This window comes from Lygodium microphyllum, chromosome 6, assembly GCF_053477565.2.
Source record: "Lygodium microphyllum isolate KBCC chromosome 6, Lygodium_microphyllum_v1.1.10, whole genome shotgun sequence".
Classification (NCBI taxonomy): domain Eukaryota; kingdom Viridiplantae; phylum Streptophyta; class Polypodiopsida; order Schizaeales; family Lygodiaceae; genus Lygodium; species Lygodium microphyllum.
Genome location: NC_141140.1, coordinates 40,412,943 through 40,485,031, shown reverse-complemented (window position 1 = coordinate 40,485,031; position 72,089 = coordinate 40,412,943). Strand labels below are relative to the sequence as shown.

At 40.2% G+C, this 72,089-nt stretch overlaps 1 protein-coding gene across 1 annotated transcript; it reads right to left on the bottom strand.

Annotated features, from left to right (window-relative positions):
• Nucleotides 1–26,486: 26,486 nt before the first annotated feature.
• On the bottom strand, nucleotides 26,487–58,244 carry LOC148034492 (uncharacterized). The gene is made up of 4 exons (XM_087679436.1): nucleotides 57,381–58,244; nucleotides 56,884–57,117; nucleotides 55,371–56,804; nucleotides 26,487–27,301 (listed from the first exon to the last, which is right to left on the bottom strand). The coding sequence occupies exons 1-4, from the start codon at nucleotides 57,797–57,799 to the stop codon at nucleotides 26,662–26,664; spliced, it is 2,727 nt and encodes a 908-aa protein (XP_087535562.1). The 5' UTR covers nucleotides 57,800–58,244; the 3' UTR covers nucleotides 26,487–26,661.
• Between the last annotated feature and the right edge of the window lie 13,845 nt (nucleotides 58,245–72,089).

Below are 72,089 nucleotides of genomic sequence, written 5' to 3'. Positions count from 1 at the left end.
TTGTGATAATGGTAGAGAACAATGAAAACCCCATTATTGAGAAGCTAGACAAGAATAACTATCCATCATGGATATACTGTGATTTTGATTGTGTCAACCAAAAGAGGATACACAGGTTATAGATTTCAAATTTATAATTTATGAGGTATTTTTCAAGAAGCAAGCACAAGTTTCATTTGTTAATAAGTTACATATTAGATGTAATGTTGAGCAATCAATAAAAAAGGCTACTTGGTATATTACTATACACCTGTTGTGAAAGGTTGCAAAATCTTCCAAGATAGAGGAAAGAGTGAGTTCAAAGGGGACTAGGTGCTCCATATCTAGATTCTCCTGACACTTTGCACTGGTGTTCTCCTAGTGCTTCACATCGAGGTTTGAAATAATGTTTCATGTCACAAGAGGATTCATGGGAGGTTTATATAAGAAACATAATCGAAAATTAGAAAGCTTAGAGTAATACAATATTGAATGCACGAAAATGCAATATATGGGGATGTGGCACTCATTGATATATACAGAGTGAAAGATCAACATTAATAGGATCGAGCCTAGACTATATCTCCAAAGAATCTAGACTATATCAACATTGATATATACTGAGTGAAAGATCAACATTAATGGGATCGAGCCTAGACTATATACAGAGTAAAAGATCAACATTAATAGGATCAAGCCTAGACTATATCTCCAAAGAATCTTCATGACTAGTTCTCAAAGTTTCTCAAAGACAAACACATTTATAGTGATTTCTATTCACATTGAGTCTATCATAGCATGCATATTCTGCTCACACACTAAATCTACAACATCACATATATTTGACAACCCATAAACTATATCAAGAATTTCTCCTCCTCCTCCTCCTCCTCCTCCTCCTCCTCCTCCTCCTCCTCCTCCTCCTCCTCCTCCTCCTCCTCCTCCTCCTCCTCTCTCTCTCTCTCTCTCTCTCTCTCTCTCTCTCTCTCTCTCTCTCTCTCTCTCTCTCTCTCTCTCTCTCTCTCTCTCTCTCTCTCTCTCTCTCTCTCTCTCTCTCTCTCTCTCTCTCTCTCATCATTAATAATTAATCACATATATGTATAATACATTAATTGAAATACAATTATACATCTTTTATTAATAATTAATATCCAATCAATTATAATAAAGTTACTAATTATATATATTAATTATTAGTAAAATAAATAATACATTAGGGATATTTTTATATAATAATTATTGATTAAAATAATAATATGTTAATTAGTATTATAAATTATAGTTATATATTAACTTATACACATAATACATAACATGTATATACATTATTTCACTTTTTCATTATTTTATACATATATATTATATATATTTGTTAACAACTAATTAACATATTCATACTCCATGATTAATATATTAACATCTATAATCAATTATGTTATGTATTAATATCTATAATTAATATATGTATTATTGAATTAACACATAATTATATCGTATGTATTATTTTATTTTTCATTATTATTTATATTAAATATAATTATATATTACTATTATTATTATTATTATTATTATGTATCTAAATATATATAATAATGTGTATATATTATTTTATACATATTAATAGTCCTAATATAATATTACAATTATTATTAATTTATATAATAAACTACTGATACTTATACATAATAATTAAGTATTAGTATGTAATATAAATATTAACTCTACATATACATATTGATTATAGCTTTAGCATAATTTTATTAATAACATTTAATAGTTAATTGTTAATACATAATCGATGCATATAGACACACACATTTTTTCATTTTTTCTTCTTTTTATTCCTATGTTTTATGTGTGCATACATTTGTGTGTGTGTGTGTGTGTGTGTGTGTGTGTGTGTGTGTGATCTCATAAAAGTGTATTCTCTTTCTCTCTCATCATTTTTATTTTATTTCATTTATTTTTCTTCCTCCTATCTCTCACCTTTCTTGACCTCATGTGTGTATGTGTGCCCCTCTACATATGTGTGTGCATGGCATGTGTATATATATATATGTAAAATTAAATAAATTTAAAAAAATTTCACAATGAAGCAATATTGCGTCATATTAATAATTGTAAAAAATATTATAGTAGTAATGTATAAGCAGCAGGGAAGAATAAGGATTTAAGGTATAAATAATAGAGATGCCATGTCACACTGACATAGATATAAAAGGAGGGGATATTTAATTTTTCTTATCTTTTGATACATTAATACATTATTGTCCTTCTTCTCATTACCTTGCTCTTAGCTTCAATGGCTTCTTTCTCTTTCATGTATTTCTCTCTCCTATTCCAGTCTTACTCTCTCCTTGTCACTCTCTTTCTTTCACTTCTATAGTTCTTCTTCTCTCTCTTCTGCAGTCTTCTTTCTCTCTCTCTAGATCACTTCTTGACAAGTGGTATCAGAGCATTGCTCTTTGATCTTGTTTTTCTATATCACTTTAATTTTTCTCCATAAAAACCAAATCTAGAAAAGTACTACAGATACTTGACATAGATAGTGCATATCATCTACAATTAGAAGGAGACTATGTCTTGAGATCTTCTAGAACAATTATGGCGATGGAAGGCTAAAATAGCAAGTTGTCACTAAATTTTCATGCAATTTGGAGGTAACTAGGTCAAATGGGAGTTGACCAAGCTTAGTTATTGGGAAACAATTTGTAGTTACTTTGTAAAAAGAGGGTTCTCTTTCCCCTTTCTTGGAGCTTCCTATAGGTTTCATGGAGTCTAGCATCAAGATCTCTTCCTGACTCTCAAATCCTTGCTCCTCTTGAGAGCAAGCAACACCTGCTCTGACTTCCTTGCTTCAAGATCTTCATGATGACAACCCATTTGCCATAGGAGAGCTCAACCATGAAACAAGAAACAACCCCGAAAAATGTGACACATTTTTTAGGCTAATTTCGGCCTACTTCCTATTGCTCATGTTGATTCTTCAAACTCTTGCACTTCTTTAGACCATCACAAGTGAAATCCTTCAGCAAACTTCAAAGATTGCACTTCATTCTTCAATCTTCAGCCTTTCTGTAAACCCTAACTATGCAGTCCATGGACATAAAAGCTTTAGCTCAAGCTTTCAATTCTCATCAATTTCTTGAAGATTCTTCCTTATTTCAACCCATGGCATCATTCCAATAAGGATTCTTGAAGAAATTGCAAGGATTGAGTACAAATGGTCAAAGATTGAAGCTTGAGAGCTTCCAGGAGCCAAAATTTGGGGGAAACGGGTTTAATGCTTCAATCTTAAGCATCTAAAGCTTCAAGATTGCTCCCAAGCATTAAATACACAAGTGTTGAATATTATTTCAGCAACGTTGGACCACTGAAGACTTCATCAAGCATTTGGGGATTAATCAAGTCATCATCAACCATGTCAAAGGTACTCTTATTCAATTCTTAATCTCTCTCATTCATCCATTTGCTTAGCTTTATCCACTTGATTGAGAGATTAAAGAATTGAATAATTTCCATTAAATCTCATCCAACCATTGCTTGAATTAATCCATTCATGTAATGCAATGTTTGCTTGATACATATTGGTTCTAATCAATAAATTAGAGGCTTCAAATTGAAATTTTCAACATTGCATTTACTCTAATTGATCAACCATACTGATTGATAAGATTGCTTACTCTAATCCATAGATTGGTTGATTTTTTTACGCAAGATTGACATATTGTAAAGGGTCAGTACTGGCAATCAGTGAGTCATTGAATTGCATTGATAAGACCCTCTTACCATCCAATTTTTCAAAATTTCCATCCTATTACATTTCATGAAAAGGGGTTGAATGGATATTTCAGTCATGCATCTCATGCTGATTGATTAGAGAAGTATGCTACTGCCATGTTGATATTCTCACCGAGGAAAAAGGTGGATGCGAAGTAGTGAGACAAAAGAGAGGTGACCCTCCCTCACTATTCAAGATCCTAAAGGGGTGCAACCAACCGGCCTAGGAGAAACTTTGCTCACCTTCCAGTTATTCGGAGCCTGTGTAGGGAACCTGTCCTACCATTTTATCCCTCACACAAGTACACTGAGTGGAGAATTGAATATTGGAGTACATTCAAAGACTCAAGTACCTTCAAGAGTAAAACATAGTAAAGCATGGACTTTATAAGACACTACAAGGTATTTACAGGTCTTTATAGGTACCAACTTCATTACTACTGAAGTACAGGTGCAAGTACTATAGGGTGCCCACATGTCCTTTTTATCCTCCTACAGGGTCTGATAGCCATTTGGAATGAGCTAAGTGGGAGCTTGAGAGTGTCGACTTATCCACCATTCAATACTTCAAGACCTCAAAGAAATTTCACGACAGCAAACCATCCTAGAGCTTATATCAAATAAGGGGACAGCAAGCCTAAATCTATTTTAGCCAATATGAATCCCAAGTCTAATCCTATGGACTTCTACAAAGAAATAAAGGAAAAAATCTTATGCTTCAAATGTAGGGAAAATTATACACATAATCATGCCACAAAGTGTGTATACAAAAATGCAAAAGCCAAGGTTCATAGTATGTTGGCCTTTGAGGATTCTGAAGATGGCATTGATGATGCTAATGCAAATGTATCTACTGTTGAAAATGATGATCTTAAGGAAGAAGTTGAGCAAGAGTACTTTTATGATCCAGTCGATGCTTTTCCTTTTGATCCAAGTGGGAGTGTTCCTTTCGACCATGCGGGACTTATGATGAGCCACTTGCTACCACTAGTTGTTCCATTTCCATGGATGCTTGGACGAGTTCTAAGATCCCTAATACACTTTGTATGAAGGGTAACATTCATGGGAAGGCCATGTTCATTTTGATAGATAGTGACAATACACAGTTTTGTGAATAAGTCCATTATGGACAAGTTGAATTGTCTTCCCACTGACTTACAATAACCCATAAGAGATTTCTTTATAGCTAGCTAAAAATTATGAAGCAAAAGTAAACTTGATAACTTTGGAAATGGGGCCCATAGATATTGTACTCAATTGTTGTGATTGGTTGATGACATTAGGAAAAATCACTATGGATTTCTCACAACTGTATATGGAGTTCATCCTTGATGGTGGATAGCTCATCTATTTACTTGGAATTCTTAGTAGATCAGATTTTCAGCTTATCACCATTCAACAACTCAAAAAAGAGTACAAGAGGCGCTCACATATATTTTTTTTACACTTGAATAAAGAGATTGAAGAGCAGTCCAGAAATTCAACAAGTCACCCAGCCTTAAAAGCTCTTCTTGAGGAGTACAGGGATTTGTTTGAGGTGCCTACTTCATTGCCTCCAAGAGAGCAATAGATCACCCCATTGATTTGGAGCCCAACTCAAAGCCAATCAATAAGCCACCCTATAGATTGTCCAAGGGTGAGCGAGAAGGAGTAGCCAAGCAAATCAAGGAGCTTCTTGAAATGTGATTCATTGAACCTAGTTCTTCACCCTATGCATCTCTGGTCTTGTTAGTTAAAAAGAAAGATGGATCTTTCAGAATGTATATTGATTACAGAGATCTTAACAAGATCACAGTGAAGAATAGGTACCCAATACCCAAGATTGATGATTTTCTTAATGAGCTCAAGTGGGCTAGATTCTTTACGAAGATTGATTTGAGGCCAGGATATCATCAAATCCATATGCGAGAGGGTGATGAAATCAAGACCCCTTTTAGGATTGATCGAGAGCTCTATCATTTCCTAGTGGTGCCATTTGGGCTTAAAAATACTCACACTTGGCTAAGTTTGCCTATATTAACTCCACTCATGCTAGCATTGGAGTTTCGCCCTTTGAGGCTATGTATGGCTATAAGGTGCCCTTACCCATAGTTATCTTTGATGAAAGAATCAATCCTCATGGGAAAGAAGAATTAGAAAGAATGTAGACCCTTCTTCAACAATGTAAGATTAATTTTAGGAAAGCTCAAGACTAAATAAAGATGTAGGCAGATGAGAAGAAGCAACCTTCAAAGTTGCAACAAGGAGTGTTGAAGGTGCCCAAGTCTCGATACTCTACTTTAAAATATGGATCCAGTAACAAGCTTGCTCACAGATTTTATGGCCCCTACTGGATCCTAAAGCACATTGGAGACTTGTTGGCATATAGATTGGAGCTACCCTCTTCCACTGAGATTCATAATGTATTCCATGTTAATCGGCTCAAGCCTTTCTATGGTGATCATGTTGACACAGTTGATGAGCTGCCACCTATTGATTAAGAATGTCTTATTCAGTACATCCCCAAAGGCTGTCATAGGTTAGCATGAGAAGAAGGTTTGATCACGTTCTATCATTGAATATTTGATCAAATGAAGAGGTTTACCACTTCTACTGACGTTTCTTGGAGGCCTGATTCCATATTAGATGAGTTTCCTATAGTCGGGAACACATTGGTGGCGAAAGCTTACTAACTATGGAGCTAGTTATGGTGCAGACAGGGAACTAATAGTAGATTGTTTTAGAACAGTTTTTATTCTGCCTAATTTTTAGAATTGTGCCACTACATAGGGTCAAATTACTCTTCAAGAGCTACATTTTCACATGTGCCATACCTCATTTGGACACTTCTACCAAAATTTATAGTAGATTTGGCTCAATAGGATCTATTTATACAACAAGTTGTCTACTTCATTTTAACCTTATCAATCAAAGACTTTAAGGCTCTAAGTACTTTTGAAGTATTCTTGATCATGTATAAAGTTGAGGTCTACTTCCATTCCTTCATTTCAGTCCATATGTCTTTTATCTTTTATTCATTTTTCCATTTGTAAAGATGAAAACAGAGTAGTCCTATGTTCTATCCATCCTTTTTCAATCTTTGTAAGTTTGTTTTTTAGGGCAACAACCCTTGGGATAGTATGGATTGTAAGCTAGGAAAAATAAGGATTTATGGTTTAAATAATAGAGATGCCATGTCACACTAACATAGGTATAAAAGTAGGGGACATAAAATTTTTCTCACACAGTTAAATTTTACTCCTAAGCAGCATAGCTGAGTAGCTACACTACAAAATTATGCTTTTGACATCACTCATACGAGAGGCAAAGACAATGTAGTAGATCATTCTCTTTCTCGTATGAGGGCTTGTAAAGTTTCAGCAATGGACTAAGCTACATAATGACTGGATTGAAGAACTACAGGAGACTTATTTTTTGAATGAAGAGCTTTGCCATATTTTTCAAAAATTATAGAAAGGTCTCATAGAAGATAACTCAAATTATCAGCTTCAAAATGGCCTCATCTAGTTAAATGGCAAGATTGACATTCCCTCTACTTCTTCTTTTACACGATAATTTATGGAGGAGTTGCATTATTCGCCCTTAGTTGGACACCTTGGAGTTTTCAAAATCTATGATAGAATCAGAAAAAGCTTCTATTGGAAAGGGCTGTGGAAAAATATCAAAAACTTTATCATGAAGTGTATGCCTTGTCAGTAGAATAAGAACAACACCCATAAGCTAGGCGGTTTGTTGCAGCCATTACCTATTCCTACATGCAAATAGATGCACATTACCATGGACTTCATTATTAGCTTGCCTACAACCAAAAAGGGATGGAGTAGTATATATGTGGCGGTGGATAGAGTCTCCAAGGTATGCCATTTCACTCCAACTAAGACCTAGTTCACTGCTTCTAAAGTGGCCAATCAGTTCTTCATGGAGCAAATTTTTATATTACATGGATTACCGCACAGGTGATTGTTCGTGACAAAGATTCAAGGTTCATGAGTACCTTTTCACATCCATGGGTACTAAATTGGCTTCCTCTACAACCTATCATCCCCCACAGAATGATGGAAAAACAGAAAGGGTAAATAAGTGGTTGGAGACTTATCTTCGCCATTTCTCTTATGATGTCTAGAATTCATGGGATTCTTGGTTACACTTGGCTAAGTTTGCCTATATTAACTCCACTCATGCTAGCATTAGAGTTTCGCCCTTTGAGGCTATGTATGGCTGTAACGTGCCCTTACAATAGTTATCTTTGATGAAAGAATCATTCCTCATGGGAAAGAAGAATCAGAAAGAATGCAGACCCTTCTTCAACAATGTAAGATGAATTTTAGGGAAGCTCAAGACCAAATAAAGATGTATGCAGATGAGAAGAGGCAAACTTTAGAGTTCCAACAAGGAGAATTGGTTTTGTTGAGGGTGCCCAAGTCTCAGTACTCTACTTTAAAATATGGATCCAGTAACAAGCTTGCTCACATATTCTATGGCCCCTATTGGATCCTAAAGCGCATTGGACACTTGTTGGCATATAGATCGGAGCTACCCTCTTCCACTGAGATTCATAATGTATTCCATGTTAGTCAGCTCAAGCCTTTCTATGATGATCATGTTGACACAATTGATGAGCTGCCACCTACTTATTAAGAATGTCTTATTCAGTACATCTCAGAGGCTATCATAGGTCAACGTGAGAAGAAGCTTTGATCACGTTCTATCATTGAATATTTGATCAAATGAAGAGGTTTACCACCTCTACTGAAGCTTCTTGGAGGCCTGATTCCATATTTAGATGTGTTTCCTTTCCTCATGAACACATTGGTGGCTAAAGCTTACTCACTATGGAGCCAGTTATGCTGCAGACAGGGAACTAACAGTAGAATGTTTTAGAACAGTGTTTACTATGCCTAATTTTTAGAATTGTCCCGCTACATAGGGTCAAATTACTCTTCAAGAGCTACGTTTTGACATGTGGCACACCTCATTTGGACTCTTCTACTCAATAGGATGATCTGTTTATACAACAAGTTGTCTACTTCATTTTAAGCTCATCAAACAAAGACTTTAATTAAGGCTCCAAGTACTTTTGAAGTATTCTTGATCATGTATAAAGCTGAGGTCTACTTCCATTCCTTCATTTCATTCCATATGTCTCTTATCTTTTATTCATTTTTCCATTTGTAAAGATGAAAACAGAGTAGTACTCTGTTCTATCCATCCTTTTCCAATCTTTGTAAATTTGTTTTTTAGGGCAAAAACCCTTGGGATGGGATGGATTGTAAGCTGCGAAGAATAAGGATTTATGGTGTAAATAATAAAGATGCCATGTCACACTGACATAGGTATAAAAGAAGGGGACATATAATTTTTCTCACACACTCAAATCTTACTCCTAATAAGCAACGTAGCTGAGTAGCTACACTACAAAATTATGATTTTGACATCACTCATACGAGAGGCAAAGACAATGTAGTGGATCATTCTCTTTCTCGTATGAGGGCTTGTAAAGTTTCAGCAATGGATTGAGCTACATAATGACTGGACTGAAGAACTATAGGAGACTTATTTTTTAGATGAAGAGCTTAGCCATATTTTTCAGAAATTACCGCAAGGTCTCATGGAAGATAACTCAAATTATCAACTTCAAAATGGCCTCATCTGGTTAAATGGCAAGATTGTCATTCCCTCTACTTCTTCTTTTACACAAAAATTTATGGAGGAGTTGCATTATTCGCCCTTAGTTGGACACCTTGGACTTTCAAAACCTATGATAGGATCAGAAAAAGCTTCTATTGGAAAGGGCTGTGGAAATATGTCAAAAAATTTGTCATGAAGTGTATGCCTTGTCAATAGAATAAGAACAACACCCATAAGCTAGGCGGTTTGTTGCAGCCATTACATATTCCTACATGCAGATGGATGCACATTACCATGGACTTCATTACTAGCTTGCCTACTACCAAAAAGGAATGGAGTAGTATGTATGTGGCAGTAAATAGACTCACCAAGGAATCCCATTACACTCCAACTAAGACCCAGTTTACTACTTCTAAAGTGGCCAGTCAGTTCATGGAGAAAATTTTTATATTACATGGATTACCGCACAGGTGATTGTTCATGACAAAGATTCAAAGTTTATGGGTAACTTTTGATAGGCGGTATTCACATCCATAGGTACTACATTGGCTTCCTCTACAGCCTATCATCCCCCATAGACTAATGGACAAATAGAAAGGGTAAATAAGTGGTTGGAGACTTATCTTTGCCATTTCTGTTATGATGTCTAGAATTCATGGGATTCTTAGTTACACTTGGCTAAGTTTGCCTATATTAACTCCACTCATACTAGCATTAGAGTTTCGCCCTTTGAGGCTATGTATGGCTATAACGTGCCCTTACCCATAGTTATCTTTGATGAAAGAATCAATCCTCATGGGAAAGAAGAATTAGAAAGAATGCAGACCCTTCTTCAACAATGTAAGATTAATTTTAGGAAAGCTCAAGACTAAATAAAGATGTAGGCAGATGAGAAGAGGCAACCTTCAAAGTTGCAACAAGGAGAATTGGTTTTGTTGAAGGTGCCCAAGTCTCCATACTCTACTTTAAAATATGGATCCAGTAACAAGCTTGCTCACAGATTTTATGGCCCCTATTGGATACTAAAGCACATTGGAGACTTGTTGGCATATAGATTGGAGCTACCCTCTTCCACTGAGATTCATAATGTATTCCATGTTAGTCGGCTCAAGCCTTTCTATGGTGATCATGTTGACACAGTTGATGAGCTGCCACCTATCGATTAAGAATGTCTTATTCAGTACATCCCCAGAGGCTGTCATAGGTCAGCGTGAGAAGAAGGTTTGATCACATTCTATCATTGAATATTTGATCAAATGAAGAGGTTTACCACTTCTACTGAAGTTTCTTGGAGGCGTGATTCCATATTAAATGAGTTTCCTATACTTGGGAACATATTGGTGGCTAAAGCTTACTAAGTATGGAGCTAGTTATGGTGTAGACAGGGAACTGATAGTAGATTGTTTTAGAACAGTTTTTATTCTGCCTAATTTTTAGAATTGTGCCACTACATAGGATCAAATTACTTTTCAAGAGCTACATTTTCACATGTGCCACACCTCATTTGAACACTTCTACCAAAATTTTTGGTAGATTTGGCTCAATAGGATCTATTTATACAACAAGTTGTCTACTTCATTTTAACCTTATCAATCAAAGACTTTAAGGCTCCAAGTACTTTTGAAGTATTCTTGATCATGTATAATGTTGAGGTCTACTTCCATTCCTTCATTTCAGTCCATATGTATTTTATCTTTTATTCATTTTTCCATTTGTAAAGATGAAAACAAAGTAGTCCTCTGTTCTATCCATCCTTTTCCAATCTTTGTAAGTTTGTTTTTTAGGGCAACAATCCTTGGGATAGTATGGATTGTAAGCTAGGAAAAATAAGGATTATGGTGTAAATAATAGAGATGCCATGTCACACTAACATAGGTATAAAAGTAGGGGACATAAAAATTTTCTCACGCAGTTAAATTTTACTCCTAAGCAGCATAACTGAGTAGCTACACTACAAAATTATGATTTTGACATCACTCATACGAGAGGCAAAGACAATGTAGTAGATCATTCTCTTTCTCGTATGAGGGCTTGCAAACTTTCAGCAATGGACTGAGCTACATAATGACTAGATTGAAGAACTACATGAGACTTTATTTTTTGGATGAAGAGCTTAGCCATATTTTTCAGAAATTACCGCAAGGTCTCGTGGAAGATAACTCCAATTATCAGCTTCAAAATGGCCTCATCTAGTTAAATGGCAAGATTGACATTCCCTCTACTTCTTCTTTTACACTATAATTTATGGAGGAGTTGCATTATTCGCCCTTAGTTGGACACCTTGGAGTTTTCAAAATCTATGATAGAATCAGAAAAAGCTTCTATTCGAAAGGGCTATGGAAATATATCAAAAACTTTATCATGAAGTGTATGCCTTGTCAATAGAATAAGAACAACACCCATAAGCTAGGCAGTTTGTTGCAGCCATTACCTATTCCTACATGCAAATAGATGCACATTACCATGGACTTCATTATTAACTTGCCTACAACCAAAAAGGGATGGAGTAGTATATATGTGGCGGTGGATAGAGTCTCCAAGGTATGCCATTTCACTCCAACTAAGACCTAGTTCACTGCTTCTAAAGTGGCCAATCAGTTCTTCATGGAGCAAATTTTTATATTACATGGATTACCGCACAGGTGATTGTTCGTGACAAAGATTCAAGGTTCATGAGTAACTTTTGATAGGTGGTATTCACATCCATGGGTACTAAATTGGCTTCCTCTACAACCTATCATCCCCCACAGAATGATGGAAAAACAGAAAGGGTAAATAAGTGGTTGGAGACTTATCTTCGCCATTTCTCTTATGATGTCTAGAATTCATGGGATTCTTGGTTACACTTGGCTAAGTTTGCCTATATTAACTCCACTCATGCTAGCATTAGAGTTTCGCCCTTTGAGGCTATGTATGCCTATAACGTGCCCTTACAATAGTTATCTTTGATGAAAGAATCATTCCTCATGGGAAAGAAGAATCAGAAAGAATGCAGACCCTTCTTCAACAATGTAAGATGAATTTTAGGGAAGCTCAAGACCAAATAAAGATGTATGCAGATGAGAAGAGGCAAACTTTAGAGTTCCAACAAGGAGAATTGGTTTTGTTGAGGGTGCCCAAGTCTCGGTACTCTACTTTAAAATATGGATCCAGTAACAAGCTTGCTCACAGATTTTATGGTCCCTATTGGATCCTAAAGCGCATTGGACACTTGTTGGCATATAGATCGGAGCTACCATCTTCCATTGAGATTCATAATGTATTCCATGTTAGTCAGCTCATGCCTTTCTATGATGATCATGTTGACACAATTGATGAGCTGCCATGTATTCATTAAGAATGTCTTATTCAGTACATCCGAGAGGCTATCATAGGTCAACATGAGAAGAAGCTTCGATCACATTCTATCATTGAATATTTGATCAAATGAAGAGGTTTACCACCTCTACTGAAGCTTCTTGGAGGCCTGATTCCATATTAGATGAGTTTCCTTTCCTCGTGAACACATTGGTGGCTAAAGCTTACTCACTATGGAGCCAGTTATGGTGCAGACAGGGAACTAACAGTAGAATGTTTTAGAACAGTGTTTACTATGCCTAATTTTTAGAATTGTCCCGCTACATAGGGTCAAATTACTCTTCAAGAGCTACGTTTTGACATGTGGCACACCTCATTTGGACACTTCTACTCAATAGGATGATCTGTTTATACAACAAGTTGTCTACTTCATTTTAAGCTCATCAAACAAAGACTTTAAGGATCCAAGTACTTTTGAAGTATTCTTGATCATGTATAAAGCTGAGGCCTACTTCCATTCCTTCATTTCAGTCCATATGTCTCTTATCTTTTATTCATTTTTCCATTTGTAAAGATGAAAACAGAGTAGTACTCTGTTCTATCGATCCTTTTCCAAGATTTGTAAGTTTGTTTTTTAGGGAAAAAACCCTTGGGATGGGATGGATTATAAGCTGCGAAGAATAAGGATTTATGGTGTAAATAATAAAGATGCCATGTCACACTGACATAGATATAAAAGGAGGGGACATATAATTTTTCTCACACACTCAAATCTTACTCCTAATAAGCAGCGTAGCTATGTAGCTACACTGCAAAATTATGATTTTGACATCACTCATACGAGAGGCAAAGACAATGTAGTGGATCATTCTCTTTCTCGTATGTGGACTTGCAAAGTTTCAGCAATGGACTAAGCTACATAATGACTGGATTGAAAAACTACAGGAGACTTATTTTTTGGATGAAGAGCTTAGCCATATTTTTCAAAAATTACAGCAAGGTCTCATGGAAGATAACTCGAATTATCAGCTTCAAAATGGCCTCATCTAGTTAAATGGCAAGATTGTCATTCCCTCTACTTCTTCTACACGAAAAATTATGGAGGAGTTACATTATTCACCCTTAGTTGGACACCTTGGACTTTTCAAAACCTATGATAGAATTAGAAAAAGCTTGTATTGGATAGGGCTGTGGAAATATGTCAAAAACTTTGTCATGAAGTGTATGCCTTGTTAGTAGAATAAGAACAACGCCCATAAGCTAGGTGGTTTGTTGCATCCATTACCTATTCCTACATGCAAATGGATGCACATTACCATGGACTTCATTACTAGCTTGCCTACTACCAAAAAGGGATGGAGTAGTATGTATGTGGTGGTGGATAGACTCACCAAGGCATCCCATTTCACTCCAACTAAGACCCAATTTATTGCTTCTAAAGTGGCCAGTCAGTTCATGGAGCAAATTTTTAGATTACATGGATTACCGCACATGTGATTGTTCATGACAAAGATTCAAAGTTCATGAGTAACTTTTAATAGGCAGTATTCACATCCATGTGTACTAAATTGGCTTCCTCTACAGCCTATCATCCCCCACAGACTATTGGACAAATAGAAAGGATAAATAAGTGGTTGGAGACTTATTTTCGCCATTTTTGTTATGATGTCTAAAATTCATGGGATTCTTGGTTACACTTGGCTGAGTTTGCGTATATTAACTCCACTCATGCTAGCATTGGAGTTTCACCCTTTGAGGCTATGTATGGCGATAAGGTGCCCTTACCCATAGTTATCTTTGATGAAAGAATAGGTCCTCATGGAAAAGAAGAATTAGAAAGAATGCAGACCCTTCTTCAACAATGTAAGCTGAATTTTAGGGAAGCTCAAGACCAAATAAAGATGTATGCTGATGAGAAGAGGCAACCTTTAGAGTTGCAACAAGGAGAATTGGTTTTGTTGAAGGTGCCCAAGTCTCGTCCTCTACTTTAAAATATAGATCCAGTAACAAGCTTGCTCACAAATTTTATGGCCCCTACTGGATCCTAAAGCGCATTGGAGGCTTGGTTGCATATAGATTGGAGCTACCCTCTTCCACTGAGATTCATAATGTATTCCATGTTAGTGAACTCAAGCCTTTCTATGGTGATCATGTTGACACAGTTGATGAGCTGCCACCTATTGATTAAGAATGTCTTATTCAGTACATCCCAGAGGCCATCATAGGTTAGCGTGAGAAGAAGCTTCGATCACGTTCTATCATTGAATATTTGATCAAATGAAGAGGTTTACCACCTCTACTGAAGCTTCTTGGAGGCCTGATTCCATATTAGATGTGTTTCCTTTCCTCGTGAACACATTGGTGGCTAAAGCTTACTCACTATGGAGCCAGTTATGCTGCAGACAGGGAACTAACAGTAGAATGTTTTAGAACAGTGTTTACTATGCCTAATTTTTAGAATTGTCCCACTACATAGGGTCAAATTACTCTTCAAGAGCTACGTTTTTTCATGTGGCACACCTCATTTGGACACTTCTACTCAATAGGATGATCTGTTTATACAACAAGTTGTCTACTTCATTTTAAGCTCATCAAACAAAGACTTTAAGGCTCCAAGTACTTTTGAAGTATTCTTGATCATGTATAAAGCTGAGGTCTACTTCCATTCCTTCATTTCATTCCATATGTCTCTTATCTTTTATTCATTTATCCATTTGTAAAGATGAAAACAGAGTAGTACTCTGTTCTATCCATCCTTTTCCAATCTTTGTAAGTTTGTTTTTTAGGGCAAAAACCCTTGGGATGGGATGGATTGTAAGCTGCGAAGAATAAGGATTTATGGTGTAAGTAATAAAGATGCCATGTCACACTGACATAGGTATAAAAGGAGGGGACATATAATTTTTCTCACACACTCAAATCTTACTCCTAATAAGCAACGTAGCTGAGTAGCTACACTACAAAATTATGATTTTGACATCACTCATACGAGAGGCAAAGACAATGTAGTGGATCATTCTCTTTCTCATATGAGGGCTTACAAAGTTTCAGCAATTGATTGAGCTACATAATGACTGGATTGAAGAACTACAGGAGACTTATTTTTTGGATGAAGAGCTTAGCCATATTTTTCAGAAATTACTGCAAGGTCTCGTGGAAGATAACTCAAATTATCAGCTTCAAAATGGCCTCATCTGGTTAAATGGCAAGATTGTCATTCCCTCTACTTCTTCTTTTACACAAAAATTTATGGAGGAGTTGCATTATTCGCCCTTAGTTGGACACCTTGGAGTTTTCAAAACCTATGATAGGATCAGAAAAGTGTTGGGGTAAAAGGCCCTTGGGCCTGCCCGTGTACAGTGACCGCCCATATTCTTTATTCATATATATATATATATATATATATATATATATATGGAAGTGCAATAAGGTTGTCATAACATTGTTGATAGCACCTACATTGTGTGTGCTCTTCTCTTCCGCGTCTCCTACATCCCTTTCAACTAGTATTAGAGCCACTCCTTCGCGGGCTCTTCCTAGCATCTACACGAGGTATGAGATCTTGTTCTCTCTCATTCTTCAGTCCACATAGGTACAGCACGGATTACAGGTTGGGGCAGCCATTGATGAGCTTCCCCCTTGAAGCTTGAAGCTTCCCACCTTGCTTGGCTTGTTGAGGCTTTGTTTGGGCCTTCATTGGCACCTATTGAGCCCCCTTGTGGCTCCCTTGAGCCCCCCCTTCATAAAAAACGTGATCAGCCCCCTTAAGGACAGTTTGAACCATTTTTTTGGCATTCCTTGGATAGCACGTGATCATTCTCGAGCTCCCCCACCCACTTGGCTACTCATTGGCACTTGATCTTGGTCCATTGGACCCTCCGGCACTTGGCATTTGACCCCGGCACTTGGCATTTGACATGGCATTGATTTGTGGGTTGATTTCCTTCAGTCCAAGATTGTTCGCAAATAGTTTACAGTAGTGCTACATTAGCATTTTATGTTTGGGCCACATTGGCATTGACATTGGTCACCTGATTGATCCCGAATGCTCCCCAAATGATGTGGGAATGTATGCCTATCATGTGAGATGGTTTTGGAGCTGATCTTGTTCAGCCATTGACTATTTTACATAGTCCACAGGCAGCCCCCTATCATTAAATTTTATACTCGTGCTACATGGTCATTTGATGCCCAATTATGCCCGGTTGGTGCCTACATATCGGGGAATGTATGCCTATGAGTTATCATTTGATTTGAGCTTGGTTTGAGCATTATTATTCTCAGTTTTGGACTGTTATTTACTGCTGGAAACTTCAGGGCTGAAGCTATTTATGCTACAATTGGGTTACACCTATTGGTCACGAGGTGCTCCCGGCTACTCGGTATGATGTCACGATGTATTTAGACTATGCCACATGTCTTGTTTATGCTCCGGAATGCTTTTGAGCTGAGATTAGAGCTCGATTTGGGTTTGACTGTCACTTCTTTGCAGTTGGAATTTCATCTATGACATGGTTTATGCCTAGGCTACCCAGTACGGGTTATGATGTCTTGGTGAATGCTTTATGCTTTAATTATGGATGGCAGTTGTATGAGCTCGTCTCGGCATTCATTTGAGTATTCCCTTGAGCAATTGGACATTGACTTGGCTTTTTCCATTACGACTTGACTTTTTCCGTTACGACCTTGGATGCTATACGGGATTTGATGCTCTAATTATGGATCTTGGCTATTACTTGGATGCACTTACAGGTATTGAGCAGTGAACTACTCCCTTGTTTTGGTAGTTGCCTATTGACCTGTGATTGCTCGTTTGCATTTGCTATGCAGGATACTTACTGATCAGTGGACTTGGATAGTGCTTGGGATTTACAGTTATGGTCGTCTTGCTTCTCTATTGTATGGCATCTATGCTATTTGGGCTGCTATTGCTCGTGTATGTCAAGGAGCAGTTGATCTTTATGGCCACCCGTGTATGCACATGGTCTGCTACTATGTATTTATGTGATATGGGCTTATTGCTTGCTCTTCCCCATGCTACTTGCCCCCATTGTACTCATGGTCCGTGCAGATCCTCTTTGGCTTATGGCGATCGTGTGAGGCATGCTCCTCTAGATCTAGTCCATGTTGCAATATATGGACCTATGCCTTCCCAGTCACTTGGTGGAGCATCGTATTTTGTGACCTTCATGGATCATGCTACCCACCGTGTTTGGTCTTACCCTTTGGTACGGATTGAGGATGTTGTTACTATGCTTGATAGGTTTATGGATTCTGTTGGTAGCAGAGGCCTAGATGCTTGCAGATTGATTATGAGAGTCGTGCTATCTCTCCTAGCTTACGAATCTCCTGTCAGCAATATGGCATTGATTTCTTATCCCCACGGTATTATGGGATTGCTCATGGCATGTGCCTGACTTTACAGGCAAAGGTTGCTTCTATGCTTACCATAGCTAGGTTGCCTTATGGATTTTGGGGTAAGGCCCTTATGACGGAAATCTACTTGGTTAATCGGAGGTCGTGTTTCTCTTTGGATGTTATTACTCCGCATGAGGCATGGAGTGGCCTAAGACCCTCCTATGATCACTTGAGGATGTTTGGCTGCCATGCATCTGTCAGTATGCCACATGAGCCTATGTCACGTAGATGCATACTCCTTGGTTATGGAGATGGTGACTTTACGGCTTACAGGTTTTGGGATTTAGATGCCTAGTAGGTTCTACACAGCCGTCATGCTATCTTTTATGAGACGCAAACACCTCTCAGGCCTCTTGATGCGTGTTCAGTGCGCTTTATGGCTGATTCTACAGCCATATGTCAATCTTCTGCTTTGTTGAGGCTGCATACTGTCTTGAGACCCCGTTTGACTTGTGTCCGGGATGCTGGCCCTCTTTTGATGATTGACCTTGGAGAGTTTGTATGCTCTCCGTTGTCTTTTATGTGCTACGCTGATGCTATGGGCCACTCTTATGCTTTACAATCGTGCACTTATGAGTTGTGTTGCTTGCTTCATGGGAAGCAGTCATGGATTGCTCTATTGTCTAGAGCTATCTAGAGCTATGAGATCACTTATCTCCTGGATGTCATGGACTTATGGATACTTGACTCTTCTTGTGAGGATGTTCCTGCCACTTATTGCACAGTTCGATTTCCGATTCAGCGTTGGGTGAGATGTCATGATTCCTCACCCTCTCTTTTCTTTTTTTTTGTTTTTTCACTCTCTTGCCCATTGGCCTTTTAGTGGGAGGTTTTTGGGGTAAAAGGCCCTTGGACCTTCCTGTGTACAGTGACCCTCCATACTCTTTATTCATATATATATGAAAGTGCAATAAGGCTATCATAGCATTGTTGACAACACCTACATTGTGTGTGCTCTTCTCTCCCGTGTCTCCTACATCCCTTTCAAAAAACTTTCTATTGGAAAGGGCTATGGAAATATGTCAAAAAATCTGTCATGAAGTGTATGCCTTGCTAGTAGAATAAGAACAACACCCATAAGCTAGGCATTCTGTTGCAACCATTACCTATTCCTACATGCAAATGGATGCACATTACCATGGACTTCATCACTAGCTTGCCTACAACTAAAAAGGGATGGAGTAGTATATATGTGGCGGTGGATAGACTCACAGCATCCCATTTCACTCCAACTAAGACCCAGTTTACTACTTCTAAAGTGGCCAATCAGTTCATGGAGCAAATTTTTAGATTACATGGATTACCGCACAGGTGATTGTTCGTGACAAAGATTCAAAGTTCATGAGTAACTTTTAATAGGCAGTATTCACATCCATGGGTACTAAGTTGGCTTCCTCTACAACCTATCATCCTCCACAGACTGATGGACAAACACAAAGGGTAAATAAGCGATTGGAGACTTATCTTTGCCATTTGTGTTATGATATCTAGATTTCATGGGATTCTTGGTTACACTTGGCTAAGTTTGCCTTTATTAACTCCACTCATGCTAGCATTGGAGCTTCGCCCTTTGAGGCTATATATGGCTATAAGGTGCCCTTACCCATAGTTATCTTTGATGAAAGAATCAATCCTCATGGGAAAGAAGATTTAGAAAGAATGCAGACCCTTCTTCAACAATATAAGATGAATTTTAGGAAAGCTCAAGACCAAATAAAGATGTATGCGGATGAGAAGAGGCAACCTTTAGAGTTGCAACAAGGAGAATTGGTTTTGTTGAAGGTGCCCAAGTCTCGATACTCTACTTTAAAATATGGATCCAGTAACAAGCTTGCTCACAGATTTTATGGCCCCTATTGGATCCTAAAGCGCATTGGACACTTGTTGGCATATAGATCGGAGCTACCCTCTTCCACTGAGATTCATAATGTATTCCATGTTAGTAAGATCAAGCCTTTCTATGATGATCATGTTGACATGGTTGATGAGCTACCACCTATTGATTAAGAATGTCTTATTCGGTACATCCCAGAGGCTATCATAGGTTAGCGTGAGAAGAAGCTTCGATCACGTTCTATCATTGAATATTTGATCAAATGAAGAAGTTTACCACCTCTACTGAAGCTTCTTGGAGGCCTGATTCCATATTAGATGATTTTCCTTTCCTCGGGATCACATTGGTGACTAAAGCTTACTAACTATAGAGCCAATTATGGTGGAGATAGGGAACTGACAGTAGATTGTTTTAGAACAATTTTTATTCTGTCTAATTTTTGAGAATTGTGCCACTACATAGGGTCTCAAGAGCTATGTTTTGACATGTGGCACACCTCATTTGGACACTTCTACCAAAAGTTATGGCAGATTTGGCTCAATAGGATCTATTTATACAACAAGTTGTCTACTTCATTTTAAGCTCATCAAACAAAGACTTTAAGGCTCTAAGTACTTTTGAAGTATTCTTGATCATGTGTAATGCTGAGGTCTACTTCCATTCCTTCATTTCAGTCCATATGTCTCTTATCTTTTATTCATTTTTCCATTTGTAAAGATGAAAACAGAGTAGTGCTGTGTTCTATCCATCCTTTTCCAATCTTTGTAAGTTTGGTTTTTAGGGCAAAAACCCTTGGGATGGGATGGACTGTAAGCTAGGAAGAATAAGGATTTATGGTGTAAATAATAGAGATGCCATGTCACACTAACATAGGTATAAAAGGAGGGGATATATAATTTTTCTCACTCAGTCAAATCTTACTTCTAAGCAGCGTAGGTGAGTAGCTACACTGCAAAATTATGATTTTGACATCACTCATACGAGAGGCAAAGACAATGTAGTGGATCATTCTCTTTCTTGTATGTGGACTTGCAAAGTTTCAGCAATGGACTGAGCTACATAATGACTAGATTGAAGAACTACAAGAGACTTATTTTTTGGATGAAGAGCTTAGCCATATTTTTTAGAAATTACAACAAGGTCTCATGGAAGATAACTCGAATTATCAGCTTCAAAATGGCCTCATCTGGTTAAATGGCAAGATTGTCATTCCCTCTACTTCTTTTACATGAAAGTTTATGGAGGAGTTGTATTATTAGCCCTTAGTTGGACACCTTGAAGTTTTCAAAACCTATGATAGGATCAGAAAAAGCTTCTATTGGAAAGGGTTGTGGAAATATGTCAAAAACTTTGTCATGAAGTGTATGCCTTGTCAGTAGAATAAGAAAAACACCCATAAGGTAGGCAGTTTATTGCAGCCATTACCTATTTCTACATGCAAATGGATGCACATTACCATGGACTTCATTACTAGCTTTCCTACTACCAAAAAGGGATGGAGTAGTATATATGTGGCGGTGGATAGACTCACCAAGGCATCCTATTTTACTCCAACTAAGACCCAGTTTACTGCTTCTAAAGTGGCCATTGAGTTCATGCAGTGTGGTTCTCCCAAAAGCATAACATGTGGGTGATGAGAATCCCTAACTTCAATATGGAAGTAGTTGTCATAAACTGGTGAAGTGGCCCCTCTAAAAGGATATCAAAGCCAGGCCATACGTGTGCATATGTTGGGCATGTCATAATCATGTGCTCCTCTTATTCTACACTGTGTAGTCCACACAACTTGCATAATCTCGTCTCTCTTGCCTATCCACTCCATGCACAAGTCTCGATTAATAAAGTGTGTGATATCGAGTTTGAAGTCGTGCAATATTCCGTCTAAATACCACTAAGAGCATGTTGGCTATATATGGCTACGTGTGTGCCTCTGCCTACATGTAGGATTCCCAACATGAATGATAGATATGCATACTATAATAAGCAAGTTTGCCATTTTCTCCCTTGCTTTGATGTTTTGCTTAATAGGCTCGTGAGAGGTCTGATTGAAATGTGTCCATGCATATATCTTTGGATGCCATATCTAGATATCTATCCACTCCCCACCCTTTAAACCATTTTCGCATATCGAGCACCCATCCTATTGAAAGCACTTTACTTTTCCACGTTTTCTGTAGCCGTGTGCTAGCATCACATGCCCATCTGGGGAGCCTCTGTCATCCATTTGACGCACTTGGGTGGCATATCTTAGTACTCGGATCATAATACGTACCTCAATTGGCCGACGGCCAATTTCCAAAAGCATAAGTTATGGTGTGGTGCTTTTGATACCCAAATGTCTATGAATAAAAGCTTTTTTCAGCTTCTCAATGTCATTCCATGCAGATGAGGAGATACTCCTTCCCCACACTTCCACTCCATATAATACCGTCTGTAGAACATATGCATCAAAAATCATAAAACGTATTTTCTAGCATTTAGTATCCGTATGGCTGCAGTGATATTCAAAGTGATAATACTTGCTTTTTCTTGCTCTAATCGCCACTCCCACATGTATGCCATCTGTGATCTACAGGTATCTCAATCCCCAAGTATTTGAAAGTAGATACTATCTCTATAGACTGTCCCGCATAATGTACTTTTGGTGGAGTCTTTGATTGCTTGGTGTGCACAACCATTAGCTTTTTTTTTAATACATTCACCGTTAAACCACTATCTTGACAAAACCGTTCAAGAATCCCCATGAACTGCTACATACGTTCCCCACTATATGTAAAGAAGACCACATCATCTACATAAAGCAAGAGCAAGATGGCAAACATACCAATATGCGGGCTTTTGGCTTCCTCTTCATTCATAGCCGTGAGAAGTATTTCCTCTAGCTTATCAATGCATAAACCAAATAATGTAGGGGTGAGCGGGCAACCTTATTTGACTCCCATATTACTCTCAAATACTTGTGATAGCCCATTGTGACCTCTGAGGTGGCACACCACTTGTTGATATATCCTATAAATTCCCATGCATAGATCATTTGGGACCCCTAATTCTTGCATTCGTTGCCATAAGCCAACCCTTGGTACAATGTCAAAAGTCATCTTAAAATCCATAAAACAACAATACAAGGTTGCTCCCTCAAGCCGACTCTCATCCATAAGCACACGTAAAGTAACCAAATGGTCTATGGTGTTATGACCAGGGCAAAAACCTGCTTGTCCATAAGCTCATTTGTTATTACTTTCTACCCATTTACTCAATTGCATTTCCAAGATAGTGCTGAATAGCTTTGCCATGAACTGACCATAATGGTGTGATAGTTTGTGAGCAATTGGCAATCTCCTCCCTTATACAACGGTTGTATCCAATTCTCTTACCATTCTTGGAAAAAACCATATGCCTAAGCATGATGTATCACATGCATCATGAATAGTCTCATCTCCTTTGTTGTCCATTTCAACATCTCCGCATTCAACTACAAAGTATCACATGCTTTTCCATTAGCCATCTTGTTGAGGGCTGCCTCTAATGTTTCTAAAGTGAACAGAGCACTAAATAGCTGCGAATGTACATCACATTTGATGGGCTGTACAGAGAGAGAAAGCGCTGCATACAAATTTTTAAATACTCACCTTTTTCTTTCCCATGATAATATCCTATGTTCAATCAAAAAAGAAAAAGAGAGAGAAAGAGGTTGTGTGTGTGTGTGTGTGTGTGTGTGTTGGGGGGGGTAGGTGGGTGGGTGGGTGGGTGATAAAGATATTCAGAGTAACAAAGTGAACCAAATGCCAACCTTGTGGATGGCAATGAAAAATGAGAAAAGAAGACTCGGAAGTTCAAACTTAAAGAATTTGGCTAGAAGATCACAAGGATGTACCAATGTCTATCTATGGATCATTGGAGGAGTTATACCCTCATCATTAATAGAGCTATTCGAATGGAGAGAGCCTCACAAAGTTTACCATCATTAGATGGCATGTTAAAGGATTCTGTTTGGCTAAGAAGCAAGGCTCCTATCAAAGGTTGCTCAGAATCTGAAAGCCTAATCTTCTTATGATCCAAGAGTTTAAAACAAGTCCAAATCAGCCATTAGAGTCCTGCACGGAATAGGAGAGCACATACCTTAATATCTATCAAAGATACACTCAAAGAGGATAGTTGATGATGATGGGTCAGTAGCCTCTACCCGTAACTTCCATCATGGAAAGGCAATACACGCAATGTCTATCTGTGCTCCAAATTCTTTAGTAGGAAGGGCCAAATGTTGAGAGTGGATTGTAGACAGATTAGAAGGGCAGATAGTGACTATTGGAGGAGATTGCAATACGGCGATTAATTCTGAAGACAAATCCCATGACACTGGTTACATGGTCGACAAAGAAAGGCTCACTTGGGGAACCATGCAAGACTTGTAGCTAATTGATGTGATTGATTGTCTAGAATTACCCAAAGATCGCCAGGGTCTACAAGGAGCATGGAAGATCTCAACTGCTGGAGAATATAGTTTTTTTTTTTTAATTGCGCGTGATCATGATTATTGTTATCTTCACCATCTACTGCAAACCGCAAAAAATTAGCTTAAGATGTAGCATGCTAGTCGAGTTTCAGCTTTTATGATATAGCTGAGAGCTTGGGACACTATGCTAGAAAAATCAAACCATCAATATTCCTTTATGGCATGAAAAAAAATAAGCAAAAGAGTTGCAATGGTGTTCCTTATCCCCACCACTCTTTGCTTTGGTAACTCAATTGCTTCACTCTTTGCTTTGGTAACTCAATTGCTTTTGAATCATATAGACTACATGGTCCAAGCTGGAGCAATCCATGGTTTTCCATCGCCGAATGGTCAACAATTTACAACACAAATGTTCACGAATGACAATTCTAATTTGTCAAAATGAAACCTATGTCCTCCGAGGAACTAGTACCCAGCGTATGATGAGTTTGTTGCACTCTTATATTCAATCAGTAAAGAGAAAATAGAGATACTCGTTTTAAATTCTGAGGATGAGTTGGATTTATAGCAACAATATGGCTTCAAGATCGTACCCAAAGGCAGATATCTCAAAGCCACAATAGATTTTGAGATCACATCAACTCAACAATTTAAGTGGTTTATGGAAAAAAGTCAAAGACAAAGTTACTTGAAGAAGAGACTTGGCACTTGCTTTGGCTAGTAGATCGACAATCATCAAAAATAAGTTGACTCCCATGATTATCTAGGTGTGAAGGAGAAATGGTTCATTGCAATATACCAATGGCGGCAGTACAACCTTTGTCAACAAGTTTTGCCCAATAATAGTTACAATCAGTGACGAGGTGATTGACAACATTTACCCAAAATTTACAATTAAGAAAGCATACACGTCCCCTACTTTCTATCCTCTATAATTACTATTGCAACTCTCTCATGAATGCATCTCCCAAGTTTAGCTAGTCCATGCAAAACTTTAGTTCTCATCTTCTTGTGCTAGTCACGACATCATACTCTCCAATGATTGTCTCCCATCCATAAATTTTCAGCATGCTAACATTCAACATCCCCTTACCCACCCCATCACCAAGCTTCACATGGGGTAGCCACTTAGATATGCATGCCCCCAAATGTTACATAGTGCCAATGATGCCAATGCTGCCTAATACAACACATTGTACTCACACCAACATTCATTTTGAAATGTATGACAAAGTTTGATAAAGAAATTCTCCATGCCAATCCCTAATTCCCATACATAAGCTCACTATTCAACCCATCATGATCCGTATCCCTATCCAATGCCTCGTGCTCTATAAGAGGAAGCAATTAAGTGTCTTGTTTTCAAAGGATTTGCTTAGATTTGAATATGCATTTCATCATTTTTGCAAACAACTTGAATCATTCACAATTTGAAATGAAGACTACTAGTCTATGTGCTCCAACACATCTACCACATAAGACCACTATTAGTGATAAACTACAACTACCCGAGCTACTACTATACCAAGAACAAAACATGCAAATAAGAAATCTAGGAAACAAATTTGCGAACTACAAGCCCTCCCAAATAAGGCAACAATAAAAACCAATTTTAACAAGCAATCTACCCTAACAAATACATAGACAAATGTACACTATTGCAAGGATAAAAATCACATAGGCAAGCCCCTAAGGTAAAATACGGAGTACAACCAACTCTCTACAGAGGAGATAAGTACATTGCAAACACAATGCTTATGAACAACTAATCTGGTGGGCTATGATGCCACACCATGTGAGGGACAGTATAGAAAAAGGTGCCAGAGTCTCAGATCCAAGAAGGCCTCATATTGAAACAGAAACTATTTCGACATTTGGATAAATTTTACCAAGTATAGACAACTAAACAAACAAGGACATTATCAAAATAGAATTGACCAACCCGAAATTTGGCATGCAAACACTGTTTGAAGACCTACAACACCATCAAATGCACAAAAGCTGGACACTTATACAATCCATGACCAAAGAAATCCACATTGTAAAAAATAATAACTTCCATAAGTTTCCTATCCAACCACCAACAGCATGAATGATCCACAGAAAACAAGGACTCAATTTATCAAGCATTGCTTTCAAACCTTCAAACATAAAAACACACAACGTTGTCTAGACAGCAGCCAACATGGGCTCTTCAACGGACTTCTATTCATCTATGGTTACATCAAACCAGGCTGAAGCAGACCAGCATGCATATTCCATTCACAAAGGTTCAATTCTGCAGTGCTAGTATGCCATTTGTAAACCTCTTTCTAATACTTCTGTACTGTTGCAAGAGGTCAACAAAAAGCCCGCATGTCTCTGTGAAACTTGCATGACTAATGAAAAGGGATTTAGCTGCCAAAAACTGAACCTCAAATTGTTCGAGCTTCCTATTTAAGAAAGACTCTAGAAACATATTAGAAAAAGCAAGACAAGGTTCACACCACAAAGAAGATGAAATAAGGGCTCCAGAAGGAAGGTGTCGTAGCCAACGCATCCAATCCAAAGAACCTTTCTCTGGAGCGTCGATAGCAGTCAAAACAGCATGCATTGCTCCTTGGAAGTCAGCTGTTTCAGCAACAATGTCCAGGAGAGTTGAGAAGAACGGTTTAAACACTCCAGATATCGAGCTCAAATCAGCTTTCTCTTGGTGCACAGGCTTTGCTGCAATTAAGCATGCTTTTCGAAATTGGCCAAATTGATCAGCACAGCTCCTAATCGCCACATGCAACAGCCCTAAACATAGTTCCTGTAACCTCCCACCAGAAAACCTTGACGACTCGCCATCTGCTTCTGTGCTCCTGAGAATAATCTCCCATTCCTGTCGTTTAGCCCAACAATGAAGAGACATATGAACAAATCCCTCCCAACTGGAACAGAAAAGTAGCAGGTTAGAGAATTCAAAAGGTTGAAAATGAACAAGAATACACATGTGATATGCACATCCACTGCCAGTAGTGAGAAAATCAGAAACCAGAAAACTTAGAACAGGAGTAAAACAAAGAGTACAAAAACATTTTGGATGGAAAACATTTTTGGTTTTCATGATCCTGCCTAGTGAATGTGTGAAAAAGGATCAGCTCTAGTCCTCCTCCACCCCACAAGCATGCGACCATCGCAAAACAAATCCACCCAAAACTAACGAAACAAAAGAAAGAACAAGGCTTTATTTCCTAGGCGTGCTGATTTCGGTGCCCATATCACCTTTCGAAAATCTAGTAATAGAAAGGGACATAACTCACAATTACCAACTCTAATCATGCCATTGAGCCTTCTAGATCTGCTGCCAATCCATTCCATTAGAAAAGGAATTCTCCAAGGATCTAAGCTTCTACCATAGCCGTTCCAGTTTTAAACTCATACTTCGATTTGGCGGGATCGGATGGGTCAAAACATGTAGCTTAAAGGTGTCAAGAAATGGACATTTGAGAGCACATGTTGGGATGTAAAGGTCCTTTATTCACCTCTGTGTATTGTACACATGTATTATTATATTGTACATGTGAATGCACCCTTGTGTGCCCTAAGTATAAATACATCTTATTCTTTGTGTACCAACACATTGCCGGTACACCCAAATCATATCGTACTCTCTCTCTGTATCACTCTCACTCACCTGCACACTTCTCTTGCTGCAGCACACTCTCAACAACTAGTATCAGAGCACAGGTTGTGCACACTTCCCAAGATCCGACCAACTAACGGCACCGAGTACTCCACAAGTCAAGCATGACCTGACAGGACCAGCGACACAACTGCAAACTGACAGGCAATTCGCAGGCAGCCAACGAATAGGTCGTGAAAAAAACCAATGTGGGCAAATGAGAAGAAAACTGCTCGCGACGACCAGGCCACAGGGACCTGCGTGCAGGCATGTGTGGCAGGCCATCACGACTGGGCGACGAGGTCTGACGGGGGACCAGCAGGGAGGCGCACACGGCGGACGGCGAGCTGCACAATGGGCCGTCAAACATGACGGCGGGTCAACCCCCCCCCCCCCCCCCAAAAAAAAAAAAAAAACAGAAATTCTTTCAATCTCTCTTGTCCCCTTGCTCTAACGGGGGTTCGCAGTGGAAGCAAAGTTTTCAAATCTGTGCGAATCTGCTTCGGGACATTTGGGGCTTTTCCCAAATTTGAAGTTGTTTATGCTTGACAGTGACATTTGTGTCAAAATTTGCAGACATTGTGCATGTTGACCTCAGTTAAATTGGGGATTTTGCCAAATTTGTTGGAATTTTGCTCATCCGAGTAAAATTTCTTGACATTGGACCCGGAAAAGTTGGGGCTTTTCATGTATTGATAAAATTTTGCTCAACTTGGTCAGATTGGCTAACATTTATGCACTGTTGGACCTGGAAATTTGGGCTTTTGTGCAGATTTTGGTAAGTTTCTGCAGTACTTGCTCGTGTGGTGGCTGGTTTATGTAAAAACAGCAGAGGTTTATTGCTGGTTGGGTAAGAACAGCAGTGTATTTGCTGGTTCAGCTTGTGCTCTTGCAGTTCAGTGCATGTACACTTGTGTTTGTAGTAAAAATGGTTGCAACTTCTTCCAATTCTAACATTAAGAGTTTGATGGAAATCAAACGGTTTGATGGTCAGGGTTTTGACCTTTGGAAAGACCGTATGCAAGGCATATTGTTCTTAAAAGATTGTGAGCATGCTTTGCAAAAAGATAAACCCGCACAAATGTTTGATGCAGATTGGGTCAAAGTCAACAAAAAGATTGTGGCCTATATAAAGATGGGTGTCACTAATGACATTTTGACATACATAAAGGGCTTAGATACTGGTCATGCAATATGGGAAAAGTTGAAAACTACCTATGAGATCACCACACATGTTAATCAGGTGCATTCAATGCGCAAGTTGGTGAATATGCGATTGGATGAGTCCAAGCCCACAGCTGAGCACTTGAGTGCATTTACTTGTATTTTAAATCGGCTCAAGGATGCCAATTTGGATTTTGATGATAAGCTGAGGGCGATCTTTCTAATCATGACATTGCCTGAATCTTGGGAGACCTTGGTAGTTTCTCTCAGTAATACCCCCAATCTCTCATATGATGGTGTGAGGGGTTCAATCCTGAATGAAGAAATTATACGTAAGTCTAGTGGAGAAAGCAACAACTCAGCTTACAATGTTAGAGGCAAGGCCAAAAAGAAAAATGCAAATCCTGGACAGAGAAGTAGAAGCAAGAACAAAGGAAAGGAAAAGAGTGATGTTACTTGCTATCAGTGTGGTCGGAAGATTGCAGGTACTATAAGAAGAAACAAGAGAGAAAGAAGAATGCAGGAGACAAAAAGAAAAAAGAGGATAAGACAGATGTATCTGAGGCAGCCAAAGGCAAGGAAAATGCCAATGTAGCCTCCAATGTAGTCATAGAGGAGCTCTCGGATGCAGAGGCTGATGTACTATGTGCAATAGATTATGATTCCCTTGTATGTCACATGCAAGATATGCAGATTACCAAAACTCATGTGATTGATACACTTTTGTCAGTTGATGATGGTGTCACTCAAACTTGGATTGTAGACTCTGGTGCCTATTTTCATGTAACTCCTTTCTTAGAGTGTTTTACTTTCTCTTTGAACAACCTTGGCCTTTGATCTAAAAGGTCTTCACAAGAAGCACGAACAACAAGAGGGCAAGATGACTTAGAACACATCTTCAACACATCATCATGATGTTTCCGAGCCTAGCACATCAAGACACAAGACGGAATGGCCCTCTCAGATTACTCCTCCTACTTCCAACATGGTTGGAGAGTTTTCGGACTACCATGGAGTCCATAGACCATGAGAGATTTGGTACACCGGTCTAATGATTTTGCAAGAAGGACCGAAGCTCTATTAGCATGCTTGCTTTAGTCATGTCAGTCTATCATCTCTTGATAGTGAGCTCCTATCAAAGTCTGACGGAGACATGGGAGCTCTAGCAGTTTAGTGTGCATTTCTCCCATTTTAGACACATTTCTTACCCATTTGACTAGTCTGTCAAGAGGTTTCCATCTCTAGTCGGTGTCAAACTGCTCCATGACTGCTAGTTATTTTTGTCATCATTTTTCCTTTTTTTTTCAGCAATTGAACTGCATTTAATGCAAACATTTTTGGGCATTTACTCCAATCGGCCTGATTTAGGGCCTCCTACAGCAATCCACTAGATTTGGAGGGTGTTGGCTATTTATAGCCATCTCATTGATCACTCTCTCACTTCTGCAGGTTATCTTCAGCGCACTCCTCTCCAACACTCTCCGTCATTGGTGTTGCCTTCATCATCTCAGCATGATCTAGTGCCTCACTAGCGCTCTGGGTTGCATGCAAGGACTGATCAATCCTCATCATTGTATTCAGCATTCTTCTTCAGTCAGTGCAGTATTTCTTCCTTCATCTTATGTTTCCTTCTCTCTCTCTCTCTCTATCCTCGTGTTTCTTCTTCTGTCGTGCACTCTCACATGGTATCAGAGCCTAACTAAGAACATGGAGGTGAGATCCTTTGCAGAGGAGGACCCCAAACCATCAAACGCAGCCTTTAGCCCTTGCATTTGCTGTAAACATAGCATTCTATGAAGGTGGTGTTAGCAACAATCCTTGAGTGCAAGCGGCACATTCTATTACCCATCTTATGTTGCCGTTTTCAAGGTGATTGCAGATTTGAAAGATATCTTATCAATTTCAAGGCTTTGATGACTCAAACGAGGAGCTTATCTCACATCACTCATCTTAGCAAAGATGTGATTATCGAAAGTTTTGAGATTACCAATGACAAGAGTCGTCTCCTCGAAACCATCCTTTTTATACTCATCTATCATAGCAGGCCCCATCTGAAGTGAAGATGCCTTCCTTGATACCCTCTATTTAGGTGCATGTTCTCCCTTCTATACCCAAAGAAGACAAAGTGGATGATTCCAACTATTCATTGTGGTCTTGAAATTGGAGTGTATACTCGACACCTTTGATTTTTGGAAGCTCGTTTCTTCACCCATTCCCTGTCCCCAGGAGGATCTAGCTAATGGGCTTTCTATGGACCATGTTGCCTTATCGGATCGCACAATTCTCGAGCCAGATCTTTTCTCTTTATGAGTTTGCAAGACTGTTCTTGTGCATGTTCACAAGTTGAAAACTGTAGCAAAAGTGTGGAGCAAGCTTGCATCTTTGTATCAGCACAAGACATTTGCCCACAAGATCTCCCTTGAGAAGAAGTTGCAGATGCTCAGTCTTGATGACTCCCCTTCTACAAAGGAACACATCATGAAAATGGAGGACAGGAAAGGTAAGCTTGCCTCTCTTGGATGGAAGATCTCTTCTAAGGAGATGGCTATGGTTCTTTTGACTCAACTGCCCTCTCCCCAATTCAATCTCTTCTACACCAACCTTATCACCTCGAGGACCCACTGTCGGAACACTGCGTGTCCATCACTGTGAACCTGAAGGCGGAGTTTTTCACCAAGAATTTGAACTCATTAATCAACGTCATTAGGGAAAAAAAAAATCTGTTGTGTGTGTCTTTTTGTTTGCGTTCTGCATGGCGCACGAGCACATGTAGATAGGCTAGGCCTTTTGTTGGACAAGGCTTACATGTCCCGGTGCCACCACCTCCATCGGCCCTTTATGGAAATATTCATATTCCTATATGTCTATATCAATCAGCATCCATTGGGCATTTTCAGGCTATTTTTTGCCTACCCACATTCACCACCTCCTACTTATCCCCCTCCACCACCTCCTTCTTATCCATCTTATTCCACTTATTCGACACCTCATGGTTCTTCCTCCTCATCAACCAAGCATGCCTTCAATGGCAAGACTCGTTTTAATAGAATAAACTTCACTACTTGGTCAAACCTAATGAGATATATCCTTGACTCATAGAACCTATGGAATCTTGTGTAAGGGTTGGAAACCCAACCCAATCCCGCACTTGTTCTGTACAAGGTTGTCCACCATGGAAAGCTAGGAATGCCTCCACTGCTATCAAGTTGATGCAAGGTCTATTACTTGAATTTTATTCACAGCTTCAGCATTTGATTTGGCATTTGAGCATTGGGCACCCTTGACTGACCACTTTGCAACTTGGGATAGGACCCTTCATATCAATTTGGATCATGAGCTCAAACTTTAAAATCACTCATTGGGATGACTTAAAAGTCAAGTTGGTTGAGTATTAGTTGCTTCTCACTAAGTTCTCTACCACGAGGGCTCCTAAGTTCTCGAACGATCAAGTCACATTGTTTCTAAACAAGCTACCATGAGAATACTTCCATTTTGTGCAACAGGTGATTCCACAACCCATTACGCCCACATTCTATGAATTTAGGTATCAACTACTGTGTTATGCTCGACTATTTGATCAATTTCATAGTTTGACCTCTACAAAGGGGACTCTCGTTGCTTCTTCTCAAAAGGGGCAACAAGGGAAGGGTAAAAAAATTCAAAATTGAAATCAAAAACAAAACCAAAATTAGAATCAAAATCAATCTAATGAGACCCAAGGAAACTCCCGATCATCTCTCAAATTTGAATGGCTAAATGTACCGAAGAAAAATCGGTATTATCAACATTGTCGGAAGGTAGGCCACTTTCACAAGTGTTGATCAAAGGCAAGAGGCACAACACCAAAAGCTAAGACCCAAATCCTCGGCCCTCAGTTGGGCAACCCCCAACGAGGGAGGCAAGATAGTAGCAACCCTCAACATGGGCAGTGGCGAGGCCAAACCCACACTGCCATCGGTCAATCATCACAGCGTCTACAACGTTCTCAATGCCAAAGGGCTTGTCTGACTAGTCTACAAAGGCTCACATCATCTCTGTAGAGACATTTCAGGATGCAAGTCTCTTCCACATCTGCGAGTTTCCCCCTAACAAGGTTATTGCAAAGGCCCACTCATCACAGCCGAGTACTTCAGCAACTCCTTGGATTGTGAATAGTGGAGCTACTCATCATATGAGCCCCATCGAGGATATTTTCATTTTCCAAGCCCCTGCAACTGAGCAAGTTTGAGTTGGGAACAACTCCTTGGTCAAGATTCAAGCTCACGGTTGCGTCAGTTTTGCCATTGACAGGGGCCCAAATCACACTATGTTGGATGATATATACTATGTCCCACAACTTGGAGTAAACTTGTTATCCGTTCAACAACTTTGCCGGTTGGATCAAGCAGTCTTCTTCGCAACAACCACAGTCGAGATCCTTGACTCTAAAACTAGTTTAGTAAGTGTTCATGGTGAGACATAGCCTAGTGGCCTGTACCACATGATAGCTTCTTTCCACACCAACAATCGAGAGCTCTAAGCTCCACCACTTCCAAGCTTTAGCCACTGCATGGGAGCCAATGAGCACTAAGCATCTCTAGCATTGTCACTTAGGACATCTTGGAGACTCTCTCTATGAGTTGTCACGTTGACACATGGCTAATGGCCTTCCATGCCTAAAGCTATCATAGGATATCTGTAAAGCTTGTTGTAACATTCCACTTCCGCAGGAAAAACCCCCCCTATTTTAATTAAAATTAATCGAAAATCCCCCCCTCTGTCGTGACCGACGACGAGTGGTTTTTTTTGGGGGGGGGGGGGGGGGGGGGGGGGGGGGGGGGGGGGGCCACGACAGGACAGGTAGCGGAAAGGGAAGGAAGAGAGATTACGTCAGTCGACGGAGCTAACGAGGAAGGATTGGATAGGGAAGGCCATGTTGACGAAGAAGATGACGACGGAAGGAAGCAAGCGACTACAACGAGGAAGAAGTGGATGATGAGCTGGAGTCGAGTAGGAGTTAACGGAAGCTACAACGACAATACTGAAGATAAAGTCGATTAAGTTGATGGGGGGGAGGGGCACACGTGTGTCACCTCCTCCCCCCCCCCCTCCCCCTCCCCCAACTATATCTTTCCCCCTCCCTTATAAAACCCCCCTTAAGCAAAGGAAAAGGACCACCTTACTCTCCCCACCTTGCTGCCAAGAAGAAAAAGAGGAAGAGAGAAAGAGAGGAGAAGAAGAGGAGGAGAAGAAGAAGAGGGAGAGAGAGAGAGGGGAGAAGAAGAGGAGAAGAAGAAGAAGGAGAAGGGAAGAAGAAAAAGAAGAGGGAGAGAGAGGAGGAGAAGAAGAAGAAGGAGAAGGGAAGAAGAAAAAGAAGAGGGAGAGAGAGGAGGAGAGATTCTTTCTTTTCCCCTCCTTAGAGGGTGGCCATACGTGTGTTTCCTCTTCCTTCTTTCCCGAGTTTATTTCTCTATCCCGCAAGCTAGTTTTCCTAATCCCTCCCCCCCGCTCAAGAGGTTGCTGAAATTCCTACAGAAATCGCATTCTAGCGAGGAACATTGGGAAAGGCCCCCAAGCGAAGAGTGTCAAGTGCGGGTGGAAATCCCACATCCCGCAACGAAGCCTTGGGCGAGGGCATCACTACCAATCCAACTGTGGTACTATCGGATGTAAGTAATATATTGCCGAATTAAAGGACTAATTGCTTTGATTTCCGCACGAGGGGCATTAGGCCGTACTATACCACATGAGAATAGGTTGACTAAAAGGATAAAAGTCCACCTCAAATATTCGAGGATGAAGTTTGCGAAGTGCTTGTATCAAGGGAAGTTAATTGCCTTAGTTGCTATGCGACAAATCCATGCATATCATAAGCGGCATATAATATTTTTGAAGTACTAAGCATCGATAAGTCCTCAATTATTCTTTACCTAGGACAATATTGTTAAGGCTCGCAGATGCACGTAGACAATACATGCATGGGAAAGATTATATGATAGATGACTTCAAGAAAGACAGAGAGAAAAACCATGAAGACCTTGAGCACGAGACATTCTTCTCCTCCCAACCACGCCTAGATAAGTGCTGGCCCCTCTCATCCGTATTCCTTTGCCAGCCGTCCACTTCTCTGGAGTCCTACTATTCTTGGACTCTCTTACTCTCTAGGCTCCCCTTAACCCCGTTCAGGCGCCCAAGAGCCCGAACGGTCATTCTCGTGCATGTTCCCCTAGATTTACCTTAATGTCACATTAAATGTCACTTTTAATGTCACATTCCATATTTATGACCTTAACGTGACATTAAATATCACTTTTAATGACACATTAATGTCACATTTCCTTCCCCTTAAGAATCGGTTTCGTCCTCGAAAACGATACTTGGAAGATCTAACTGTAAATCGGGAAACCTTTTCTTTAAAGTACTTACTCGCTCCCATGTTGAGCTTTCTTCTGAACAATCTTTCCACTTAACCAAACATTCCTGATAAATAGTATTCCTTGTTCGTCTATTACGAACATTTAATATTATTTCTGGTTCATGTGGATTAGATTGGTCATTGAATAGCTCCTCAATATCATCATTTAAGATTAGATTATCCAAATCACCCAGCTTCTTCCTTAATTTACTTACATGAAAAACTGGATGTATTTTACTACCAGCAGGTAGTTGGAGCTTGTAAGCCAATTCTCCCACCCTTTTAAGTATTATGAAAGGACCACAATACCTTGGTGAAAGCTTTGGACATTGTCCCTTTTTCATAGTTTTAGTTTGTTCAGGCACCTTAAGATAGACCAATTCTCTTTCTTCAAAGGAGATGTCTCTTCGGTGAGGATCTGCATATGCTCTAGCTCAATTTTGAGCTTTTTTAATATTTTCTTGAGCAAATTTTAACATACTATTCATATCCTCCAAAAAGTCTTTAGCTGCCTGAACCTTTTCCTTATGCAGTCCTACTGCAAAAGGAGCTCTGGGCTGAAACCCATACATTAACATAAATGGACTATATCCAGTGGAAGAGTGCTTGGCACTGTTATATGCAAACTCTGCTATCGGTAAATACTCTTCCCAATTAGTTTGCCTTTTACTTACATATGCCCTAAGCATATCTTCAAGAATTTAGTTAACCCTTTCAGTTTGCCCATCAGTTTGCGGATGATCCGCTGTACTCATGCTAAGTTTAGTATCCAATTTCCTAAATACCGCACGCCAAAAATGGCTATCAAATTTTCTATCCCGATCAGAAACTATATTTGCCGGAAGGCCATACAATCGGTATATGTTCTCTACGAACAATCTAGCCAATTCTGGTGTTTTAACATCAGTTGAAGTTGGAATAAACCTAGCCATTTTGGTTAACCTATCCACAATCACCCACACCGAGTCGTGCCCCCTCTGTGTTCTAGGTAAAGCAACAATAAAGTCCATGGAGATACTCTCCCATTTTCCCGAAGGAATTTCTAATGGATGGAGAAGTCCTCCCATTTTTAATCTTTCAGCTTTATTAACCTGGCATTTATTACATTTGACCACATAGTCAAGGACGTCCTTATTCATTCCAGGCCAATAGAACTGCCTTTTAATAAGACTATAAGTCTTATTAACTCCTGGATGTCCCGCACTAGGGGTATCATGACACTCAAAGAGTATCTGGCGCCTTATTTCTGTATCTTTCGGGACACATACCCTACCCTTGTAGAGTAAATAACCATTATCAATGGTAAAATTCTTCCACTTGAATCCAGTTTGAGCAACCCCTGATGCTCCATTTCCTTGTTGAACATCCTCAGATATTCCTTCCTCAGTAGAAGCACTTTCATTTGGATCCCCATTTTTTATTGCTTCCCATATATTGGAATATGCCGGATCAACCTGGCATTTCCCTTTTAAAGATTCAAGCAAATTGGAAGTGAACTGAGTAAAACTCAATTCATTAATGATGGGCATTCTGCTGAGTGCATCAGCTACTATATTATATTTTCCTTTTCTATATCTTATCTCATAGTCGAACTCTTGGAGGAGTTCGGCCCATCTGGCTTTACGCCCGTGTAAATCCGGTTGATCATTAAGCCACTTAATGCTTTCATGATCCGATAAAATCAAAAGTTTAGCACCATACAAATAGTGCCTCCATTTCTTCATTGCATGTACTATTGCATATAGCTCCCTCTCATAAACAGAATAATTCTGTTTTGCACGATCTAATTTCTTGCTTTCAAAAGTAACTTGTCGACCTTCTTGTAATAAGACCGCGCCTATCGCCTTACCACTGGCATCAGCTTCAACCAAAAATGGTTTATTGGGATCCACTATTAATAATACTGGAGCTGTAGCAATAGCTACCTTAAGTTTTTGAAAACTTTCATTTTGATCTGTTCCCCAATTAAAACTTTTTCCTTTCCCTTTAAGTTGGTCTGTCATTGGAACAACTATTTTGGCATAATCTCGAATGAATCTACGATAAAATCCAGATAAACCTAGGAAGATCTGCAGCTCTTCCAGGTTCCTTGGAGGTGGCCATTCAATAATTGCCCTTACTTTTTCTGGATCCATGTTGATTCCCTCTTTCGAGATAATATGCCCCAAATATTTGACCTCTTATGCAAAGAATTCACATTTAGTTTTCTTCGCATAAAGGGAATGTGTTCTTAACAGTTGGAATACTAATTGTAAGTGTTCCAAATGTTCTTCTCTTGATTTACTAAAGATCAAGATATCATCCAAAAAGACTACTACAAAATGTCCTAGATAGGGCCGTAAAACACTATTCATCAGCTTCATAAAGGTAGCTGGTGCATTAGTGAGGCCAAAAGGCATCACCAAAAAATCATAATGCCCATATCTAGTACGAAAGGCCGTCTTGGAAATATCTTGTGCCTTAATTCTTATTTGGTGATAGCCTGATCTTAAATCTATCTTTGTGAAGAATTTGGCCCCTTGCAATTGATCAAAAAGATCTTCCATTCTGGGCATAGGAAATTTATTCTTCACCGTTATTTTATTAAGTGCTCTATAGTCAACACAAAGTCGCATAGAACCATCTTTTTTCTTTACCAATAAAATTGGTGAAGCCCAAGGTGAATTACTGGGTTGAATAAACCCTTTATCCAGGTAATCCTTAATTTGTCTTTCAACTTCTTGATTCTGTGTTTCACTTAACCTATACGGTGGTTTTGAAATTGGGTGTGTATCCTTATTTATATCAATTGGGTGATTTATATCACCCCTATCTGGTGAAAGGCCACTTGGTAAATCAGAAGGAAACACATCTTTAAAATCATCTAACAAACTATTCAATTCATTATTAACATTCAACTCACAAACATAAGAAAATTGTTGCTTAATATTACAGAAAGTAAAAGTATTCTGTACAGGAAGAGACCATAACATATATACCTCACAGACTTCCTTCTTTATCAGTTTCTGAACTTCAGTAGAACACAGCAAAGGATTATCAGATACTTCATGTTCACCTTGAATGACAAAAGTCTTACCATCCCTTTCAAATTCCAGTGTATTATGGTGATAACTACGTTTTAAGGATGGTTCCAATCCCCATAGCCACTCCCTCCCTAGAGCAATATCAGCTCTTTCCATGTTCATTATTTGGAAATCAAGTTTATCTTTATATCCTTGAATCTCAATTTCCAAATTGGATACCATTGTATCCCATATTTTATTGTCTTGGCCTTGCATCATACGAACAACATATTGATGCCCACTGTTTTGTTGGGGAAGTTTCAATTTTTTGACAAGTGCATAATTTATAAAATTATGTGTGGCAGAGTCATCAATCATGACTCTAACCCTCTTTCCAGCTATCAATCCATGTACTCTAAGTAAATCATGTGGCCCAAAAGTAGGCTGCCACATAGAAGTTGACATACAACACTTATGTTGTGCATCCATGTGCAAGACCTCTAAAGATTTGTACTTTTCATGCCCCTTTAATTCTAAGGTCTGCACTACATGGATTTGTTTTTCTTTTCCCTTGCCCTTGTCTTTATCCTTTCCTTTGTCTTCCCCCTTTTTCTTTTGAGGGCAATTCCAAGCAGCATGGTTAGGGAATAGGCAATTGAAACACAACTTTTCTTTTTTGGCCTTATCAAAGTCATCAGGACTTAACTTTGGCCTCATATATGGTTTCTTTTCAAAAGGTTATTTTTTACTCTTAAAAAATGGCATTTTCCTTTTAAATTTGCCCACAAATTTTGAGGTTTCGAATTCCTTAGACTTGGGCTCCGTATCAGTGAGACTAGTGAGTGTACCTGGACGCATACTATCTTCATGAATTAATGCAAACTTAATTGCCTCTTCCAGTGTCTTAGGTAAACTCCGTTTTACTTCCTTTTTACAGGCTTTATCTAGTCCCCTAATGAATCCTCTTGTTTTTTGGAATTCATCTATTCCTTCCAGTTTGAGGATTATCTCACGATATTCCTCCAGATATGTCAGCAGGGGTCTTCCCTTTTGCCTGACATAATCCCAATCTTCCCAATTTCTTTCCATTTCATTTTCAGGAAGAAATTCTTTCAAAAAGACGGATTCAAATTGAGCCCAGGTTTCAGGTATTTTATTCGCCTCCTTTAAAGTTCGCCACCACTTATATGCTTTGGGCCCCAAAGTTAAACTAGCCTCAAGTGCTTGGAGATGTGGTGGGGTATTTTTTAATTTATGTAAATCTTCCCATTTTTGGAGGAAATTAAAGATTGTGTCTTTATTCCTATCTTTTTCCTCCCCGTAAAATTGAGGTGGTTTCATATCCTTTAGAACTGGATTATCCCTCAATTTATGGTAAGGTTGGGGTTCCTTAGGATCTCGCATAGTCACATCTAAATCTTTCGATGAAGATGGGACATTTGAGATTTCTATCTTATTTTTATCTCTTTCCAACAATAAAGTTAATTGAGATTTTATTTCAGTAAGTGTTTGAGTTAAAAATTCCATTTGAACCCCCTGAGTTTGCACACGAGCAGTAAGATCATCGAATTGCTCTCGCGTAGCAAAAAATTCTTCCCATTGTTCTTCTTGTATTTCTGGTTCATGGGGATCTACCATAGGTTGGTCCCCAGAACTAGAACTTTCCATTACCCTTTCTTTCCCTTTTTCTGCCATTAATACACTGGAATTGGAAAGCAAAGATAAGAAATTTGCATACAAAGTAAAGTACTTCCCTGATTTGAATGGCAGGCAGTGGTTGCTGGTTTGGAAAGAAATTCGAAGAGTAAGGAACAAATTTTATCGCCCGAAGAAAGTCGGTTACGCAGAAAATGGAGCTTCTTTGCAGAACGACTAGTATTCAGCCCCCTTCTTTAATAATCACGCTGGTCATTAATGTCGCTTTCCTGAATTTGCTTCCTGCTGAACCTGTACTTATGATATAAATACAACCGAGGCTGAAAATGCGTGTCTTGTTGGTGTGTTCATGGAGGAGCATTCACAGTCAGGCGTGGGCAAGATTCGATGGCCCACGATCAGCTTACGATGGCCCACGATCAGCTTTTTTTTTTTAAAAACGCGTAAAAAAGAATGGCTGCCCCTTTCGATATGTTTCGTGGCCAGAATTACACATCACGTTAACTTTCGTGACGTGTCACATCACGTCTAACCAGTGACTTCCGAGTCGTTACGAGTCCGTCGATTGTTGTCGACATCTCGTCTGACCAGCGACTTCTTTTCGTGACGTGTCACGTCACTTCTGACCAACGAATTTACAGTCCATCGTTTATCGACTGAACAGATTGCGGGCGAATCCGTCACTGCCCTTTCGTTGAAGACCTCCAAAAATCCTCACGGCTCTGATACCAATGATAGATGACTTCGAGAAAGACAGAGAGAAAAACCATGAAGACCTTGAGCACGAGACATTCTTCTCCTCCCAACCACGCCTAGATAAGTGCTGGCCCCTCTCATCCGTATTCCTTTGCCAGCCGTCCACTTCTCTGGAGTCCTACTATTCTTGGACTCTCTTACTCTCTAGGCTCCCCTTAACCCCGTTTGGGCGCCCAAGAGCCCGGACGGTCATTCTCGTGCATGTTCCCCTAGATTTACCTTAATGTCACATTAAATGTCACTTTTAATGTCACATTCCATATTTATGACCTTAACGTGACATTAAATATCACTTTTAATGTCACATTAATGTCACATTATATAAAACATATATCGATTACAAATTGATCTTGCATGAAAGTCTTACTAATATCACGCACTATTAGTTCATTGGGATCTTAAAGTTATGCGTAGCTAGTACAAACAGCATTCATTAGGATAAAAACGACGATGCCTTGAGATCCGCCCGATAGCGACTATGTTCATCAAACCTATTTGGGGGTTGGGCTAGATGCAACAACAACTCTAGGACAAGCAAAGAGCTCAAGGTTTAGGAAACCCTAAGCCAAAGGAAAGACCGATGCTTTCGTACTTGCTGAGAAGAAGGTTAGGTTATCGATCAATATAAGTACTCAATAGAATTTACATTCTTGCATAGTTGTACGAGACCTTGGCATGTGTCTTAGCCAAAGTGTTAAGTAAATTTTACATGGAATCGCCCTAATCCCAAGGGGCAAAGCAAATACGCGATGGAAAGGTTATCACAACTATTCCTGTAATGTTTGGAAAAGAATACCATTGTTTTTGTTGATTGATCAAATAACTTCCTAAATGTTTTTTACATTAAACTGATTGTTGAGATGTGATTTGGAGGATTATTCCAAGTGCTTGTGTTTAATGGTAAATGCATGGCAGGAGTTTATAATGACAAGTTGCCATGGGAATAAATGAATGTTTTCCTAGAAGATGATATTAGGGTTGATTGCCTTGATTGTGCTTAATTCTTAATTGGATTAATTAATGAAGGATAGTTTGCACGGGTGGATCATCTCCAAGATCACACCGCGAATTACCCTGAGAGGACACTGCTCGATTCACGGGCCAAAGGTCAAGTGGTAAAAAGGCCAACCACGGAAAGTTGTGTCTCACTCCTAGGTTGCTTGGGGTCAGTGGAGCTCTGGACATCCCTTGCCGAGTCCGGAACGGAGTTGTAGACTGCCGTGAGCCCAATTTCTAGGACGTTAGAAGATCCTATTCTAGATAATGGATAGAAATTATGGTGCCATGTGATTTGGACCGGGTACTTCTGCTGGACAGAAGAGATACATAAATTCTCATGCATGGTCAGGAGACAAAGATTAACTGAAAAATAAGTTAAGGAACTTGTCTATCAAAAGAATTGCTTGCTCTATATTCGTGTTTGTGCTATAAATTACGCAAATGAACCCTGTTTCTTAAAAGGTTTAATTAATGAAGTTGATTTTGAATGTCACACATAAATATGATAGAACCTAATTAGAAAACTAAAGCTATCAAGGGAAGCGGGTGGGTAGAACCCTAACGGGTCCATCCTATGGCAAGGTGATCCCAGTGAACTGGGAGGCTTCTCACAAGGTTTTACCGACATTCGACCTCTAGGCACAATTCATGACATTTTAGGGGACCGGAATGAGACTATGCCCTACAGGCAGAGAGATTGAGCAGCGCACCCCTCTCGTCTCCCATTCTCTTTGAACCAAGTGCGGTATGGATCCGCTTCGGATTGGGTATCTCTGCGTAAAGTAGGATGTTTAGGACCCGATGCTAGAATATTATCAGGAGACCTTGGTCCCTAGAAACCTAGATTTCACGTCGATCCTAGTGGGTTTGACCATGAACGTTCCATTGCGAGGCGAACTTGGAAAACCCTAGGCGACAAACCCCGAAACATTCCATGGGAGTGCCGGGCGGCGACGCATAGATTCGTTTCTCGATGGACCGCTACAACATGCTTGGACAGCCAATAGGTGGGCACGTTACACTTATCAACTCGAGAAGCAGCACCGTACCCCATTCCCTTAGCAGCCTACACATAGAGTTGAGACTATCTCTTAGATAAATTCATGTTGATCTTTGTAGGCCAACATCCACCACTACCTTGAACAACGCACTATACTTTTTTATTATGGACGATCCTTCTAGATCCATGTGGGTGTACTTTCTCAAGCGTAAGTCTAATGTCTTCATATATTTTTATACTTGGATGCTGTTGGTGGTGCATAACGAGCTTGGTCATCATGTGGGATACATGAGGATTAATAGCAAGGGCGATTTCATCTCCCACAAATTTTTCAAGTTTTTATAGCAACATGGCATCTCACACCAATTTAACTCTATCAGCTCCCCTTCACATAATGGAGCCGTAGAGCATAGGAATCGCACCATCATGAACATGGTACACTCTATGTTGTTTACAACACAGCTTCCTGAGCACCTTTGGGTCAAGATATTAACACTTCGGTGTACATCCTCAACTGGTGCCAAACTGGATTGTCCCTCATAGGACTCCGTATGAAGCATTTTTTAGCTCTCGGCCACGAGTTTCACACTTAAGAGTCCTTGGGAGTGATAATAAGATAGGCAAGCTCACTCCCTGAGCTGATCTCCCAATTTTTGTGGAACACTCCTCTGAAGCAAAAGCTTATTGTCTATTCAATCCTTAGACAAACAAGGTGATCGTTAGGGTAGATATAGTGTTTGATGAGAGGGACATTGCACAGTTTTCTATACCACATTCCAAACCCTTTCCTCACATTATTCCCTCGGAGATAGTGCCTTCTAAGTCAAGTCTACTACTCGCTCCTAACCCACCCATAGATTCTTCAGCTTCTAGGCCCCCTTGGTGAGACCTGTTAGCTCGCTAGTACCACCAAACCATGTGAGAGTCAAGGTTCTTTCCATCGAATTCTACTCCAAAGGGCCCTAGAAGATCTACTTGGCTCGCATCTCATGCATCTTTTGCGCTGTTGTCTACAACTGATTATATAGCGCATTCTAAGCCGAAAAGTTGACAGGAGGCTCTTTAACATCCCCAATGGTAAGAGGCTAAGGAGAAGGAGCTAGAGAGTATCGACTGAAATAAGACTTGGACTTTGGTGGATTGTCCAAGCCACAAGAAAGTCACCGGGACGTAGTGAATTTTTAGGACTAAGCTAAAGGTTGATGGAACTTTAGACAAATACAAGGCTCGCCTTGTGGTGTAAAGGTTTTGATAGAAGGCATTGACTACAAAGGGACCTTTGCTCCTACTACGTGGTTGGCATCCTTTCGTCTGTTGGTTACACTCACCGCTTACTACAGTTGGCCGATCTATCAAATGGACGTCAAAAGTGCCTTTTGAATGGTTATCTAGAGGAAAAAGTCTATGTGGAGCAACCACCTAGCTTTTTTTTATTGACCAAAAAGATAAGATCTTTTGGTTACAAAAAACTCTCTATGGACTGAAGCAAGCACCAAGGCCCAAGTTCCCAAAAATGGATGAGTTCCTTAGAGCTCACCACTACCATTCTACCCCTTATAACCCGAACTTATATGCTCGTATCACTTCGGAGGGGGTCAACTATATCCTGCTATACATAGATAATTTACTTATCACTAGCTCACATTCTACTGCCATAGTAGAAATTAAGACTCAACTTTGTTCTGCTTTTGAGATAACAGACCTTGGTTTCCTATCTTTCTTTCTAGGAATGAAGGTTGATCAATCTAAGGAAAGTTATTTTGTGTCACAACTGAGGCACGCTCTTCAATTAATGGAACACTATTGCATAGTTCAGACACGGCCTGTGGCCACACCTCTTTACCCCATTGTCCATCTTTCTAAGAATATCCTAGGTCAGCCCTTTGACGAGCACATCTATAGATCTGGGGTAGGAAAACTCCCTTGGTTGATTCACACTAGGCCAAATTCAGCTTACTCAATTAATTTTCTTAGTCAGTATTTCACTGCACCTAGGATGTCACACTAGATTCCATATCTTCATGTTTGGAGATATTTATGTTGTACCTATTCTTATGGCTTAACTTATGGTTCTAATTTATATTTACAAGGGTATACTCACTCTAACTTGTTGGAACTGGAAGGACACAGCTGAGAGAGTTTGAGATCGAGCAAGAGTGAGCATATGAGTGTGACGGCTGGAGTGAGTGTGAGCAGAGTGAAAGTACGAGACAATAAGAGTGTACCAACAATTGTATCGGTACACAAAGAACAAAATGTATTTATACTTAGGGTACGTAAAGGGTGCGTTCACATGTACAGTGTGCGTGTACTATGTACACGGAGGTCAACAGGCCTTTATATCCCAACAACCTCCCACTTAAAGGTCCGATATGAACCTCTAGCTAACCAACTCCCACTAGTCGAATGCAATGCTCGTGTTGAGCTCTGCTTAGACTTTTAGTGAGAACATCTGCAGGGTTATCTTGTGTTTTAATCTTGGTCAATGTGATTTGATCATCTTCCAAAATCTGTCTGATGAAGTGATATCGCACATCTATATGCTTTGTGTGTGAATGATACATGGCATTCTTAGCCAAATACACTGCACTCTGGCTATCACATCCCAAAACTGCAATACCCATAGACATGCCGAGATCATCTGCAAGTCTGCTCAACCATATAGCTTCCTTAGAAGCTTCAGTGTAGCAGACATGTATTTGTTAGCAGTCATGTTTGTCATGCCTTGTCATCTCCTGCCTGTGAGCCTCAGTCTGAGTCAGACGAGGACTTTAGGAGCTCTGACGTGTCTATCACTTGTTTTGACGGAGGAGGTAGCTCATTCTAGAGCACTCAGTTTATTGCATTTCAATGCATTTTCTCCTCCAGTCGGGATTTTATGTGCATTTCCCGGGGTAGTTTCTGCATTCTTCAGCCTGCCTCACCTGCCGGACATTGTCCACCCTTACCGGGATTTTTCTGAGCATTCCTGGCATTTTTACCAGCATTAAATGCTGGTCGGACATATTTATGGCCTCAAATTTCAGGTCGGCCAGTTTTTGGGTTTTTTGGCTATTTATAGCCATTTTCCACTTGGCAGTCAGTTGTATTATCATCTTCCCTCCTTTGGCAGGTGCACACTCCGACTCCGTCATCTCCGTCTTCGGTGCTGCCGTCATCATTAGCCTGATCTGGTGCCCTCACTGACGCTTCGGGCTGCGTGCAGGGACTGATCAGTCCACAGTTTTGTATTCAGCATTCAGGCTGCGTTTTGGTACTGGAGGTTTCTGTTCTGGTGATTTTCATCAGCAACCTTTGCGTTTTGCAGATCCAGGTGTTTGTAGGCTATCACAGCCTACGTCTTGGTGGTTGGTGACCAGCATGCTGGTCCTACTTCGGCTTCGGCACAGTTTTCTTTGGTGTTTGGTGTTTTGCAGATTGGAAGATGTCTTCTCATCAGTTTGCGGGTTTTGATGACTCAGATGACGAGCTTTTGTCTCGACACTCATCTGAACGGAGGCGTGATTTCTATCACAAAGACCGTCGTCTAGAGTCTATTCCTCTTTCCCGCCCCCCTTCTATTCATGTATCTCGGCGAGCCCCTTCCAGTGGGCCTAAGATGCAACCTTTGGTACCCCTTGTACAGGTACCCGTACTTCCTCAGCTGCCCAAAGAGGACCGGTTGAATGGCTCCAACTTTTCTCTATGGTCCTGAATGGCTCCAACTTTTCTCTATGGTCTTGCAAGGTGGAGTGTATCTTGGACTCCTTTGATCTTTGGGAGCTTGTTTCTGTTTCTATTCCCCGGCCTAAGGTGGATCCTGCAGATGGGACATCTATGGATCGTACAACCTTATGGGATCGGCTTAATTCTAGAGCCAGATCTTTCCTCTTTCTGAGTTTGTAGGATTCTGTCCTTGTTCATGTTCACAGGTTGAAGACTGCAGCAGACATGTGGAGAAAGCTCGCGTCTCTCTATCAACAGAAGACGTTTGCCCACCGGATATCTCTCGAAAAGAAGTTGCGGATGCTCGATATTGATGATAGTCCTTCCATGAAGGACCACATCAACAGATTACAGGATATGAGGGATGAGCTTGCATCCCTCGGTCGGACGATATCTTCTGAAGACATGGCTATGATTCTTTTGACTCAGCTGCCATCGCCTCGGTTTGATGTCTTCTACACCAGCCTTCTTACATCGAGGACCCGTGAGAAGCTTCTATGGGAGGAGCTATCCCCGCTTGTCTTGGAGCATGACGAGCGACTCAGAGAGGTCAGTGCTAGTGGATCCGACTCCACTAGAGCCTTTGTTGCAGGTTTGGGAGGACAGAAGAAGAAGAAGACGAAGTCAAAGGCTAAGAAGAAGGACAGTTCTTCAAGCTCTGACTCAGATTCAGAGAGACCGAAGTGCCCACACTGTGGGAAAGGGACACATCCAGAGGAGAAATGTTGGAAGAAGTACCCTCACCTTCGTCCGGGAGCGAAGGATGGATCTACATCGGAGCCTTCTTCTACCTCTACACCAGCTGTTACCCATGAGTCAGTGTTCCTTCATATCCATGCTTTGGAGGAGGATCCTTCTTCTGTGGCTGCAGTGTCTTCTGCGCAGCCTTGGTTAGTGGACAGTGGTGCTTCAAGTCATATGACTCCCCGAGGTGATTTGTTACAGGATCTCCGTCCATCAGAGGGTTCAGTCACTGTTGGTGACATTTTATCGATGCCTATTAGTGGTGTTGGCACATTGCCTTTGTTTACCGACCGACCTTCGAGCTCCTTTTCCCAGGCCCTACATGTTCCGGATTTGGGCCTTCCCCTCCTCTTAGTTTATGGCCTTACGAAGCTTGGCACACAAGTGATCTTCACCGAGCATGCCGTTGTTATTGAGGATTCTTTTACAGGAGCTGTCTTATCTACAGGTTGGCAGGAGAGCGGGCTTTACAGGCTCCATTCCCCTTCTTTGATGCAGGGTCCTCCGAGGCAGTCTATTGCTACACCCATTCCCGCTTGTGCACCTTCTATTCCACAGGTTCCTTCCCATCCCCCACCCTCTCCTCCGATGGTTCCCTCGTACCTCCCATCCCTTTCAGAGGCGGACGATCTCGGTGATGCAGCTGTGGATTCCCTGGCCCCTAGTGTTTTAGAGGGGGATTCCCAGGATCGTGAGGAGTTCCTTCAGCAGCAGTCTACATCGACGGACTTCATCGACCTTGGCATTCCTCTTGCCACCCCAAGACCCGTTTCTCCCTTGGCCTTCAGCCACATCCAGGATCTGAGAGGGGGTGTTAGCAGTCATGTTTGTCATGCCTTGTCATCTCCTGCCTGTGAGCCTCAGTCTGAGTCAGACGAGGACTTTAGGAGCTCTGACGTGTCTATCACTTGTTTTGATAGAGGAGGTAGCTCATTCTAGAGCACTCAGTTTATTGCATTTCAATGCATTTTCTCCTCCAGTCGGGATTTTATGTGCATTTCCCGGGGCAGTTTCTGCATTCTTCAACCTGCCTCACCTGCCGGACATTGTCCACCCTTACCGGGATTTTTCTGAGCATTCTTGGCATTTTTACCAGCATTAAATGCTGGTCGGACATATTTATGGCCTCAAATTTCAGTTCGGCCAGTTTTTGGGTTTTTTGGCTATTTATAGCCATTTCCCACTTGGCAGTCAGTTGTATTGTCATCTTCCCTCCTTCTTTGGCAGGTGCACACTCCGACTCCGTCATCTTCCTCCGTCTTCGGTGCTGCCGTCATCATCAGCCTGATCTGGTGCCCTCACTGACACTTCGGGCTGCGTGCAGGGACTGATCAGTCCACAGTTTTGTATTCAGCATTCATTACAGTCGGTGCAGATTTTCTTCCTTCATTTTCTGCTGTCTCTCTCTCCTCCTCTGTGTTCGTGTTCTTCTTCCGTTGCGCACTCTCACAGTATTCAGCTTCAGTGGTACTCAGTGCAACAATGTTTTGCAACCTAGAACACCAAGAAATAGCCCCACTAGCAACTGTAAAGACGCACCCATTGGTGGACCTACGAGTGTCCAAGTCACTTGCCATATCTGCATCACAATAACCCTGCAAACTAAGTGCACCCTGCCCATAGCAAATACTTTTTCTTTGTGTACCCTTAAGGTATCGAAGAATACACTTGATAGCCTCCTGATGTGCTTTGCCAGGATTTGACATAAACCTGCTAACAACTCCCACTGCATGAGCAATGTCTGGACGTGTAGCAACCATAGCATACATAAGAGAGCCACAAGCTTATGCATAAGGAACTCCCTTCAGAGCATTTGCTTCCACGTCATCTTTCGGGCTGTTGGCTTTGCCAAGCTTGAGATAAGGAGGTCACAGTACCCCAAAAGGCTTAGCTTCAGCCATGTTAAATCTATCCAGTACCTTTCCAATGTACTTTTCTTGAGATAAAAACAGCAATTTATGCATTCTATCGTGTAGACCTGCGTACCCAATGATCGACATTTTTAGGAATTTGGTCTACATCAGGAGGTATATTATTTTCAGCATTCATTTGCTGCTATAAACCATTTTCAGCATGTTGTTCATGCTGTACAGCACCTTCATTTTCATTTCCAGCACCTGCATTTTCATAATCAAGAAGCCTATCTTGCTGTCCATGACCTCCTTGTGCTTCTATTTGCTGTCCATCATCATTTGGCTCAAAAGTAACCGGCTGATCATTAGTTTCAGCCTGTGGTACAGCACCTTGAAGCTCATTTTCTGAAGTTATGGGTGGCTGCAAACTCTGAAATTTTACCTTTTTCAGATCTTCATTAGAGGCTAAAGAGCCTTCCAGCAATTTGGCCTCATTAAACACAACATTACGGCTGCGAATAATTTTCTTGGACTGAGGTAACCACACTCTGTAGCCAAATTCACCCTCATCACCATAGCCCATGAAAATGCCTTTGGTGGATTTTGGGTCAAGTTTGTTCCTCAGCTCATCCCTAACATGTACAAAAGCATCACAGCCAAATATACGTAAATGGCCATATGAGGCCGATTTGCCAGACCAAACCTCCTCAGGGATGCCATTATTTAAGGATTTATTTGGAGAGCAGTTGCAAATGTGAACCGCAGTTTTGAGTGCCTCTCCCCAAAATGCATGAGGGAGATTAGCAGTGGACAGCATGCACCGCACTCTTTCACATAAAGTCCTGTTATATCTTTCAACCACCCCAGTTGAAAAAGGGCTGTAAGGGGCTGTAAGCTCCCTCTTAATACCATGTAAGTCACAAAATGACTTGAATTCAATCGATGTGAACTCACCCCCATTATCAGTTCTCAAGCATTTCAGCTTTCTATCTATCTCAGTGGTCACAAATGCATGAAAAGTTTTAAAAACAGCAAACGCTTCACTTTTCTTTTTCAGCAAATACACCCAAATCTTCTTGGAACAATCATCAATAAAGGAGACAAAATATGCAACACCACCCAATGATTTCACGGGCATACTACATACATCAGAATGCACTAAGTCCAAGACATTGGACTTACGAGAGACACCAGAGTAAAAGGAATTTTTTATTTGCTTTCCAAACTGACACTCATTACAAAAATCAAGTTTAGAGCCTTTTCCATCAACCCTCTTCAAAGAGGTAAGAACATCAAGTCCTTTTTGGCTCATATGGCCTAATCTCTTATGCCATAACTCCAAGTGGCTGCAAATTTCAGCAACTGCAAGAAACTTGCCATTCAAGGCTTTACAATGCAAACAATACAATGTGCCCTTCTTGGTTCCTTTTGCAATCAGCATGGAACCCTTTTTTACTTTCCACAAACCACCACCAAACAGTGTGGTGTAGCCATGCAAGTTAAGCTGACCAACAGATGGTAAACTCTTTTTAATGCCAGGCACATATCTAACATCTTTCAACACAAGCTCTTAACCATTGTCTAAAGACAAGTGTACGGTGCCAATCCCATCAATGCTGCAAGCATGGTTATTTCCAAGGTACACCTTTCCATAACTTCCTGCATTAAACATAGCAAAACACTCCAAGCAAGGAGTTACATGGAAAGGGACACCAGAGTCTACAATCCAAGTCTGAGTGACACCATCATCAACTGACAAGAGTGCATCAATCACATCAGCCTTGGTAATCTGCATATCCTGCATGTAACATACAAGGGCATCATAATCAACTGCACATAATACATCAGCCTCTGTATCTGAAAGCTTCTCTATGACCACATTGGAGGCCACATTGGCCTTTTCTTTGCCTTTGAATGTCTCCAATGCATCTGTCTTTTCTTCTTTTTATCTCCTGCATTCTTCTTTCTCTCTTGTTCCTTCTTATAGTATCTGCAATCAAGTTTCTTGTGGCCCTTCCGACCACAATGATAGCAAGTAATGTCACTCTTATCCTTTCCTTTGCTCTTGCTCTTGTTTCTCTGCCCTGCATATGCATTTTTCTTTTCAGCCCTGCCTCTTATATTATAAGCTGAGTTGTTGCCTTCTCCACTAGACATACGTCTAATTTCTTCATTCAAGATAGAACCCCTCACCCCATCATATGAGAGATTGGGGTTATTGCTGAGTGAAACCACCAAGGTTTCCCGCGAGTTCGGCAGTGTCATGATCAAAAAGATCGCCCTCAACATATCATCAAAGTCCAAGTTTGCATCTTTGAGCTGATTTAGAATCCCTGTAAATGCACTCAAGTGCTCAGCTACAAGCTTTGACTCATCCAGTCGCATATTCACCAACTTGCGCATTAAATGTACCTGATTAACAGGTGTTGTGATCTCATAAGTAGTCTTTAGCTTCTCCCATATTGCATAACCTGTGTCTAAACCCTTAATGTCTGTCAGAATGTCATCAGTGACACCCATCTTTATGTAAGCCACATTCACTCTGGCCCAATCTGCATCAAACATTAGTGCAGGTTTATCTTCCTGCAAAGCATCCTCAGAATCCTTCAGGAACAAAATGCCCTACATACAGTCTTTCCAAAGGTCAAAGCCATGACCATCAAACTATTTGATCTCCATCAAACTCTTGATGTCTGAACTGTAAGAAGTTGCAGCCATTTTATCACAAACACAAGAGTAAATGCACTAATATGTGGAAGCACAAGCTGAACCAACAAAATACCCTGCTATTTTTCCTCAACCAGAAATAAATCCCTGTTGTTTATACATTAACCAGCCACTGCACGGGCAAAAGATGCAGAAATTTACCAAAATTCTACGCAAATCCCCAAAATTTCAACCAATGTCAGAAAATTTTACCCAAAAATGCAAAATTTCGACAAAAATGGCAAAATCCCGAATTTAATTGAGGTCACCGCTCGCGATGTCTGTAATTTCCGACTCAAAAGTCAATGGCAGGCATGAAGTATATCAAGTCTAGGAAAAGCCCCAAATTTCTGGCTAGAATCCTCACAGATCTGTGATCTGTGCTTCTGGCGTGTGAACTCCCATCAGTGGCAAGTGGTAATGAGGGGATTAGAGAAAAAATTTGATTTGTTTTTGAAAAAACAAAGGAACTAATGGGGGGGTCCGTTAACCCCCGTCGTGTTACGTCGCCTGCCTGTCCAATCGCGAACCGTCACGCGAGGTCGCCTGCACATCGCCTCATTCCCAGTCGTCGCCTACACGTCGCCTCGTTTCCAAATTGCCTGCACGTCGCCTCGTTTCCAGTCGCCCAGCTGTCACGTTGTTGTTGCTTGTCTTCAGCTACACGCTCAGCACCTTGACTGGTCATGGTTCCGCCTGGTCCACGTCAACCTGACAGCTGCACCCAGCTCTTGTCAGCTAATCCTGTCAGGTCAAACCAGACTTGTCAATCTTGGGAAGCGTGCGGAACCTTTGGCTCTGATAACAGATAGAACTGGAAGGACACAGCTAAGAGTTTGAGATCGAGCAAGAGTGAGCGTAGAGTGTGATGGCTGGAGTGAGTGTGAGCAGAGTGAAAGTACAAGACGATAAGAGTGTACCAACAATTGTGTTGGTACACAAAGAATAAAATGTATTTATACTTAGGACACGTAAGGGTGCGTTCACATGTATAGTGTGCGTATACTATATACACGGAGATCACAGCACCTTTATATCCCAACATAACTGGCCAAGAGATCCTGACACCTGGCGTTCCCATGGCCGATACCTCTTTGCCTTGGTTTCGGCACCCATCTCTTGGCTCAACCGTAAGCAGAAGATGGTAGCAGCTTCCACAGTTAAAGTTGAGTATAGGACTCTTTTTCATGGTACCACAAGCTATTTACTTGAGGAGCTTACTAGCAACACTTCAATTTTCATGTGACTCCCACCATTTGTTAGCAAACATGTCAGCTCATGAGTGAGTCTATGCATGTAGAAGCTGGGCACATTATTTAGGATATTTTACGTATTTTTTGCAGACTTCATTTTGGTCATTTTGAGCATTTATTACTGGCCGTCCTAATCATATTAAGGACATATTTTTGACCTATATATTCAAGCTTCTCCTCCTCACTCAATCACTCATCTATCATCACATGTATGGAGACTCCGTGGTGAGAGGAGCTAGTACTAGTGCCCCACACAGCCAGTGACTCACTGTTGTATGCGACTGTCTCGTGTTGGATATATAGATTCCATTTCTCGACCATACATCTGAGTTCTCATATGTATTGTCTTCTTCAGTGTTCCTTCTTTCCCTTTCTCTTTTGTCTTGTGTTTTAGCAATTTATTACAACATATGTTTACGATTCCATTGTTGCTGCACTTCTAACACCGTTGTCTACTACAATAACCAAAGTACCATCACTCTTGCAAACAATCCAATCATTACACCACGAATGCCGCATGTAAAAGTCTACTTTCACTTCACTAGAGAGCAGGTTAAGCTAGGCACCATCCACCTAGAGTTTGTGTCTTGATCAAACAATTTTGCAGATATATTGACCAAGGCGATTAATTGACCAGTGCTTCAATATTTATTACCTAGGATCATCTTCAAACATCCTCCCCTAATTCTGCAGATTGACGGGGAGAGAGTGATTCCCTCCAACTTTCTTCCACTTTGAGAGGAACCAGCTTTCTTCTCTTGGTGGTAACAAGATGTTGTTTACAGTTTCTTTTCAAATACTGTATATTGTACTTTGTATCTTCATCCACATTACCAAGATGACATGATTGTAAAAGGGCGCTTGGACAAGTGAACAATTTCTCTTAACAACAATGTCCAAGTGATATTGTTGCATAGCATTTTGCATGAGCATGATCACACCTACATTGTCTGTTGCATAACTCCAATGCATTGGCATTCTATTGTCGTAAACATGTGTATGTGTGCATTTATCCATTTTTGGTCTTTTGGAGTAGTTGACTCTAGATCCATCATATTCGGAGCATAGCACATGGTAGCCTCCCTTGCTTGCCTAGCTTCACTAGCTTACTCTCCGCACACTTTTTGGCCTCTCCACATACTCATCATATTTTCTTCACATATCCTTAGTCTATTCCTTCATCATCGACACTCAATAATGATAGGGATAGCTTGCTTATTTTGTGAAAGCCTTTGGATCCAACCCCTAGTCTCCCATCTGTTAATCAACCACAACCCATCTTTTTTATGCAAATACTCTCGTCCAAAAAGAAAAGGCGGTTCCATCCGCCTTTGTAGGACTTGGTAAGCCGTGAAAAACCAACATACACTCTTTGTCCAATGTCCTGTCCTCTCTAGGATGGCCACTTGGAGTCCCTAGTAAGATAACCATCACCTCAGCAGTCTTGATAGGCCACCGGGCAGCTACCATACACCCTTTGTCTGATGCCCTAGCTGCTTTGGAGTGGGACGCATTGGGGTAAAAACACATCCAAACAAAAACACATAAAACTTTGGGTTGACTCGCCTTTCTAGCTCAATTTTTTAGCTTAAGAGGGGGTGTTGAGTAAAATAAGCAAACCAGACATTTCCATAGAATTTAGTCCTCATCCCCATCAAACCTCCCTTGAGAGCAAGTAAGATGAGGCTATGGTCCACATCTTCCAGCTACCTCCTAACTTGCAACAATTTCAAGAACACCTTGATCTCCCTTGTAGCCGCCCAATCTGATGGATAGTTAACAATGGAAACCTAAGAAGAAACTATGCCTTGTTGTATGGCTTTCTTACGGAACTTTGACTATACGATCATAAAAAACTCTTTTATAAGTACCAAAAGCTTCATTTCAAAACCACTTCTCTTTTCTATCATCGTGCTTGCTATTATGGAATTTCAAGGCATACTTCAAACCGACAATGCAACACTAGTCCATGGTACAAATACACTCTTCTATAGTCAAAACAAGAGTTCATCATCAAATGAATGCAAAAAGGTCAAGCTTCAATATGTAGCAAAATAGAACTCAAACATTCCATTAAGATGAAGTAGCCTCAAGATTACTCACTCAAAAGGTGGCTCCACTTCTATTCCAAATGTGATGTGCAAGGAATGATTAGGGCTGTTCCTAAAAATCCCTTTGTAGCACTCTATTCTATCCATACAGTTGTAAGTTTGCTTTGCAGAGACCATTTGAAGCTCATAATGATTCTGACACTTCTCACCAGCTGAAGAAAGTTGGCTTTGCTTCTGTGCTTCACTCGCACCATCAGCTTTACTACCGTTCTGCAACCTGCAATCTGATTTTCTGTCAATGGTTTTACGCACCTCCAAATTGTCCTTATCATCAAATGGCACTTCTAGGCCAAGTTGTGCTTCTTGTTTGGTACTAGCCTTATGAGGAAAACCCCTTGGAATATAAAGCATGTCTCCTTCTTCAACTATAATGCCCCACCCTCGGCTGGCAAAAGAGCCACTTTCAAGAATTCCTTTCTGTGTGTATAGCCGTGGCAGATAATCTATAGGGGGAAAGATTTTCCAATACTTCGACCCAGATAGCTGCCAAACAAGTACACAATGATCATCTGCATGAAGTGGAAAACCTTGAGAATTCCGGGGAGTCAAGTATAGATTAGCTCCTACAGTAGCCTGACCAAAGCAAACAGCCAGAGATTCTGCAATAGCAGCAACTTGGGGGCAACGGAACTCCACACCTCTTAAAGCAACTGTATAACCTTTGTCATAAGCATCAAGACACATCTCACTGTCAACTTTTATAATTGTATCTTCTGCGTGTGATAGCCCTAGAACTGTCTTGTGATACTCATCCTCTTCAGTGGAACAGTGGCCTGAAAATATAGATTTCAGAAGCCTGACATCCTGACCCAACACCAATGGCATGCCGAGCTTTCCTTGAACCTCCTTAAAAATTTCCATAGGTTCGAGTTCGTCTGAGCAAAATGGAGGGCATGCTAAAGACCTATCCAAAAGCTTCTTTAGCCAAGTTGATTCCTTTCCAGCTTTTAATGCTCCACCAAACAAATCCCCACATAAATGATGCCCATAAACAGTCATCTTCATCATCACTGGAGAGCACTCCCAATGTTCCCTCCAAAAGTGCTCAAAGTCTGGCTTTTCACTTCCATAGAGGGAATTGATCAAGTTACTAGGCAGTTCAATTGCATTCTCAAAAGTTTCCTGTTCCAGTGAAAGCCACATAAACAATTTCGGCAGCCTTTCCTGAACCTTATCCTTCCACACAAGATCACTATCGATGCACAAATTTCTCCAGATAATTTGCATACTTTTCAAAGCTGAAACTCGCATATGTATTGGGATTGACTTCGGACTTAAACACAAGTCATGGAAAACCAACACTTCCAAAGCATCAAAAATATCAGGGATCACCAGGTCTGCAAATTCTGCACAAGGCTCCAGCCAGTGAGTGGCTGCACTGACTGTGGAGCTCACAAAGGAACCTGCACTCACAGAGAGTAACATCCTGTCTATGAGTTGAGTCAAACTGTATATTTGAAAGACTGCACTGTGTGCATAATTTTGGAACCCACTTCAACACTCACATAAGCTTTTCCACTGCTTTCAAGTCACGCAAAGCTTGCCGACCTTCCTGACAAGAGACAATATTACCAACAGCCTGACAGGCTTCCATGACAATGTCAGGATCCTGCATTGTCAGCAAATGAAGCAGGGTACTCAACACTAGCTCATCCTTCGCAATTTCCTGGACTGAGACATAGGTGTCGATCGCCATGGCTCCTAGTAATGCAGTGCTGTTGATGACAGTGGCCCTATGACTGAAACAGTGACATGTCACACCATTGACATTAGAATCTGGAACTAACATGAGTTTATCCACCAATACTTGCAACATTGTTTGCTGTTGCATGCCATGCACATTACAGTCTCAGCTTAAGACGAGTTTTAACTGCTGATACTTGCAGACAGCAACAAACATCTCTCTTCCCTGTGCTCTCTCAATTGTGGAATGAAAGGCATGCAATTATGTTGCTTTTGATAGAGGTTCTTCGTTATTTTAGAAAGAAAAATATCCACTTACCAACACGAAAGAAGAGCAGGCATAGCTGCCAATAGACCTCGTAAGGAGAAATCGAGGAATGTGGCAGAAAAGGTCTGGACGGACTGCAGGGACGGTATTGCTAGCCTCCAGAAAGAGGATTGCGAAGGCCCAGGAGATCGAGAAGCCATAGCTAGTAAGTGGATTATGGCAGACAGGAAAGCATTGTCTTCTCTTGCAGCATCCGGAGTGCGCGATAATGTCCTTTGGGGGTCCACTCTGCTACAGACTGGGGGTCCCTGCTTCTCCATCTCCGACCATGGTTTATTGCAGTCGATTTTACAATGTTCGACTGCGCATGTTTCAACTACGCATCCGCCATGGTGTAGCTGCTGCTGGCCATCGCTACCATTAAACGAGACGTGCCTATTCCTCTTTCGGGAGCTTCCAACCAGAGCCATCAGAAGATCACAGGGCCTCAAAAGAACTTTGCAACCTCCGCAATACGAGGCCTATGTAAATTGAGGCAAATCAAGGCCCCTTCGATCGGACCCAGGCCTCACTATAACTTTTCCTTGTTTACTGTATAATCTGTACTGCTGTATTATTATGTATCTATTCCGCTAAACTTCTATTCTCCGTGCCATCTGCGAGAATTTTCGCACGCTGACAGATACGTTGCTTGCGGCTCCGGCAGGACGAACCCCCGCCTGAAACAGTGCCAGTTCCTCTCATCCGTCGACCTGCTCTATCCGCCATAGATAGTTTGCTGAAACACACGCAAACTTGGCTCTGTTACGACTGTGGCGGAGACTGGTGTCGACCTCGTACGTGCGAAGAAGTAGACTTTGCCACTTCAATGCTAACTCCGCTCTGTGCGAAAGGTTTCTATTATCTATATGCAGAGTCCATCTCACACGTGATAGAGAGACAAAGCGCCATGTGCGAAAGGATTTTATATCCATAGTCTCTCTCACGTGATAGAGTGATAACCCCCTCCAACTTAAGCTAAACTTCACGCACAATGCCACATAAGGTTGGCCTTAGGTTTGTGAAATTTATCAATTTAATAAAGTATAGATTATCTATATTATATATGTGTGTACATATAATGATATTATTAGCTTTAGAAGCACTCATTTGCATGCCTTATAGTGGAGAGGGGGAGATATATGTGTGGGCAAGCCGTGGATTTAGTGCATCCCATGTGCAATGAGAGGACCATACACACCACGTGAGACAAGAGTGAGGCAACATTTGATGTCTGAAAATAGAGAAGAGTTCATATATATTTTGTAATACTCAATTTTTCACTTGCAATTTTTATTCGTATTAATCATTCCAATTCTAATGATGTTGTTAACCTTAGACCATCCCTATTTTAGCCATGTATGATTCTTATGTAAGTGTTTGTCTCGAGTACAAGCTTTTTGGTCATAAATAAATATTTTATTATACATTGGGAGATCGAGACATCAATTTGAACTCTCTAACTCGGCCCACAATCAAACCAGTGCACCATGATCCCCTTGGTCAAGATATTTTTGTCGCAATCTTTCAATATACAATTGCATAATTTAACTCAAAATTAAAGAGAACATAATTTGCAAGAGAGAAGAGAATTGAGAAAAGCTTGCACAACACAAGATTGCATATAATCTCTCTCTATGCATGGGTAAGTACCTTCCCCATGAATGTATTTATAATTTGTATTAAGCTTTTTTGCTCAAAATTATAATTGAAAAGCATCTCATTTTTGGGCTCTTGCTTTCCTTTCATGAACTCTATGCTTTTGTTCTAATATTTTTCAACTCCTATTCTACCGAATCTATTCTAAGTTATATAATAATAATAATCAGGTCTTCTAGGCCTTGCATAGTAACTACGTCCAAATAAATAAATTGCACACGTGCACTTATAATAGCCTTGTGCTAATGAGCATTTAAAAATGTAATTATTCCATGCTATTGTTGTGTGGCCAAAACACGAACAGAAATACAGGAATAGAGATCTGCCAAAAAGCCCTTCTCTTCTCTTTCTTTCTCATCTTATACATCATCATGAGTCATCTCCAGAAAGTACAGATTGAGCCATTGAAATGGCTCTCGCTACCACACTAGCAATCCTTGGAACCTAATGGCTACCAATCCTCTTTTGCCACATCATCGTACTTGTGCTCTCTGTAGCACGGGATTCACGCAGGGGTTCGTGAAAAGTCACTTGCCGCAGGGACACTTTGAGATGGGAGAATTCAACGAAATAAAACTTATTCAAAAGAATTTTGAATGAGGAAAACAAATTCTTGATTTAAAAATATAGGCAAAATACAGGTTCATAGATTTCGAATTGAGAGAGAATAGAAGAATGTGAGATGTCATGATTTGTGGAAAGATCTTCAAGGAAGGCAAGGAGCATTAAGCTCGACTCAAGCCAATCTTCATAGCAACTCGCAATGATGGAAACTTTGATGTAGGCGAGGGGCTTAAAGCTCCTCCTCAAGCCTTCTCTCCAAAATTCGACGACGGTCTTCAAAGAAGGCAAGGGATACAAGCTCAACCTCTAGCCTCTCTCCCTTGATTTAATGGCCCTCCTCCTCTCCTTGTCCTCCCTTTTATAGTTTTTCTCCACTCCCTTTCACTTATAAAAGCTTAAGGCGTTTAGCTTTAAAGCTTATGCTTTTTTACTGCTATTCACTATTTTCGTTCTTTTTTTTTGCCATGTGCATGTTCATGTACCAACTTTCCTTGGCCTATTGTTCTTGTAGATGCACACACTTTCAGCACACATGATCTCTTTTTCTTCAAGAAATACTCGTTGACGATGCAAAACTTACGATCTTTTCCTTTGATCGTTGAGTCTTCAAAATGGAAACCTTCATATGAACCTGTTTTTCCATGCAATGTGCCCTATCAAGAATATGCTTTGGAAGGGAATTTCATGCCCAAACATTCGTGCGGTTTGCAAATTAAAATCCATGCAATGTAATCAATCAAACGATGCTTCCACACAAAAGAATATGAATGCATTGAAGAAATTGTGCCTAGCCTAACTATAGGTGCTCGTGCGTTATGCAAATGCAAACAAAGAGACATACACAACACACAAAAGAATATGAATGCATTGAAGAAATTGTGCCTAGCCTAACTATAGGTGCTCATGCGTTATGCAAATGCAAACAAAGAGACATACACAACGGAAAATAAATTCCTAATGACACCGACTAATGTGTTCAAATTCTTGGCGAAAAAAACTCTGCCCTCAGATTTGCAGTGGTGGGCGCGTAGCATCATGACATCACTGAAGTTTTTGCATTACTTTTTGACATGACCATAGTTGTTGCAGTGGAAACATTTTGGTCTTCCCTGGGCATCAGTCGATGGTAACATTATCCTATTTATCACATTTGTTGGGACCGTTATTACGTATAGTTGTCTTCTTTGTGCCATTTGAGCATTTTGGACATCTATGTCCATTGGGACAGGTTGATCAAATTGTTGATTTGACAATGGTGCTATTTGTGTGATGTTGAGAGTGTCAAATTGACTGTTAGCCTCTATCCTTTGCGCTATTTGTATGGCTTGATGGAAAGTCATTGGACCTTGATCACGAACTTTGCAAGATACATCATGAATCAATCTTGGCCATAAGAAAAACATCTTCATATCTTCGGGCATTGTGGGATCAGCTCGTAGTAGAAGTTGGTTCAACTTCACTGCAAAATGAGCAACTAGTTCATTTTGTTTTTGCTTGAGTGTGTCAAGTTGTTGGAGAGTTATTTGGGTAATGTTTTGTTGAGAAAAATCCCTAATTAATGCTTCTTGTAACAAGGACCAGTGTGCTTTTGTTTGCAGAGGTTGTTGGATATACCAAGTTGATATGATCCCTTCTAGCAGTGTCCTTATCTCCAAAGCTTTTCTCTCCTCGTTCCATGAATGATAACTAGACACATTCTCAAACTGATCGATCCAGCTGAGGACATCCTCGATTGGAAGACCATTGAATGGTTTAGGTCTTACATTTGAGTCGGTGCAGTGCTGCGGTTGATTATTTGCTAGCAGATTTGCCAATGTCTATCTATGTGGTTGATCTGCAACATTAGAGACGACACTGCATGGAACATTTGCTCCATCGGTGTCTGCTAGAATTGTTCAAACTCAACATATATATTTGCATCATGGAACTGAGGTGAGTTTGGGTGAGAATGTGGGGATGTTGGACTGCTCATCGTTGTGGTCTTTGTTTTGGAATGGATGGACTATAATATTGGGTTGACAGGAGCCTTTATTTGAGGCTTTATAGGAGCTTTTTTAACAGTCGTACCAACTTGGTGTTATCTTGGAGTAAAGAGGACCTCCTGAGAGTTGTACTAATGCTAAGGAATGTGATATAGGGGATGCAAGTATAGTGGATTAGGGTGCGAAAAGAAAGACAAGAGTGAAGATATTTAGCATGTAGCAGCGATTACTGGGATGGCTATTTGAGAAGAAGAGCTGGATGTGATCTATGCAGTGTGGAGTAGATGCTTTACCCCGTCATCTCCACTAATGTTGTGTGGCCAAAACATGAACAGAAATATAGGAATAGAGATCCGCCAAAAAGCCCTTCTCTTCTCTTTCTTTCTCATATTATACATCATCATGGGTCATCTCAAGAAAGTACAAATTGAGTCGTTGAAACGGCTCTCACTGCCACACTAGCAATCCCTAGAACCTAATGGCTACCAATCCTCTTTTGCCACATCATCATATATGATACTATGAAGCATTCAACCATAATTAATTCTTATGCATAAAAATGTGCTTTCTCAAAATATTTATTCTGCATAACTTTGTCTAATAATCAGCACACTACAATACAAAGCATATTAATATCATTTCATCTATCTACCAAGCATAATGCAATCAATATTACACATATACACACATGCAAAAGTCGTGGATTGTGTTGTAAAAATATAAAATATTTTATAATAAATAAAATAAAAACTCAACTATTTTCATAGTAAATATTGGTAATTTCCATAAAATCGTAACATTGCATAGTGGTTAAAAAGTAAATGCCCTCAATTGATAAAACAAACAAAACCAAAGGGATGATCAGCCATGTGCTAGTGTTACCCCATGCCGTGAATCTACACATTACCTATGAAAATAAGGTAACCGTGGATTTTTATAAAACATTGCATCGTGTGATAAATTGGTGCCTGTGGAACATTAATGCGACTATGCATGGTAGCCATTTATTAGATTGTCATAAGCCAGAGTTAGTGCCGAGTTTTTGGATTCCCATTGAATAATGTCTAATTTGACTAGACACATGTAATGGCATGGCAAAGTATTTGTGGTTCTCAGGTGAGGAAGTGCAAGCTAAGGAAGCAAATTACCCAAACATATTGGTTAAAGAGATTATCCTAGCTTGTTATTGGTAGATGCAAAATGCTTAGCTATATAAATCCCATTCCTCCAAAAATATATGCGATGCTTTTTCAAAAGTATACATTGTGGAGAAATAAAAGAATCGTTTATAGAATAACATGGATGGATTTCAATCATACAATGTTGAATGTGTATTAAAGGACTATAACCATAAGCAGGCTATGGAGCATCAAGAACATCTCATAACTTATATACAAAGGAAGCAAAGCTATTTATCAAGAGTCATACATGCAAGCTTGTGTGCACACACACACACACATGCTATGTCTTTATATACATGTTAGCATAAAGGTACATTCACTAAATGTAACTGCAAACTTCGACTCATAACCCTCGGGGATGGGTTTCGTTTCTCTAATCTACTTATTGGCAAGGGAATAGTATAGTTGAAAATTTATATTCCCCAAAATTGTAATAGTACAAAGTGATTGAGGTGTTAGTAATTTTTTTAATAAAAAGCCCCAAGAAGCATCATTTGTATATAAAAATGCTCTCTCTCTCTCTCTCTCTCTCTCTCTCTCTCTCTCTCTCTCTCTCTCTCTCTCTCTCTCTCTCTCTCTCTCTCTCTCTCTCTCTCTCTCTCTCTCTCTCTCTCTCTCTCTCTCTCTCTCTCGTTTGGAAAGGGGGACCAAGATTAAGGATTTTCAATAGGAAAGTGGGGCTTCTAGACATATTGGAGGAATACTAGTGCTTTTTGGAAGGGGATTAGGCTCTATGTATGTGGTACTAGATTTAAAACACACTATCTACTTTTTCGCTCAATACATTTTCTATTTTTGTGCATATGTGTGTGTGTATTTGAGCATCATAGGTGTGTTCATTAGGTTAAGATCATGTTGTACATTTAAACATGACTTGTAAACTATCATGTATAAGTCTGCGTGTGTGTATACATGTGTGCATGCACTCTAGCACTCTAGCACTTGCATACATGTGTGTATACATGTCTCTGTGTGTGTGTGTGCATGTGTGCATGCACTATAGCACTTGCATACATGCATATGTGTAAATACAATATTCTCTAATAATATCAAACTAGGCACTCCATACCTAGATTCTCTTAGCACTTTGCATTGGTGTTTAAAATCACATTTCATGTGGTAAGAGGGTTCATGGGAGGTTGATATATGAAATATAATCTGAACTTCAAAAGCTTTGGAAACTTAGACTAATATAATGTTGAATGCATGAAAATGCAATATATGGGAATGTGGCACTCACTGTATATATGGAGTGAAAGACCAACATTAATGGGATCAAGCGTTGTTGGAATATTAGAATGGCAATACGAGAAAGTATGCACGAGAGAGAGAGAGAGAGAGTGTGTGTGTGTGTGTGTGCGTGTGCGTGTGCTTAAGTACAAGAAGAAGATCTTGCTCAGTAAGTTGCTTACAAGTACAATGATATACTCTCTCTACCTTTGAAAGTGACCTCCAAGCTATATATATTGTCTCATTGTGGACTAAGGTTAGGGTTCCCCTTCTCTCCAATTCATTCATACCTCACGTTCCCTCATGCACCCTTGCTTACTTAGGGTTCCTATGCTACACTTCTAATACCCCCCCCCCCCCCCTAAATGCCAAGGTGGCATTGGATTACATAGCATGTAAATGGTCCCCCTCCTCAACGAATCACTAGGATGCCTTTATAAAATAGGCTACAAGGATATTTATGGAAAGATGATACACCAGATACTAGAATAGTCAGTTCTTAGATGCTTTGGAGACATAGTTGGCCTCCAATTCTTTGGGAACTTCAAGAGAGCTTGGACATTTACTGGTGATATGCCCTATTTTTTTAGATTTGTTGCACTTCATCTTGTTGGGATATTTTTTCTAATAGTTGCTTACAATATGTTCTTTTTTGTTGCAAAAGGAGCATTTAGTAGTGATAGTATGGACTAAGAGTTGTTCAGGGTTGTCAAGGTTGATGCTAAGCTGGTGCTACATTCTTTTTTATTTCTCTTCTCCTCATCTAGACAAGATTGAATGACACCTTCAAGTGTAGGATTTGGTACATTTGTTAGGGTAGTGACAAGAGTTGAAAAGACTTTTCTTATGGCTTTCAAGAGTATTGCAATGGCATCTTCTTCAGCAAACAACTAGAACTTGAACTAAAGCTAATTTAGCCATCATACCCTTCATGTGGGAAATGAACTTTACCAAGGCATCTCCTTGCTTGTATTCCAAGCTATTTTGAGGAAGATTTTGGAGTTCTTCCCTCTTGCACCATATAGTTTCTAGAGCTCTTCCCACTTCTCTTTTGTAGTTGCAAGCTGGTTAATATGGTGAATTAAGGATTCATCTAGGTGCAACATTATTATACCTTGGGCTCTTTCTTCATCTTCAACATCTATAGGGTTGGATGGGGCAATGGCATTGGGCCATATGATGAAAGGCTAGTAACCTCTTTCCATCATTTTATATTTTACTAACACCTGCTATGTGTGGAAGTCCCTCCCATCAAACTTATGGATTTGAGGCTTCACATCAACATAGGCCATGATAGGAAGGTCTTACCAATTGCACAAGGCAACGATGGTAGTATCTATTCCTTCATAAGTTGGGCAATACAAGTGGAAGCAATTAAAATGATATTTTAATACAAGTGAATAGCAAGCTCAAAACAACTAATGTGAACTCAGATAATGAGATTAGATGAAGAAAAGGAAATGGTCTATGTATTTAGATCCGGCACATAGCCTTACAATTTTTAGGAGAGATGATGATAGTTAACCACTTGATGAATATGCTTATGGCCTAAAAGCCTTCAGATTGTTGAGATAAACCTATAGCAATGATTAGTAGTCTAATCGATGGTGTTCAAAATAGTGTTCAAAAACACTAGTATCCAAGCTTAGTGAAGTGCTTGTGTTAGAGTCCACTAGTTGAATGTCGTCTTAATCTCCAATGAAACCACATAACCATTTTTTTAAGTTTCTCAAAGACGAACACATTTTGTGGTGATTTTTATTCACATTGAGCCTATCATGGCATGCACATTATACTCACACACTAAGCCAATAACATCATATAAATGTGATAACCCATAAACTATATTGAGAATTATATATTATTATTCTTGTTCCTCTCTCTTTCTCTCTCTCTCTCATACAAACACGTAATAACTAATAACATATATAATTATTACATTTATATAATACATTAAGTAAAATATATTTATACATATTTTATTTATAATTAATTAATGTATTTCTAATTAATAAATGATATCCTATAGATATATATAATTATCAATAATTATAATATAAATATTATCATAACGAGCGGGATACATCAAAACTAGGGGTTAGACACTCACCCACATTGATCGGGAAATATAAGGTGTAAGAGACCTTGTTTAGGGCATGCATGCATTATCAAGAACATACTCTTTACCTTCATCTCTAACTTCCATGGCTTCCTCCTTCTTGATCCCCTCTTTATTGTCTTTCTCTCTCCTCTTCTAGTCTTTCTTTATATTTCTTCTATCTTTCTCTCTCTTCAACTCATTCTCCTCTCAGTTTCATTCATTACAAGTGATATCGAAGCATCAGGCTTTGGTCCTTTTCTCCTTTCCTTTTCCTCCATCTAGTTCCCTTTTCAAATCTGAAATGCTAGTTACTTATGTTATAGGTATAAGTACAGTAGGAAGGACCATAGTTAGTTACAACTTTTTGGAGCAAGCAAGAGCTATGGCTTGAGACTCAAACATATCTAGAGTTAAAATGGCTAACTAATGAGGTTGTCACTCCTTTTCATATAAATTTTAGGGGTTCCAGGACCAAAGTTGGAGTCTTAGAAGTTAGAAGAGGGCAAAATCCTCAGTTACTTTTTGTCCCGGTTCCCTTCTCTCCCTCCTCTTGCAAATTGACATGGCTACTAGCCATAAGAAGCCCCAAGATCTCCTCTCAGCTCCGCCGTCTCTAGGACATCAACCACCATTTCTTCTTGATCATTGGCACCTCGAAGAGCATCCCATATCATGGGTGAGTCCATCAGAAGCCACTAGGGAGTAGCATGGAATTTGCGGTGTGAATTGCATTGTTGCCCCTACCCTCTTCTTGCTCTTCCCCAGCTGTAATCAACCTCCCTAATGCTCCCCCATGGCTTTGGCAATTACCTTTCATCTCATTGATCAAGTCTTGGCCCCCAATCCTCAATATTTGAGCTCCCACCTCCTGTAAACCTTAGTTCATTGTTGTTGTACCTTACCGTAAACAACCATTAAAGCACTCAGCCCAAGCTCTCAAAGCAACCCACAACCCTTGGAAGTTTATCCCTCAAGACATCCTTCAACCCCTTTTGACCTCTCTTACCCAATTTGAAGATGGAGGTCAAAATGCAGGGATTTCTTGTGGGCAGCCATGAAAGCTTCCTTTGAAGCTTTCCACTACTAAAGATTAAGCTCAAGCACAAGCATGGGATTCCCTACCATCAATGGAAGCATCAATCCCTGAAGGCTTCATTCATTGGAGTTCTCTAATTAACTGAGCTTGCTTGATGGAGAAATTAGCATCGTGGTGGATTATGCTTCATCTATCTTTCCCAAACATTGAAGAGATATGCCCATCCAATCTTAATCTCTCATTTTAATCCACTTGTTGAGCTTAATTCCTTTTGTTGGAGAGATTACAATTGCATATGCTCTCTCGGTTAAATCTTTCATTGTATGCATGATACCCACCTAAAATTAGTGACACATTTATCTTCCAATGCATCATGCTTAACTCTCAATGTAACAAACATGATACATACAAACTAGGGGTTAAATACCTAGTCACACTAATCGGGGGATATAAGGTGTAAGAGTCCTAGATTAGGGCAACCAATTATTATCAAGAACTTACTTTTCACCTTCATCCTCAGCTTCCATGGCTTCCTCCTCCCTTCTCCCCTCTTTCTGTCTTTCTCTCTCCTCTTCTAGTCTTCTTTTCTCTTCTTCCTGCTCTCTTTCTCTCACTTCAACTCCTCTCCTCTCTCCTCTTAGTTTCATTCATTATAAGTGGTATTGGAGCTTCAGGCTTTGGTCCTTTTCTTCTTTCCCCTTTCTTCCTTCTCAAATCCCAAAAACCCTAGTTACTCAACTTACAGGTACATGTACAACAAGAAGGACTACAATTAACCTCAGCTTTTTGGAGCAAGCAAGAGCTGTGGCTAGAGATTCAGACATAAGTGGAAGTAAAATGGTCAAAATAGCAAGTCGTCACTTCTTTTCATGCAAAATTTAGGGGTTCCAAACTAAGTTTAGAGTTCTAAGAGTTGGAACAGGGCAAAACCCCAATTACTTTTTGCCCCAATTCTTCTTCTCTCTCTTCTCTTGCAAACTGCCATGGCTGCCTGCCCCAAAAACCTCCAAGATCTTACTTGAGGTTGCTCCCCAACATCAACCAGCCTTGGGACATTGTTTCTAACCCCACCAGCTCTAGATCAAGCTCCAAATCAAGTAGTGGAATGGGGGGGTTACTGCCCAAAAGGCCTACAGAGGGCAGCCCTTACAAATTTCAATGCATTTTGCGTTGGCTGCCCTTCATGCTCCAACCCTACTATCCTTCCCCTCCTACTACCCCTTGGCACTCCTGCTACTCTTGGGCACTGACTCAACACTCCTCTCTCTTCCTTCTTGACACTCTTGGTCCCGGGAATCAACCTCCAAGATGGACAGCAACTAGACAGTTTGGGCAACCATGGATTCTTCATCTGAAGCGATCCCAGACCATTGGAACTCAACCCAATCCCTCCCTATCTTTGAGAGCTCAACCCCCCACAAGCCCTTCAGCCCCTAAATGGCCTCTCTTATCGAGATTGAAGACATGGAGCTCAGCATGTAGAGAGTTCTTGTGGGCAGCCATGTCAGCTTCACTTGAGGTTTTCCTTCTTTGAAGCTCAAGCTCGAGAACAAGCATGTAAGCCATCATTGTCATTGGAAGCATTCGAATGATGAAGCCTTCATCCATGGGAGTGCTCCAACCAACTGGGCTTGCTTGATGGAGAAAATGGGCATCATGATGGGCTATACTTCAACCATCTTCTCCAAGCAGCACTAAAGAAGTATGACCATTTGATCTGAATCTCTTATGTTTATCCACTTGTTCTGAGCTTAATCCCTTTGTTGGAGAGATTAAAGATTGTATAGGCTTAGTAGTTCAATCCCTCTTGTATGCATGCATTATAACTCATCTTGAAATTCATTGTATTGGCTGACTTTAACCCCATCTTGTCTTGTATGCATGCATCATAACTCATCTTGAAATTCATTGTATTGGCTGACTTTAACCACATCTTGTCTTGTGACCTTGGATAAGTCTCAAACTGAGTAATAGCCATTGTAATTGGGTAAGTAGCAGCTAGTGAGTTACTGGACTACCAAGTTAACCCCTACCCCAACCCTTGTTCATTCCTTGCATCTCATGAAAGGGCCCAATGTCTCCTTTCCGATGCATTTTATGCTGATTGCTTAATAAAAATGTTTGCCATGTATACTCCAGCTGAGGAAAAAGGGCGATGCCAAGCAAGGTGGTAAGACAAAAGAGAGGTGACCCTCCCTTACCACTTAAGACCTTGAAGGGATGCACAACCCGGCCCAGAGGAAACTTTGCCCACCTCCTAGTGATCCATAGCCCGATATTTATATGCAAGTGCAGGTACTTCCCCATGATCTTCACCTCCCCTGATGCAACGATCCCCTTTGGACATCCCCTCAATGCTAACGGCACCCATATATGACACTTGAAGTGCATGTAGTCAGCAAAGATGTATCTATCATTCCTAAGAGCCCTAATGGAACTTATATAGCTTAGCTCCATCATGGATAGTATGGTATTAATGGCCAGCATGGCAATAATAGGTAGCATGGGATAAATGTGCAGCATGGTATGTATGGACAATAAGGTTTCCATGGGTAGCAAGGCCATAATGATCTCCATGACAAGATCCCTCTCACTAAGTACAATGGGCAATCCCCATCACCATCACATTTGGAAAATTTGACCTTCAAATTAGAGTCCTACTTCAGTATTTGCCCTCGCATGGATGATCAAAAATGTATCTTTGCTTCTCTTCACTTAGAAGAATTTGCCCACACATAGTGGTGCTATGTCAATTGAGAGAATCATGAATTTATTGATTGGGAAGACTTTAAAATGCATATGGTTTAAGTGTTTGTATTCCCCATGGAAAAAGAGTGATTGGCAAGACAATGGTATACTCTTGACCAACATAATCTCACTGTACGAGAGTACACAGATCAATTTATGAACTTAACCGTGTATGTGGAGAGCATTAGTGACAATGCCAAATTGCACAAGTACATCTATGGGTTAGAACCAAGCCTATTAGTGAATGTCATGGCTCAAAAGCCTACTATACTACTTGATATAATTGAATTGGCTAAAGTATATGCAAGAAAGTACTGTAAAAATGAGAGTTTTCAACAAGGTTATAGATAGGTCTGCATCCCATTGAGGTCAGCCCCATGTGGGGATGGCTTTAGAGGAAATTCTACACTTAATAGTAGCCCCAAAATACCCACTTACCCCCCTTCCATGCTTAAATAAAATAGGGCACTTTTGGGATAGCACTTAGCTTACTAGTGAAAGAAAATATGCTAAAAATAGCCACCACACTACATCTCCCTCAAATGGTTCAAGTGGTCAAAGGTTTATTCCTGCGGATGTTGTGAAGAAATGAAAAGAAAAAGGCCAATGGTTTAAATGTGGAGACAAGTATACAGTCCACCATGCCTCAAAATTCCCTTGCAAGACAACCAAGGTTAAAGTTCATAGTATGTATGTAATGGAAGATTAGCACCATGATGAGGAAGAATTACATGCTGCAAATAAAGAGTATGATGAGGATGTGGACCAAGAGTAGTTCTATGACCTAGAGAATGGGTTTCCCTTTTACCTAGGCGGTTGTCCATCCTATGCTCTTGATTTGACACCTCCCTCGACTACCATCTCCCTTTGCTTCATCTCCTTGGATACTTGGATTGGTTCTAGGAGCCCTAACACCCTACACATTCAAGGAGATTTTAATGGGAAGTATGTGTTTATCCTTGTGGATAGTGATAGAACTCAGTTTTGTCAATAGATCAGCCATTGACCAATTGAAATGCATCCCTACGGAATTACAACATCTCCTCAAAGTTCAAGTAGCAAATGGTGAGGAAGAAATTAGCACACATGTATGCTCCAAAGTCCCCCTATGCTTGGCTGAAAATTATGTGGCATTGGTTGGCCTAACTACATTAAACATGGGCCCCGTTGATGTTGTATTGGGTTGTGATCGGCTAAAACAATTAGGAAAATTTGATATGGACCTCTCTTAGCTCTACATGGAGTTTATGATACATGGATAGCTCATCCACTTAGAGGGAGTTCATGATAATGCTAATTTTTAGCTAGTTACAATAAAGTAACTCAAATGAGAGTTTAAGAAATGCTCACATATCTTTATCTTGCACATGAATAAGGAAAATTCAGATTAGCTCTCCAAAGTATTAAAGGATTCGACCTTGTAGGCCTTACTTGAGGAGTATAGTGATTTATTTCAAATGCCTACAGCCCTTTCCCCTAAGAGGCAAGTGGACCACCCACTTGATTTAGAGCCCCATTCCAATTGGGTCAGTGAACAAGACACCTTATAGACTCTCCAAGTGTGAACATGAAGAAGTTGCAAAGCAAGTCAAGGAGTTACTTGAGATGGATTTTATTAAACGAAGTTTTTCCTCTCATGCATCTCTCGTTATTTTATTCAAGAAGAAAGATGTTATTTGCGCATGTGCATTGGCTATAGAGACTTGAACAAAATCACAGTTAATAATTGGTATCCCATCCCACGAATTGATGACTTGTTGGATGAGTTGAAAGAGGCATAATTCTTCACTAAGATTGATATGTGCTCTGGCTACCATCAAATTTGTATGAGGGAGGGTCATGAAATTAAAATAGCTTTTAGGACTAGTCATGGGCTTTATCATTTTCTAGTGATACCTTTTGGGTTGATTAATGTCCCCACCACATTTTAAAACCTCATGAATAAAATCCTCCACCCCTTCCTATTCAAGTTTATGCTCACTTTTTTTTGATGAAATTCTCATTAACAACAAGTCACAAGAGAAGCACTTGGTACATATTAAAAGGGTGTTTGAAATCTTGAGAGAGCATCGACTCTTTGCTAATGAAAGTAAGTGTATTTTCATGTAAACATCAGTGGAGTACTTGGGACACATTGTTAGCAAAAATGGCATACAGGCTCACCCCAAGAAGGTGCAATGTATTAAGGACTCACTCACTCCATCCACCACTACTTCATTG

What these genes read in the sequence shown, in the direction of transcription:
- LOC148034492 (XM_087679436.1), bottom strand. Translation starts at nt 57,799, where the DNA reads ATGGCTCTGGTTGGAAGCTCCCGAAAGAGGAATAGGCACGTCTCGTTT. An exon ending in CCTGCTCTTCTTTCGTGTTG is followed by an intron (nt 57,118 to 57,380) that starts GTAAGTGGATAT and finishes TCACTGTTTCAG; the next exon opens with TCATAGGGCCACTGTCATCA. An exon ending in AAAGCAGTGGAAAAGCTTAT is followed by an intron (nt 56,805 to 56,883) that starts GTGAGTGTTGAA and finishes ACTCATAGACAG; the next exon opens with GATGTTACTCTCTGTGAGTG.